Below are 72,089 nucleotides of genomic sequence, written 5' to 3' on the forward strand. Positions count from 1 at the left end.
ACCTTATATTTGCTCGGATTAGTGTTTAGGCCTTGAGCATGTCACAATACGAAAGTCTTTCGCCTTCTTCAGAGTGTCACATGATGGTGTCTTGTGACCCGTCTTTATCAGCTGATGTTCCATGAGGGCGTGACTTACCTGTCACAAGAATGAAGGCAAGTCACGCCCCCCGCTGTCCGTTCACTCCGCCAAGATGCTGGTCCAGGTGGTAGAGAGGATGAAGGCTCCCTTGTCTCTGTTCATGGTTTTTATGCCTCGCTTGCAGATCTCAATGGCCTCTCTGATCCAGCGCTGTTGTTTGTTCTCTTCTGTGCGGATGACCCTGCCCTTCTCCCGGTCCATGATGTGGTTTTCCCTTTTGCAGTGGTCAGTGATTGCTGATTTGTAATGTTCATGTTGTGCTTGTTCTTTTACTGCTCTGATTTTTTCATTTTTTTGACAGGTAAGTCACACCCTCATGGAACATCAGCTCAAGACACCATCATGCGACACTCTGAAGAAGGCGAAAGACTCGCCGAAACATGTCAGGTAAAAAATTAACCTAAAACATAATTGTCTGCTTTTAATGAATCAGTCAAATATCAATAATAAGAAGACAAAATGAACCTAATACAAATAAATGAATGCTTAATAACTCCCCTGCACATGCTCCTAAAAATCCAAACCTTCACCTGTAAATAAAACGTCCCGACCTGAAGACATCTTAATGTTATTATTTTGTTATACACACAGTGCCGCCAAGTGGAATCAAAAATTTGTTTTTATTTTAATTTTCACGTACTGCATGGTGCCCTTTTGACGAATCCGACTGAAAATTAGTCAGAAAAGACTTAAGACAATGATCTTACTCTCTGCCGAATTTTGTGACGTTTTGGCAAAAGGCGTGGCTATTAAGGTGCTGAAAAGTCCGATTGTACTCTGTGGCAACAAAAGCTCCGGCAACATGACTCAGATGATCCTATCTTCTCGAAGTTGTACACATTTGAGGATACTTCAGCCCTGAAGACATCTACCAACTTATTTTACATCGTAGTAGTAGCGCCACCAACTGGTAAAAGCTAATACAAGTTATTTTCTTGGATGTTTTTCTCCGTGCAACTCAACAAGGTCGCCCTCATATATGCTCGGATGACTGTTTCGGCCATGAGGATGTCACAATACGAAATTCGTGATTTTTCGTGAAAAGTTGTGGGAGTGGCATTGCACTGTTCAGCAATAAAACAAAGCTGATTATGAGGTTCTAAATATGAACGACAACTCGTAAAACTTTACACACACATCAGGCCGAGCAAATTTATCAATATTTTATACGTTAGTTGTGCAGCTTTTTTGAAATGGCTCGCCATGGCCCTCGAGAAATGTTAAAAAAAAGCAGCTCTGGTTGAGTGTTTCACCTCGCTTTTTGTAAATTTTATGGAGTACAGTGAACCCTCGGTTATCGCGGTTAATGGGGACCGAGACCACCCGCGAAAACTGAAAATCCGCGAAGTAGCGGCGCACCTTCAAAAATGCTTAAAAAAAATATACAATATATATAATAAATATATATATATATATATATATATATATATATATATATACGGGGAGAGAGAGAGTGAAATTCATGTTATAACAAAAAAAACAAATTATTATTAAAACGTATTATTTTTTTATTCCCCAGCCATTCTTTTTGTATTTATTTAATTACTCCGACTTTTACCTGCTGGTACGCCGTCCGGTGTGCCCTGTGAAATGAAAGGTGGCATTCTTTATTTATTTATTCATTTATACATTCATAACTGACAGCCTCGCGCTCCGCTCGTGCCCGGGCAGAAGAGGTGCTCCAATTTGGCTTAACTGTGACACACGCCCGTCCTCCTCCCCCGGAGCTTCCATTCGGTTAAACTTAGGGGCCGCTTGGCACCGCCCGTGCCCGGGGAAGGTGCTCCTCTTCGGCTTACTGTGACGCGAGCATGCCCTCCTCCTCCGGAGCTTCCATTCGGTTAAACTTAGGGGCCGCTTGGCACTGCCCGTGCCCGGGGAAGGTGCTCCTCTACGGCTTAACTGCCACGCACGCTGGCCGGAGCTCTGGTACGGTCCGAACCGCGCGAAACGTCGCCACCGATCGTGTCCGGGGGAACGTGCTCTTCTTCGTCCACTCTCCTCTTCGCCCACGCTCTTCTTCGGCGCACGCCGGCCGTCTAACCGCTCCAGCGCCCCGTCGTGCCGCTCGGCGAAACTACAATGCGCCCGAATATTTTTTAGACCCGCGAAGCACTGAACCCGCGAAAGGTGAACCGCGAAGTAGCGAGGGTTCACTGTATGTATAAGACCAAGACCTACAAAAAAGTCTCTTGGAGCAATGAGCTAGGTTTTACAGGAAGTCGGCCATTTTGAATTTACTTAAAAGGGGGCGGGTCACCACAATGGACTTTGTGTAGAAATTATTATTGGGGCCCGAGCAGCGACCGCGGCGAGGTCCCTATTGTTTTTGTAGAAAATATTATTACTTTTATTATTATTATTATTATTATTATTAGGGCCTGAGCAGCGACCGCTGCGAAGTCCCTATTGTTTTTGTTGAAATTATTATTATTATTATTTTTCCGATTGTTCGATCGCATTTTTGACCCCTGAAACATGCACAAAAACTCACCAAACTTGGCAGTCTCATCGGGCATGGCGAAAAATTTGATATTTTAACGTCTAATATGAACAGGAAGTGAGTTATGAATTTTTGAAAGTCCGACTTTTGCCCTTTTTTGCATGTTTACAGGGGTCATTCTTTTGCACCCTGATCCTAAAGGCTTCATCTGATTGCCTTAAAATTCTGTCTGTAGCATCTGAAGACCTGGCACAAACACTGGGGCTAAAATTTTTTGTTTCCGAAATACTATATGACGGGGGCGGGGCATCAAAGTTTTCACTTAAGATTTCCTTCGCCGCAATGGACAAAATGCTTAATAACTCTCCTGCACATGCTGCTAAAAATCCAAAACTTCACATGTACATAAAGAGTCTGTACCTGAAGACATCTATATGTTTATATTCAGTTATACACCTTGCGCCAATCAATATCATTTTTTACATTTTGACGTACTGCACGGTGCCCTTTTAACGAATCTGATTGAAAATTGGCTAGAAAAGACTCAAGACATTGATCTTACTCTATCCCTATTTTTGTGACTTTCCTTCGAAGGGCGTGGCTATTACGGTGCCGCAGAGTCTGATTATTCTCCGTGGCAACAAAAGTTCCTGCAAAATGATTCAGATGATCCATCTTCTCGAAATTTTTCACATTTGAGGATATTCAGGCCCTGAAGACGGCTGCCAACTTATTTTTGATCGCAGTGGTAGCGCCACCAACTGGTTAAAACAAATACAAATCATTTTCGTTGATTTTTTTCTCCGGGCAGGTTAACAAAATCTACCTTACATTTGCTCGGATGAGTGTTTAGGCCTTGAGGATGTCACAATACGAAAGTCTTTCGCCTTCTTCAGAGTGTCACATGATGGTGTCTTGTGGCCCGTCTTTATCAGCTGATGTTCCATGAGGGCGTGACTTACCTGTCACAAGAATGAAGGCAAGTCACGCCCCCCGCTGTCCGTTCACTCCGCCAAAATGCTGCTCCAGGTGGTAGAGAGGATGAAGGCTCCCTTGTCTCTGTTCATGGTTTTTATGCCTCGCTTGCAGATCTCAATGGCCTCTCTGATCCAGCGCTGTTGTTTGTTCTCTTCGGTGCGGATGACCCTGCCCTTCTCCCGGTCCATGATGTGGTTTTCCCTTTTGCAGTGGTCAGTGATTGCTGATTTGTAATGTTCATGTTGTGCTTGTTCTTTTACTGCTCTGATTTTTCATTTTTTTGACAGGTAAGTCACACCCTCATGGAACATCAGCTGATAAAGACGGGTCTCAAGACACCATCATGCGACACTCTGAAGAAGGCGAAAGACTCGCCGAAACATGTCAGGTAAAAAATTAACCTAAAACATAATTGTCTGCTTTTAATGAATCAGTCAAATATCAATAATAAGAAGACAAAATGAACCTAATACAAATAAATGAATGCTTAATAACTCCCCTGCACATGCTCCTAAAAATCCAAACCTTCACCTGTAAATAAAACGTCCCGACCTGAAGACATCTTAATGTTATTATTTTGTTATACACACAGTGCCGCCAAGTGGAATCAAAAATTTGTTTTTATTTTAATTTTCACGTACTGCACGGTGCCCTTTTGACGAATCCGACTGAAAATTAGTCAGAAAAGACTCAAGACAATGATCTTACTCTCTGCCGAATTTTGTGACGTTTTGGCAAAAGGCGTGGCTATTAAGGTGCTGAAAAGTCCGATTGTACTCTGTGGCAACAAAAGCTCCGGCAACATGACTCAGATCATCCTATCTTCTCGAAGTTGTACACATTTGAGGATACTTCAGCCCTGAAGACATCTACCAACTTATTTTATATCGTAGTAGTAGCGCCACCAACTGGTAAAAGCTAATACAAGTTATTTTCTTGGATGTTTTTCTCCGTGCAACTCAACAAGGTCGCCCTCATATATGCTCGGATGACTGTTTCGGCCATGAGGATGTCACAATACGAAATTCGTGATTTTTCGTGAAAAGTTGTGGGAGTGGCATTGCACTGTTCGGCAATAAAACAAAGCTGATTATGAGGTTCTAAATATGAACGACAACTCGTAAAACTTTACACACACATCAGGCCGAGCAAATTTATCAATATTTTATACGTTAGTTGTGCAGCTTTTTTGAAATGGCTCGCCATGGCCCTCGAGAAATGTTAAAAAAAAGCAGCTCTGGTTGAGTGTTTCACCTCGCTTTTTGTAAATTTTATGGAGTACAGTGAACCCTCGGTTATCGCGGTTAATGGGGACCGAGACCACCCGCGAAAACTGAAAATCCGCGAAGTAGCGGCGCACCTTCAAAAATGCTTAAAAAAAATATACAATATATATAATAAATATATATATATATATATATATATATATATATATATATATATATATATATATACGGGGAGAGAGAGAGTGAAATTCATGTTATAACAAAAAAACCAAATTATTATTAAAACGTATTATTTTTTTATTCCCCAGCCATTCTTTTTGTATTTATTTAATTACTCCGACTTTTACCTGCTGGTACGCCGTCCGGTGTGCCCTGTGAAATGAAAGGTGGCATTCTTTATTTATTTATTCATTTATTCATTCATAACTGACAGCCTCGCGCTCAGCTCGTGCCCGGGCAGAAGAGGTGCTCCAATTTGGCTTAACTGTGACACACGCCCGTCCTCCTCCCCCGGAGCTTCCATTCGGTTAAACTTAGGGGCCGCTTGGCACCGCCCGTGCCCGGGGAAGGTGCTCCTCTTCGGCTTACTGTGACGCGAGCATGCCCTCCTCCTCCGGAGCTTCCATTCGGTTAAACTTAGGGGCCGCTTGGCACCGCCCGTGCCCGGGGAAGGTGCTCCTCTACGGCTTAACTGCCACGCACGCTGGCCGGAGCTCTGGTACGGTCCGAACCGCGCGAAACGTCGCCACCGATCGTGTCCGGGGGAACGTGCTCTTCTTCGTCCACTCTCCTCTTCGCCCACGCTCTTCTTCGGCGCACGCCGGCCGTCTAACCGCTCCAGCGCCCCGTCATGCCGCTCGGCGAAACTACAATGCCCCCGAATATTTTTTAGACCCGCGAAGCACTGAACCTGCGAAAGGTGAACCGCGAAGTAGCGAGGGTTCACTGTATGTATAAGACCAAGACCTACAAAAAAGTCTCTTGGAGCAATGAGCTAGGTTTTACAGGAAGTCGGCCATTTTGAATTTACTTAAAAGGGGGCGGGTCACCACAATGGACTTTGTGTAGAAATTATTATTGGGGCCCGAGCAGCGACCGCGGCGAGGTCCCTATTGTTTTTGTAGAAAATATTATTACTTTTATTATTATTATTATGATTATTATTAGGGCCTGAGCAGCGACCGCTGCGAAGTCCCTATTGTTTTTGTAGAAATTATTATTATTATTTTTCCGATTGTTCGATCGCATTTTTGACCCCCGAAACATGCACAAAAACTCACCAAACCTGGCAGTCTCATCGGGCATGGCGAAAAATTTGATATTTTAACGTCTAATATGAACAGGAAGTGAGTTATGAATTTTTGAAAGTCCGACTTTTGCCCTTTTTTGCATGTTTACAGGGGTCATTCTTTTGCACCCTGATCCTAAAGGCTTCATCTGATTGCCTTAAAATTCTGTCTGTAGCATCTGAAGACCTGGGACAAACACTGGGGCTAAAATTTTTTGTTTCCGAAATACTATATGACGGGGGCGGGGCATCAAAGTTTTCACTTAAGATTTCCTTCGCCGCAATGGACAAAATGCTTAATAACTCTCCTGCACATGCTGCTAAAAATCCAAAACTTCACATGTACATAAAGAGTCTGTACCTGAAGACATCTATATGTTTATATTCAGTTATACACCTTGCGCCAATCAATATCATTTTTTACATTTTGACGTACTGCACGGTGCCCTTGTAACGAATCTGATTGAAAATTGGCTAGAAAAGACTCAAGACATTGATCTTACTCTATCCCTATTTTTGTGACTTTCCTTCGAAGGGCGTGGCTATTACGGTGCCGCAGAGTCTGATTATTCTCCGTGGCAACAAAAGTTCCTGCAAAATGATTCAGATGATCCATCTTCTCGAAATTTTTCACATTTGAGGATATTCAGGCCCTGAAGACGGCTGCCAACTTATTTTTGATCGCAGTGGTAGCGCCACCAACTGGTTAAAACAAATATAAATTATTTTCGTTGATGTTTTTCTCCGGGCATGTTAACAAAATCTACCTTATATTTGCTCGGATGAGTGTTTAGGCCTTGAGCATGTCACAATACGAAAGTCTTTCGCCTTCTTCAGAGTGTCACATGATGGTGTCTTGTGACCCGCCTTTATCAGCTGATGTTCCATGAGGGCGTGACTTACCTGTCACAAGAATGAAGGCAAGTCACGCCCCCCGCTGTCCGTTCACTCCGCCAAGATGCTGGTCCAGGTGGTAGAGAGGATGAAGGCTCCCTTGTCTCTGTTCATGGTTTTTATGCCTCGCTTGCAGATCTCAATGGCCTCTCTGATCCAGCGCTGTTGTTTGTTCTCTTCTGTGCGGATGACCCTGCCCTTCTCCCGGTCCATGATGTGGTTTTCCCTTTTGCAGTGGTCAGTGATTGCTGATTTGTAATGTTCATGTTGTGCTTGTTCTTTTACTGCTCTGATTTTTTTCATTTTTTTGACAGGTAAGTCACACCCTCATGGAACATCAGCTCAAGACACCATCATGCGACACTCTGAAGTAGGCGAAAGACTCGCCGAAACATGTCAGGTAAAAAATTAACCTAAAACATAATTGTCTGCTTTTAATGAATCAGTCAAATATCAATAATAAGAAGACAAAATGAACCTAATACAAATAAATGAATGCTTAATAACTCCCCTGCACATGCTCCTAAAAATCCAAACCTTCACCTGTAAATAAAACGTCCCGACCTGAAGACATCTTAATGTTATTATTTTGTTATACACACAGTGCCGCCAAGTGGAATCAAAAATTTGTTTTTATTTTAATTGTCACGTACTGCACGGTGCCCTTTCGACGAATCCGACTGAAAATTAGTCAGAAAAGACTCAAGACGATGATCTTACTCTCTGCCGAATTTTGTGACGTTTTGGCAAAAGGCGTGGCTATTACGGTGCTGAAAAGTCCGATTGTACTCTGTGGCAACAAAAGCTCCAGCAACATGACTCAGATGATCCTATCTTCTCGAAGTTGCACACATTTGAGGATACTTCAGCCCTGAAGACATCTACCAACTTATTTTTCATCGTAGTAGTAGCGCCCCCAACTGGTAAAAGCTAATACAAGTTATTTTCTTGGATGTTTTTCTCCGTGCAACTCAACAAGGTCGCCCTCATATATGCTCGGATGACTGTTTCGGCCATGAGGATGTCACAATACGAAATTCGTCCTTTTTCATGAAAAGTTGTGGGAGTGGCATTGCACTGTTCGGCAATAAAACAAAGCTGATTATGAGGTTCTAAATATGAACGACAACTCGTGAAACTTTACACACACATCAGGCCGAGCAAATTTATCAATATTTTATACGTTAGTTGTGCAGCTTTTTTGAAATGGCTCGCCATGGCCCTCGAGAAATGTTCAAAAAAGCAGCCCTGGTTGAGTGTTTCACCTCGCTTTTTGTAAATTTTATGGAGTACAGTGAACCCTCGGTTATCGCGGTTAATGGGGACCGAGACCACCCGCGAAAACTGAAAATCCGCGAAGTAGCGGCGCACCTTCAAAAATGCTTAAAAAAAATATACAATATATATAATAAATATATAAATATATATATATATATATATATATATATATATATATATATACGGGGAGAGAGAGAGTGAAATTCATGTTATAACAAAAAAAACAAATTATTATTAAAACTTATTATTTTTTTATTCCCCAGCCATTCTTTTTGTATTTATTTAATTACTCCGACTTTTACCTGCTGGTACGCCGTCCGGTGTGCCCTGTGAAATGAAAGGTGGCATTCTTTATTTATTTATTCATTTATACATTCATAACTGACAGCCTCGCGCTCCGCTCGTGCCCGGGCAGAAGAGGTGCTCCAATTTGGCTTAACTGTGACACACGCCCGTCCTCCTCCCCCGGAGCTTCCATTCGGTTAAACTTAGGGGCCGCTTGGCACCGCCCGTGCCCGGGGAAGGTGCTCCTCTTCGGCTTACTGTGACGCGAGCATGCCCTCCTCCTCCGGAGCTTCCATTCGGTTAAACTTAGGGGCCGCTTGGAACCGCCCGTGCCCGGGGAAGGTGCTCCTCTTCGGCTTACTGTGACGCGAGCATGCCCTCCTCCTCCGGAGCTTCCATTCGGTTAAACTTAGGGGCCGCTTGGCACTGCCCGTGCCCGGGGAAGGTGCTCCTCTACGGCTTAACTGCCACGCACGCTGGCCGGAGCTCTGGTACGGTCCGAACCGCGCGAAACGTCGCCACCGATCGTGTCCGGGGGAACGTGCTCTTCTTCGTCCACTCTCCTCTTCGCCCACGCTCTTCTTCGGCGCACGCCGGCCGTCTAACCGCTCCAGCGCCCCGTCGTGCCGCTCGGCGAAACTACAATGCGCCCGAATATTTTTTAGACTCGCGAAGCACTGAACCCGCGAAAGGTGAACCGCGAAGTAGCGAGGGTTCACTGTATGTATAAGACCAAGACCTACAAAAAAGTCTCTTGGAGCAATGAGCTAGGTTTTACAGGAAGTCGGCCATTTTGAATTTACTTAAAAGGGGGCGGGTCACCACAATGGACTTTGTGTAGAAATTATTATTGGGGCCCGAGCAGCGACCGCGGCGAGGTCCCTATTGTTTTTGTAGAAAATATTATTACTTTTATTATTATTATTATTATTATTATTAGGGCCTGAGCAGCGACCGCTGCGAAGTCCCTATTGTTTTTGTTGAAATTATTATTATTATTATTTTTCCGATTGTTCGATCGCATTTTTGACCCCTGAAACATGCACAAAAACTCACCAAACTTGGCAGTCTCATCGGGCATGGCGAAAAATTTGATATTTTAACGTCTAATATGAACAGGAAGTGAGTTATGAATTTTTGAAAGTCCGACTTTTGCCCTTTTTTGCATGTTTACAGGGGTCATTCTTTTGCACCCTGATCCTAAAGGCTTCATCTGATTGCCTTAAAATTCTGTCTGTAGCATCTGAAGACCTGGCACAAACACTGGGGCTAAAATTTTTTGTTTCCGAAATACTATATGACGGGGGCGGGGCATCAAAGTTTTCACTTAAGATTTCCTTCGCCGCAATGGACAAAATGCTTAATAACTCTCCTGCACATGCTGCTAAAAATCCAAAACTTCACATGTACATAAAGAGTCTGTACCTGAAGACATCTATATGTTTATATTCAGTTATACACCTTGCGCCAATCAATATCATTTTTTACATTTTGACGTACTGCACGGTGCCCTTTTAACGAATCTGATTGAAAATTGGCTAGAAAAGACTCAAGACATTGATCTTACTCTATCCCTATTTTTGTGACTTTCCTTCGAAGGGCGTGGCTATTACGGTGCCGCAGAGTCTGATTATTCTCCGTGGCAACAAAAGTTCCTGCAAAATGATTCAGATGATCCATCTTCTCGAAATTTTTCACATTTGAGGATATTCAGGCCCTGAAGACGGCTGCCAACTTATTTTTGATCGCAGTGGTAGCGCCACCAACTGGTTAAAACAAATACAAATCATTTTCGTTGATTTTTTTCTCCGGGCAGGTTAACAAAATCTACCTTACATTTGCTCGGATGAGTGTTTAGGCCTTGAGGATGTCACAATACGAAAGTCTTTCGCCTTCTTCAGAGTGTCACATGATGGTGTCTTGTGGCCCGTCTTTATCAGCTGATGTTCCATGAGGGCGTGACTTACCTGTCACAAGAATGAAGGCAAGTCACGCCCCCCGCTGTCCGTTCACTCCGCCAAAATGCTGCTCCAGGTGGTAGAGAGGATGAAGGCTCCCTTGTCTCTGTTCATGGTTTTTATGCCTCGCTTGCAGATCTCAATGGCCTCTCTGATCCAGCGCTGTTGTTTGTTCTCTTCGGTGCGGATGACCCTGCCCTTCTCCCGGTCCATGATGTGGTTTTCCCTTTTGCAGTGGTCAGTGATTGCTGATTTGTAATGTTCATGTTGTGCTTGTTCTTTTACTGCTCTGATTTTTCATTTTTTTGACAGGTAAGTCACACCCTCATGGAACATCAGCTGATAAAGACGGGTCTCAAGACACCATCATGCGACACTCTGAAGAAGGCGAAAGACTCGCCGAAACATGTCAGGTAAAAAATTAACCTAAAACATAATTGTCTGCTTTTAATGAATCAGTCAAATATCAATAATAAGAAGACAAAATGAACCTAATACAAATAAATGAATGCTTAATAACTCCCCTGCACATGCTCCTAAAAATCCAAACCTTCACCTGTAAATAAAACGTCCCGACCTGAAGACATCTTAATGTTATTATTTTGTTATACACACAGTGCCGCCAAGTGGAATCAAAAATTTGTTTTTATTTTAATTTTCACGTACTGCACGGTGCCCTTTTGACGAATCCGACTGAAAATTAGTCAGAAAAGACTCAAGACAATGATCTTACTCTCTGCCGAATTTTGTGACGTTTTGGCAAAAGGCGTGGCTATCAAGGTGCTGAAAAGTCCGATTGTACTCTGTGGCAACAAAAGCTCCGGCAACATGACTCAGATCATCCTATCTTCTCGAAGTTGTACACATTTGAGGATACTTCAGCCCTGAAGACATCTACCAACTTATTTTATATCGTAGTAGTAGCGCCACCAACTGGTAAAAGCTAATACAAGTTATTTTCTTGGATGTTTTTCTCCGTGCAACTCAACAAGGTCGCCCTCATATATGCTCGGATGACTGTTTCGGCCATGAGGATGTCACAATACGAAATTCGTGATTTTTCGTGAAAAGTTGTGGGAGTGGCATTGCACTGTTCGGCAATAAAACAAAGCTGATTATGAGGTTCTAAATATGAACGACAACTCGTAAAACTTTACACACACATCAGGCCGAGCAAATTTATCAATATTTTATACGTTAGTTGTGCAGCTTTTTTGAAATGGCTCGCCATGGCCCTCGAGAAATGTTAAAAAAAAGCAGCTCTGGTTGAGTGTTTCACCTCGCTTTTTGTAAATTTTATGGAGTACAGTGAACCCTCGGTTATCGCGGTTAATGGGGACCGAGACCACCCGCGAAAACTGAAAATCCGCGAAGTAGCGGCGCACCTTCAAAAATGCTTAAAAAAAATATACAATATATATAATAAATATATATATATATATATATATATATATATATATATATATATATATACGGGGAGAGAGAGAGTGAAATTCATGTTATAACAAAAAAACCAAATTATTATTAAAACGTATTATTTTTTTATTCCCCAGCCATTCTTTTTGTATTTATTTAATTACTCCGACTTTTACCTGCTGGTACGCCGTCCGGTGTGCCCTGTGAAATGAAAGGTGGCATTCTTTATTTATTTATTCATTTATTCATTCATAACTGACAGCCTCGCGCTCCGCTCGTGCCCGGGCAGAAGAGGTGCTCCAATTTGGCTTAACTGTGACACACGCCCGTCCTCCTCCGTCCGGAGCTTCCATTCGGTTAAACTTAGGGGCCGCTTGGCACCGCCCGTGCCCGGGGAAGGTGCTCCTCTTCGGCTTACTGTGACGCGAGCATGCCCTCCTCCTCCGGAGCTTCCATTCGGTTAAACTTAGGGGCCGCTTGGAACCGCCCGTGCCCGGGGAAGGTGCTCCTCTTCGGCTTACTGTGACGCGAGCATGCCCTCCTCCTCCGGAGCTTCCATTCGGTTAAACTTAGGGGCCGCTTGGCACCGCCCGTGCCCGGGGAAGGTGCTCCTCTACGGCTTAACTGCCACGCACGCTGGCCGGAGCTCTGGTACGGTCCGAACCGCGCGTAACGTCGCCACCGATCGTGTCCGGGGGAACGTGCTCTTCTTCGTCCACTCTCCTCTTCGCCCACGCTCTTCTTCGGCGCACGCCGGCCGTCTAACCGCTCCAGCGCCCCGTCGTGCCGCTCGGCGAAACTACAATGCCCCCGAATATTTTTTAGACCCGCGAAGCACTGAACCTGCGAAAGGTGAACCGCGAAGTAGCGAGGGTTCACTGTATGTATAAGACCAAGACCTACAAAAAAGTCTCTTGGAGCAATGAGCTAGGTTTTACAGGAAGTCGGCCATTTTGAATTTACTTAAAAGGGGGCGGGTCACCACAATGGACTTTGTGTAGAAATTATTATTGGGGCCCGAGCAGCGACCGCGGCGAGGTCCCTATTGTTTTTGTAGAAAATATTATTACTTTTATTATTATTATTATTATTATTATTAGGGCCTGAGCAGCGACCGCTGCGAAGTCCCTATTGTTTTTGTAGAAATTATTATTATTATTTTTCCGATTGTTCGATCGCATTTTTGACCCCCGAAACATGCACAAAAACTCACCAAACCTGGCAGTCTCATCGGGCATGGCGAAAAATTTGATATTTTAACGTCTAATATGAACAGGAAGTGAGTTATGAATTTTTGAAAGTCCGACTTTTGCCCTTTTTTGCATGTTTACAGGGGTCATTCTTTTGCACCCTGATCCTAAAGGCTTCATCTGATTGCCTTAAAATTCTGTCTGTAGCATCTGAAGACCTGGGACAAACACTGGGGCTAAAATTTTTTGTTTCCGAAATACTATATGACGGGGGCGGGGCATCAAAGTTTTCACTTAAGATTTCCTTCGCCGCAATGGACAAAATGCTTAATAACTCTCCTGCACATGCTGCTAAAAATCCAAAACTTCACATGTACATAAAGAGTCTGTACCTGAAGACATCTATATGTTTATATTCAGTTATACACCTTGCGCCAATCAATATCATTTTTTACATTTTGACGTACTGCACGGTGCCCTTGTAACGAATCTGATTGAAAATTGGCTAGAAAAGACTCAAGACATTGATCTTACTCTATCCCTATTTTTGTGACTTTCCTTCGAAGGGCGTGGCTATTACGGTGCCGCAGAGTCTGATTATTCTCCGTGGCAACAAAAGTTCCTGCAAAATGATTCAGATGATCCATCTTCTCGAAATTTTTCACATTTGAGGATATTCAGGCCCTGAAGACGGCTGCCAACTTATTTTTGATCGCAGTGGTAGCGCCACCAACTGGTTAAAACAAATATAAATTATTTTCGTTGATGTTTTTCTCCGGGCATGTTAACAAAATCTACCTTATATTTGCTCGGATGAGTGTTTAGGCCTTGAGCATGTCACAATACGAAAGTCTTTCGCCTTCTTCAGAGTGTCACATGATGGTGTCTTGTGACCCGCCTTTATCAGCTGATGTTCCATGAGGGCGTGACTTACCTGTCACAAGAATGAAGGCAAGTCACGCCCCCCGCTGTCCGTTCACTCCGCCAAGATGCTGGTCCAGGTGGTAGAGAGGATGAAGGCTCCCTTGTCTCTGTTCATGGTTTTTATGCCTCGCTTGCAGATCTCAATGGCCTCTCTGATCCAGCGCTGTTGTTTGTTCTCTTCTGTGCGGATGACCCTGCCCTTCTCCCGGTCCATGATGTGGTTTTCCCTTTTGCAGTGGTCAGTGATTGCTGATTTGTAATGTTCATGTTGTGCTTGTTCTTTTACTGCTCTGATTTTTTTCATTTTTTTGACAGGTAAGTCACACCCTCATGGAACATCAGCTCAAGACACCATCATGCGACACTCTGAAGTAGGCGAAAGACTCGCCGAAACATGTCAGGTAAAAAATTAACCTAAAACATAATTGTCTGCTTTTAATGAATCAGTCAAATATCAATAATAAGAAGACAAAATGAACCTAATACAAATAAATGAATGCTTAATAACTCCCCTGCACATGCTCCTAAAAATCCAAACCTTCACCTGTAAATAAAACGTCCCGACCTGAAGACATCTTAATGTTATTATTTTGTTATACACACAGTGCCGCCAAGTGGAATCAAAAATTTGTTTTTATTTTAATTGTCACGTACTGCACGGTGCCCTTTCGACGAATCCGACTGAAAATTAGTCAGAAAAGACTCAAGACAATGATCTTACTCTCTGCCGAATTTTGTGACGTTTTGGCAAAAGGCGTGGCTATTACGGTGCTGAAAAGTCCGATTGTACTCTGTGGCAACAAAAGCTCCAGCAACATGACTCAGATGATCCTATCTTCTCGAAGTTGCACACATTTGAGGATACTTCAGCCCTGAAGACATCTACCAACTTATTTTTCATCGTAGTAGTAGCGCCCCCAACTGGTAAAAGCTAATACAAGTTATTTTCTTGGATGTTTTTCTCCGTGCAACTCAACAAGGTCGCCCTCATATATGCTCGGATGACTGTTTCGGCCATGAGGATGTCACAATACGAAATTCGTCCTTTTTCATGAAAAGTTGTGGGAGTGGCATTGCACTGTTCGGCAATAAAACAAAGCTGATTATGAGGTTCTAAATATGAACGACAACTCGTGAAACTTTACACACACATCAGGCCGAGCAAATTTATCAATATTTTATACGTTAGTTGTGCAGCTTTTTTGAAATGGCTCGCCATGGCCCTCGAGAAATGTTCAAAAAAGCAGCCCTGGTTGAGTGTTTCACCTCGCTTTTTGTAAATTTTATGGAGTACAGTGAACCCTCGGTTATCGCGGTTAATGGGGACCGAGACCACCCGCGAAAACTGAAAATCCGCGAAGTAGCGGCGCACCTTCAAAAATGCTTAAAAAAAATATATAATAAATATATAAATATATATATATATATATATATATATATATACGGGGGGAGAGAGAGAGTGAAATTCATGTTATAACAAAAAAAACAAATTATTATTAAAACTTATTATTTTTTTATTCCCCAACCATTCTTTTTGTATTTATTTAATTACTCCGACTTTTACCTGCTGGTACGCCGTCCGGTGTGCCCTGTGAAATGAAAGGTGGCATTCTTTATTTATTTATTCATTTATTCATTCATAACTGACAGCCTCGCGCTCCGCTTGTGCCCGGCAGAAGAGGTGCTCCAATTCGGCTTAACTGTGACACACGCCCGCCCTCCTCCCCCGGAGCTTCCATTCGGTTAAACTTAGGGGCCGCTTGGCACCGCCCGTGCCCGGGGAAGGTGCTCCTCTTCGGCTTACTGTGACGCGAGCATGCCCTCCTCCTCCGGAGCTTCCATTCGGTTAAACTTAGGGGCCGCTTGGAACCGCCCGTGCCCGGGGAAGGTGCTCCTCTTCGGCTTACTGTGACGCGAGCATGCCCTCCTCCTCCGGAGCTTCCATTCGGTTAAACTCAGGGGCCGCTTGGAACCGCCCGTGCCCGGGGAAGGTGCTCCTCTACGGCTTAACTGCCACGCACGCCGGCCGGAGCTCTGGTACGGTCCGAACCGCGCGAAACGTCGCCACCGATCGTGTCCGGGGGAACGTGCTCTTCTTCGTCCACTCTCCTCTTCGCCCACGCTCTTCTTCGGCGCACGCCGGCCGTCTAACCGCTCCAGCGCCCCGTCGTGCCGCTCGGCGAAACTACAATGCCCCCGAATATTTTTTAGACCCGCGAAGCACTGAACCCGCGAAAGGTGAACCTCGAAGTAGCGAGGGTTCACTGTATGTATAAGACCAAGACCTACAAAAAAGTCTCTTGGAGCAATGAGCTAGGTTTTACAGGAAGTCGGCCATTTTGAATTTACTTAAAAGGGGGCGGGTCTCCACAATGGACTTTGTGTAGAAATTATTATTGGGGCCCGAGCAGCGACCGCGGCGAGGTCCCTATTGTTTTTGTAGAAAATATTATTACTTTTATTATTATTATTATTATTATTATTATTATTATTAGGGCCTGAGCAGCGACCGCTGCGAAGTCCCTATTGTTTTTGTAGAAATTATTATTATTATTATTTTTCCGATTGTTCGATCGCATTTTTGACCCCCGAAACATGCACAAAAACTCACCAAACTTGGCAGTCTCATCGGGCATGGCGAAAAATTTGATATTTTTTAACGTCTAATATGAACAGGAAGTGAGTTATGAATTTTTGAAAGTCCGACTTTTGCCCTTTTTTGCATGTTTACAGGGGTCATTCTTTTGCACCCTGATCCTAAAGGCTTCATCTGATTGCCTTAAAGTTCTGTCTGGAGCATCTTAAGACCTGGGACAAACACTGGGGCTAAAATTTTTTGTTTCCGAAATACTATATGACGGGGGCGGGGCTTCAAAGTTTTCACTTAAGATTTCCTTCGCCGCAATGGACAAAATGCTTAATAACTCTCCTGCCCGTGCTGCTAAAAATCCAAAACTTCACATGTACATAAAGAGTCGGTACCTGAAGACATCTATATGTTTATATTCAGTTATACACCTTGCGCCAATCAATATAAATGTTTACATTTTGACGTACTGCACGGTGCCCTTTTAACGAATCCGACTGAAAATTGGCTAGAAAAGACTCAAGACATTGATCTTACTCTATCCCTATTTTTATGACTTTCCTTCAAAGGGCGTGGCTATTACGGTGCCGCAGAGTCTGATTATTCTCCGTGGCAACAAAAGTTCCTGCAAAATGATTCAGATGATCCATCTTCTGGAAATCTTTCACATTTGAGGATATTCAGGCCCTGAAGACGGCTGCCAACTTATTTTTGATCGCAGTGGTAGCGCCACCAACTGGTTAAAACAAATACAAATTATTTTCGTTGATGTTTTTCTCCGGGCAGGTTAACAAAATCTACCTTATATTTGCTCGGATGAGTGTTTAGGCCTTGAGCATGTCACAATACGAAAGTCTTTCGCCTTCTTCAGAGTGTCACATGATGGTGTCTTGTGACCCGTCTTTATCAGCTGATGTTCCATGAGGGCGTGACTTACCTGTCACAAGAATGAAGGCAAGTCACGCCCCCCGGTGTCCGTTCACTCCGCCAAGATGCTGGTCCAGGTGGTAGAGAGGATGAAGGCTCCCTTGTCTCTGTTCATGGTTTTTATGCCTCGCTTGCAGATCTCAATGGCCTCTCTGATCCAGCGCTGTTGTTTGTTCTCTTCTGTGCGGATGACCCTGCCCTTCTCCCGGTCCATGATGTGGTTTTCCCTTTTGCAGTGGTCAGTGATTGCTGATTTGTAATGTTCATGTTGTGCTTGTTCTTTTACTGCTCTGATTTTTTCATTTTTTTGACAGGTAAGTCACACCCTCATGGAACATCAGCTCAAGACACCATCATGCGACACTCTGAAGAAGGCGAAAGACTCGCCGAAACATGTCAGGTAAAAAATTAACCTAAAACATAATTGTCTGCTTTTAATGAATCAGTCAAATATCAATAATAAGAAGACAAAATGAACCTAATACAAATAAATGAATGCTTAATAACTCCCCTGCACATGCTCCTAAAAATCCAAACCTTCACCTGTAAATAAAACGTCCCGACCTGAAGACATCTTAATGTTATTATTTTGTTATACACACAGTGCCGCCAAGTGGAATCAAAAATTTGTTTTTATTTTAATTTTCACGTACTGCATGGTGCCCTTTTGACGAATCCGACTGAAAATTAGTCAGAAAAGACTTAAGACAATGATCTTACTCTCTGCCGAATTTTGTGACGTTTTGGCAAAAGGCGTGGCTATTAAGGTGCTGAAAAGTCCGATTGTACTCTGTGGCAACAAAAGCTCCGGCAACATGACTCAGATGATCCTATCTTCTCGAAGTTGTACACATTTGAGGATACTTCAGCCCTGAAGACATCTACCAACTTATTTTACATCGTAGTAGTAGCGCCACCAACTGGTAAAAGCTAATACAAGTTATTTTCTTGGATGTTTTTCTCCGTGCAACTCAACAAGGTCGCCCTCATATATGCTCGGATGACTGTTTCGGCCATGAGGATGTCACAATACGAAATTCGTGATTTTTCGTGAAAAGTTGTGGGAGTGGCATTGCACTGTTCAGCAATAAAACAAAGCTGATTATGAGGTTCTAAATATGAACGACAACTCGTAAAACTTTACACACACATCAGGCCGAGCAAATTTATCAATATTTTATACGTTAGTTGTGCAGCTTTTTTGAAATGGCTCGCCATGGCCCTCGAGAAATGTTAAAAAAAAGCAGCTCTGGTTGAGTGTTTCACCTCGCTTTTTGTAAATTTTATGGAGTACAGTGAACCCTCGGTTATCGCGGTTAATGGGGACCGAGACCACCCGCGAAAACTGAAAATCCGCGAAGTAGCGGCGCACCTTCAAAAATGCTTAAAAAAAATATACAATATATATAATAAATATATAATATATATATATATATATATATATATATATATATATATATATATACGGGGAGAGAGAGAGTGAAATTCATGTTATAACAAAAAAAACAAATTATTATTAAAACGTATTATTTTTTTATTCCCCAGCCATTCTTTTTGTATTTATTTAATTACTCCGACTTTTACCTGCTGGTACGCCGTCCGGTGTGCCCTGTGAAATGAAAGGTGGCATTCTTTATTTATTTATTCATTTATTCATTCATAACTGACAGCCTCGCGCTCCGCTCGTGCCCGGGCAGAAGAGGTGCTCCAATTTGGCTTAACTGTGACACACGCCCGTCCTCCTCCCCCGGAGCTTCCATTCGGTTAAACTTAGGGGCCGCTTGGCACCGCCCGTGCCCGGGGAAGGTGCTCCTCTTCGGCTTACTGTGACGCGAGCATGCCCTCCTCCTCCGGAGCTTCCATTCGGTTAAACTTAGGGGCCGCTTGGAACCGCCCGTGCCCGGGGAAGGTGCTCCTCTTCGGCTTACTGTGACGCGAGCATGCCCTCCTCCTCCGGAGCTTCCATTCGGTTAAACTTAGGGGCCGCTTGGCACTGCCCGTGCCCGGGGAAGGTGCTCCTCTACGGCTTAACTGCCACGCACGCTGGCCGGAGCTCTGGTACGGTCCGAACCGCGCGTAACGTCGCCACCGATCGTGTCCGGGGGAACGTGCTCTTCTTCGTCCACTCTCCTCTTCGCCCACGCTCTTCTTCGGCGCACGCCGGCCGTCTAACCGCTCCAGCGCCCCGTCGTGCCGCTCGGCGAAACTACAATGCCCCCGAATATTTTTTAGACCCGCGAAGCACTGAACCTGCGAAAGGTGAACCGCGAAGTAGCGAGGGTTCACTGTATGTATAAGACCAAGACCTACAAAAAAGTCTCTTGGAGCAATGAGCTAGGTTTTACAGGAAGTCGGCCATTTTGAATTTACTTAAAAGGGGGCGGGTCACCACAATGGACTTTGTGTAGAAATTATTATTGGGGCCCGAGCAGCGACCGCGGCGAGGTCCCTATTGTTTTTGTAGAAAATATTATTACTTTTATTATTATTATTATTATTATTATTAGGGCCTGAGCAGCGACCGCTGCGAAGTCCCTATTGTTTTTGTAGAAATTATTATTATTATTTTTCCGATTGTTCGATCGCATTTTTGACCCCCGAAACATGCACAAAAACTCACCAAACCTGGCAGTCTCATCGGGCATGGCGAAAAATTTGATATTTTAACGTCTAATATGAACAGGAAGTGAGTTATGAATTTTTGAAAGTCCGACTTTTGCCCTTTTTTGCATGTTTACAGGGGTCATTCTTTTGCACCCTGATCCTAAAGGCTTCATCTGATTGCCTTAAAATTCTGTCTGTAGCATCTGAAGACCTGGGACAAACACTGGGGCTAAAATTTTTTGTTTCCGAAATACTATATGACGGGGGCGGGGCATCAAAGTTTTCACTTAAGATTTCCTTCGCCGCAATGGACAAAATGCTTAATAACTCTCCTGCACATGCTGCTAAAAATCCAAAACTTCACATGTACATAAAGAGTCTGTACCTGAAGACATCTATATGTTTATATTCAGTTATACACCTTGCGCCAATCAATATCATTTTTTACATTTTGACGTACTGCACGGTGCCCTTGTAACGAATCTGATTGAAAATTGGCTAGAAAAGACTCAAGACATTGATCTTACTCTATCCCTATTTTTGTGACTTTCCTTCGAAGGGCGTGGCTATTACGGTGCCGCAGAGTCTGATTATTCTCCGTGGCAACAAAAGTTCCTGCAAAATGATTCAGATGATCCATCTTCTCGAAATTTTTCACATTTGAGGATATTCAGGCCCTGAAGACGGCTGCCAACTTATTTTTGATCGCAGTGGTAGCGCCACCAACTGGTTAAAACAAATATAAATTATTTTCGTTGATGTTTTTCTCCGGGCATGTTAACAAAATCTACCTTATATTTGCTCGGATGAGTGTTTAGGCCTTGAGCATGTCACAATACGAAAGTCTTTCGCCTTCTTCAGAGTGTCACATGATGGTGTCTTGTGACCCGCCTTTATCAGCTGATGTTCCATGAGGGCGTGACTTACCTGTCACAAGAATGAAGGCAAGTCACGCCCCCCGCTGTCCGTTCACTCCGCCAAGATGCTGGTCCAGGTGGTAGAGAGGATGAAGGCTCCCTTGTCTCTGTTCATGGTTTTTATGCCTCGCTTGCAGATCTCAATGGCCTCTCTGATCCAGCGCTGTTGTTTGTTCTCTTCTGTGCGGATGACCCTGCCCTTCTCCCGGTCCATGATGTGGTTTTCCCTTTTGCAGTGGTCAGTGATTGCTGATTTGTAATGTTCATGTTGTGCTTGTTCTTTTACTGCTCTGATTTTTTTCATTTTTTTGACAGGTAAGTCACACCCTCATGGAACATCAGCTCAAGACACCATCATGCGACACTCTGAAGTAGGCGAAAGACTCGCCGAAACATGTCAGGTAAAAAATTAACCTAAAACATAATTGTCTGCTTTTAATGAATCAGTCAAATATCAATAATAAGAAGACAAAATGAACCTAATACAAATAAATGAATGCTTAATAACTCCCCTGCACATGCTCCTAAAAATCCAAACCTTCACCTGTAAATAAAACGTCCCGACCTGAAGACATCTTAATGTTATTATTTTGTTATACACACAGTGCCGCCAAGTGGAATCAAAAATTTGTTTTTATTTTAATTGTCACGTACTGCACGGTGCCCTTTCGACGAATCCGACTGAAAATTAGTCAGAAAAGACTCAAGACAATGATCTTACTCTCTGCCGAATTTTGTGACGTTTTGGCAAAAGGCGTGGCTATTACGGTGCTGAAAAGTCCGATTGTACTCTGTGGCAACAAAAGCTCCAGCAACATGACTCAGATGATCCTATCTTCTCGAAGTTGCACACATTTGAGGATACTTCAGCCCTGAAGACATCTACCAACTTATTTTTCATCGTAGTAGTAGCGCCCCCAACTGGTAAAAGCTAATACAAGTTATTTTCTTGGATGTTTTTCTCCGTGCAACTCAACAAGGTCGCCCTCATATATGCTCGGATGACTGTTTCGGCCATGAGGATGTCACAATACGAAATTCGTCCTTTTTCATGAAAAGTTGTGGGAGTGGCATTGCACTGTTCGGCAATAAAACAAAGCTGATTATGAGGTTCTAAATATGAACGACAACTCGTGAAACTTTACACACACATCAGGCCGAGCAAATTTATCAATATTTTATACGTTAGTTGTGCAGCTTTTTTGAAATGGCTCGCCATGGCCCTCGAGAAATGTTCAAAAAAGCAGCCCTGGTTGAGTGTTTCACCTCGCTTTTTGTAAATTTTATGGAGTACAGTGAACCCTCGGTTATCGCGGTTAATGGGGACCGAGACCACCCGCGAAAACTGAAAATCCGCGAAGTAGCGGCGCACCTTCAAAAATGCTTAAAAAAAATATATAATAAATATATAAATATATATATATATATATATATATATATATATATATATATACGGGGGGAGAGAGAGAGTGAAATTCATGTTATAACAAAAAAAACAAATTATTATTAAAACTTATTATTTTTTTATTCCCCAACCATTCTTTTTGTATTTATTTAATTACTCCGACTTTTACCTGCTGGTACGCCGTCCGGTGTGCCCTGTGAAATGAAAGGTGGCATTCTTTATTTATTTATTCATTTATTCATTCATAACTGACAGCCTCGCGCTCCGCTTGTGCCCGGCAGAAGAGGTGCTCCAATTCGGCTTAACTGTGACACACGCCCGCCCTCCTCCCCCGGAGCTTCCATTCGGTTAAACTTAGGGGCCGCTTGGCACCGCCCGTGCCCGGGGAAGGTGCTCCTCTTCGGCTTACTGTGACGCGAGCATGCCCTCCTCCTCCGGAGCTTCCATTCGGTTAAACTTAGGGGCCGCTTGGAACCGCCCGTGCCCGGGGAAGGTGCTCCTCTTCGGCTTACTGTGACGCGAGCATGCCCTCCTCCTCCGGAGCTTCCATTCGGTTAAACTCAGGGGCCGCTTGGAACCGCCCGTGCCCGGGGAAGGTGCTCCTCTACGGCTTAACTGCCACGCACGCCGGCCGGAGCTCTGGTACGGTCCGAACCGCGCGAAACGTCGCCACCGATCGTGTCCGGGGGAACGTGCTCTTCTTCGTCCACTCTCCTCTTCGCCCACGCTCTTCTTCGGCGCACGCCGGCCGTCTAACCGCTCCAGCGCCCCGTCGTGCCGCTCGGCGAAACTACAATGCCCCCGAATATTTTTTAGACCCGCGAAGCACTGAACCCGCGAAAGGTGAACCTCGAAGTAGCGAGGGTTCACTGTATGTATAAGACCAAGACCTACAAAAAAGTCTCTTGGAGCAATGAGCTAGGTTTTACAGGAAGTCGGCCATTTTGAATTTACTTAAAAGGGGGCGGGTCTCCACAATGGACTTTGTGTAGAAATTATTATTGGGGCCCGAGCAGCGACCGCGGCGAGGTCCCTATTGTTTTTGTAGAAAATATTATTACTTTTATTATTATTATTATTATTATTATTATTATTATTAGGGCCTGAGCAGCGACCGCTGCGAAGTCCCTATTGTTTTTGTAGAAATTATTATTATTATTATTTTTCCGATTGTTCGATCGCATTTTTGACCCCCGAAACATGCACAAAAACTCACCAAACTTGGCAGTCTCATCGGGCATGGCGAAAAATTTGATATTTTTTAACGTCTAATATGAACAGGAAGTGAGTTATGAATTTTTGAAAGTCCGACTTTTGCCCTTTTTTGCATGTTTACAGGGGTCATTCTTTTGCACCCTGATCCTAAAGGCTTCATCTGATTGCCTTAAAGTTCTGTCTGGAGCATCTTAAGACCTGGGACAAACACTGGGGCTAAAATTTTTTGTTTCCGAAATACTATATGACGGGGGCGGGGCTTCAAAGTTTTCACTTAAGATTTCCTTCGCCGCAATGGACAAAATGCTTAATAACTCTCCTGCCCGTGCTGCTAAAAATCCAAAACTTCACATGTACATAAAGAGTCGGTACCTGAAGACATCTATATGTTTATATTCAGTTATACACCTTGCGCCAATCAATATAAATGTTTACATTTTGACGTACTGCACGGTGCCCTTTTAACGAATCCGACTGAAAATTGGCTAGAAAAGACTCAAGACATTGATCTTACTCTATCCCTATTTTTATGACTTTCCTTCAAAGGGCGTGGCTATTACGGTGCCGCAGAGTCTGATTATTCTCCGTGGCAACAAAAGTTCCTGCAAAATGATTCAGATGATCCATCTTCTGGAAATCTTTCACATTTGAGGATATTCAGGCCCTGAAGACGGCTGCCAACTTATTTTTGATCGCAGTGGTAGCGCCACCAACTGGTTAAAACAAATACAAATTATTTTCGTTGATGTTTTTCTCCGGGCAGGTTAACAAAATCTACCTTATATTTGCTCGGATGAGTGTTTAGGCCTTGAGCATGTCACAATACGAAAGTCTTTCGCCTTCTTCAGAGTGTCACATGATGGTGTCTTGTGACCCGTCTTTATCAGCTGATGTTCCATGAGGGCGTGACTTACCTGTCACAAGAATGAAGGCAAGTCACGCCCCCCGGTGTCCGTTCACTCCGCCAAGATGCTGGTCCAGGTGGTAGAGAGGATGAAGGCTCCCTTGTCTCTGTTCATGGTTTTTATGCCTCGCTTGCAGATCTCAATGGCCTCTCTGATCCAGCGCTGTTGTTTGTTCTCTTCTGTGCGGATGACCCTGCCCTTCTCCCGGTCCATGATGTGGTTTTCCCTTTTGCAGTGGTCAGTGATTGCTGATTTGTAATGTTCATGTTGTGCTTGTTCTTTTACTGCTCTGATTTTTTCATTTTTTTGACAGGTAAGTCACACCCTCATGGAACATCAGCTCAAGACACCATCATGCGACACTCTGAAGAAGGCGAAAGACTCGCCGAAACATGTCAGGTAAAAAATTAACCTAAAACATAATTGTCTGCTTTTAATGAATCAGTCAAATATCAATAATAAGAAGACAAAATGAACCTAATACAAATAAATGAATGCTTAATAACTCCCCTGCACATGCTCCTAAAAATCCAAACCTTCACCTGTAAATAAAACGTCCCGACCTGAAGACATCTTAATGTTATTATTTTGTTATACACACAGTGCCGCCAAGTGGAATCAAAAATTTGTTTTTATTTTAATTTTCACGTACTGCACGGTGCCCTTTTGACGAATCCGACTGAAAATTAGTCAGAAAAGACTCAAGACAATGATCTTACTCTCTGCCGAATTTTGTGACGTTTTGGCAAAAGGCGTGGCTATTAAGGTGCTGAAAAGTCCGATTGTACTCTGTGGCAACAAAAGCTCCGGCAACATGACTCAGATCATCCTATCTTCTCGAAGTTGTACACATTTGAGGATACTTCAGCTATGAAGACATCTACCAACTTATTTTATATCGTAGTAGTAGCGCCACCAACTGGTAAAAGCTAATACAAGTTATTTTCTTGGATGTTTTTCTCCGTGCAACTCAACAAGGTCGCCCTCATATATGCTCGGATGACTGTTTCGGCCATGAGGATGTCACAATACGAAATTCGTGATTTTTCGTGAAAAGTTGTGGGAGTGGCATTGCACTGTTCGGCAATAAAACAAAGCTGATTATGAGGTTCTAAATATGAACGACAACTCGTAAAACTTTACACACACATCAGGCCGAGCAAATTTATCAATATTTTATACGTTAGTTGTGCAGCTTTTTTGAAATGGCTCGCCATGGCCCTCGAGAAATGTTAAAAAAAAGCAGCTCTGGTTGAGTGTTTCACCTCGCTTTTTGTAAATTTTATGGAGTACAGTGAACCCTCGGTTATCGCGGTTAATGGGGACCGAGACCACCCGCGAAAACTGAAAATCCGCGAAGTAGCGGCGCACCTTCAAAAATGCTTAAAAAAAATATACAATATATATAATAAATATATATATATATATATATATATATATATATATATATATACGGGGAGAGAGAGAGTGAAATTCATGTTATAACAAAAAAACCAAATTATTATTAAAACGTATTATTTTTTTATTCCCCAGCCATTCTTTTTGTATTTATTTAATTACTCCGACTTTTACCTGCTGGTACGCCGTCCGGTGTGCCCTGTGAAATGAAAGGTGGCATTATTTATTTATTTATTCATTTATTCATTCATAACTGACAGCCTCGCGCTCCGCTCGTGCCCGGGCAGAAGAGGTGCTCCAATTTGGCTTAACTGTGACACACGCCCGTCCTCCTCCGTCCGGAGCTTCCATTCGGTTAAACTTAGGGGCCGCTTGGCACCGCCCGTGCCCGGGGAAGGTGCTCCTCTTCGGCTTACTGTGACGCGAGCATGCCCTCCTCCTCCGGAGCTTCCATTCGGTTAAACTTAGGGGCCGCTTGGAACCGCCCGTGCCCGGGGAAGGTGCTCCTCTTCGGCTTACTGTGACGCGAGCATGCCCTCCTCCTCCGGAGCTTCCATTCGGTTAAACTTAGGGGCCGCTTGGCACCGCCCGTGCCCGGGAAAGGTGCTCCTCTACGGCTTAACTGCCACGCACGCTGGCCGGAGCTCTGGTACGGTCCGAACCGCGCGAAACGTCGCCACAGATCGTGTCCGGGGGAACGTGCTCTTCTTCGTCCACTCTCCTCTTCGCCCACGCTCTTCTTCGGCGCACGCCGGCCGTCTAACCGCTCCAGCGCCCCGTCGTGCCGCTCGGCGAAACTACAATGCCCCCGAATATTTTTTAGACCCGCGAAGCACTGAACCTGCGAAAGGTGAACCGCGAAGTAGCGAGGGTTCACTGTATGTATAAGACCAAGACCTACAAAAAAGTCTCTTGGAGCAATGAGCTAGGTTTTACAGGAAGTCGGCCATTTTGAATTTACTTAAAAGGGGGCGGGTCACCACAATGGACTTTGTGTAGAAATTATTATTGGGGCCCGAGCAGCGACCGCGGCGAGGTCCCTATTGTTTTTGTAGAAAATATTATTACTTTTATTATTATTATTATTATTATTAGGGCCTGAGCAGCGACCGCTGCGAAGTCCCTATTGTTTTTGTAGAAATTATTATTATTATTTTTCCGATTGTTCGATCGCATTTTTGACCCCCGAAACATGCACAAAAACTCACCAAACCTGGCAGTCTCATCGGGCATGGCGAAAAATTTGATATTTTAACGTCTAATATGAACAGGAAGTGAGTTATGAATTTTTGAAAGTCCGACTTTTGCCCTTTTTTGCATGTTTACAGGGGTCATTCTTTTGCACCCTGATCCTAAAGGCTTCATCTGATTGCCTTAAAATTCTGTCTGTAGCATCTGAAGACCTGGGACAAACACTGGGGCTAAAATTTTTTGTTTCCGAAATACTATATGACGGGGGCGGGGCATCAAAGTTTTCACTTAAGATTTCCTTCGCCGCAATGGACAAAATGCTTAATAACTCTCCTGCACATGCTGCTAAAAATCCAAAACTTCACATGTACATAAAGAGTCTGTACCTGAAGACATCTATATGTTTATATTCAGTTATACACCTTGCGCCAATCAATATCATTTTTTACATTTTGACGTACTGCACGGTGCCCTTGTAACGAATCTGATTGAAAATTGGCTAGAAAAGACTCAAGACATTGATCTTACTCTATCCCTATTTTTGTGACTTTCCTTCGAAGGGCGTGGCTATTACGGTGCCGCAGAGTCTGATTATTCTCCGTGGCAACAAAAGTTCCTGCAAAATGATTCAGATGATCCATCTTCTCGAAATTTTTCACATTTGAGGATATTCAGGCCCTGAAGACGGCTGCCAACTTATTTTTGATCGCAGTGGTAGCGCCACCAACTGGTTAAAACAAATATAAATTATTTTCGTTGATGTTTTTCTCCGGGCATGTTAACAAAATCTACCTTATATTTGCTCGGATGAGTGTTTAGGCCTTGAGGATGTCACAATACGAAAGTCTTTCGCCTTCTTCAGAGTGTCACATGATGGTGTCTTGTGACCCGCCTTTATCAGCTGATGTTCCATGAGGGCGTGACTTACCTGTCACAAGAATGAAGGCAAGTCACGCCCCCCGCTGTCCGTTCACTCCGCCAAGATGCTGGTCCAGGTGGTAGAGAGGATGAAGGCTCCCTTGTCTCTGTTCATGGTTTTTATGCCTCGCTTGCAGATCTCAATGGCCTCTCTGATCCAGCGCTGTTGTTTGTTCTCTTCTGTGTGGATGACCCTGCCCTTCTCCCGGTCCATGATGTGGTTTTCCCTTTTGCAGTGGTCAGTGATTGCTGATTTGTAATGTTCATGTTGTGCTTGTTCTTTTACTGCTCTGATTTTTTTCATTTTTTTGACAGGTAAGTCACACCCTCATGGAACATCAGCTCAAGACACCATCATGCGACACTCTGAAGTAGGCGAAAGACTCGCCGAAACATGTCAGGTAAAAAATTAACCTAAAACATAATTGTCTGCTTTTAATGAATCAGTCAAATATCAATAATAAGAAGACAAAATGAACCTAATACAAATAAATGAATGCTTAATAACTCCCCTGCACATGCTCCTAAAAATCCAAACCTTCACCTGTAAATAAAACGTCCCGACCTGAAGACATCTTAATGTTATTATTTTGTTATACACACAGTGCCGCCAAGTGGAATCAAAAATTTGTTTTTATTTTAATTTTCACGTACTGCACGGTGCCCTTTTGACGAATCCGACTGAAAATTAGTCAGAAAAGACTCAAGACAATGATCTTACTCTCTGCCGAATTTTGTGACGTTTTGGCAAAAGGCGTGGCTATTAAGGTGCTGAAAAGTCCGATTGTACTCTGTGGCAACAAAAGCTCCGGCAACATGACTCAGATCATCCTATCTTCTCGAAGTTGTACACATTTGAGGATACTTCAGCCCTGAAGACATCTACCAACTTATTTTATATCGTAGTAGTAGCGCCACCAACTGGTAAAAGCTAATACAAGTTATTTTCTTGGATGTTTTTCTCCGTGCAACTCAACAAGGTCGCCCTCATATATGCTCGGATGACTGTTTCGGCCATGAGGATGTCACAATACGAAATTCGTGATTTTTCGTGAAAAGTTGTGGGAGTGGCATTGCACTGTTCGGCAATAAAACAAAGCTGATTATGAGGTTCTAAATATGAACGACAACTCGTAAAACTTTACACACACATCAGGCCGAGCAAATTTATCAATATTTTATACGTTAGTTGTGCAGCTTTTTTGAAATGGCTCGCCATGGCCCTCGAGAAATGTTAAAAAAAAGCAGCTCTGGTTGAGTGTTTCACCTCGCTTTTTGTAAATTTTATGGAGTACAGTGAACCCTCGGTTATCGCGGTTAATGGGGACCGAGACCACCCGCGAAAACTGAAAATCCGCGAAGTAGCGGCGCACCTTCAAAAATGCTTAAAAAAAATATACAATATATATAATAAATATATATATATATATATATATATATATATATATATATATATATATATATATACGGGGAGAGAGAGAGTGAAATTCATGTTATAACAAAAAAACCAAATTATTATTAAAACGTATTATTTTTTTATTCCCCAGCCATTCTTTTTGTATTTATTTAATTACTCCGACTTTTACCTGCTGGTACGCCGTCCGGTGTGCCCTGTGAAATGAAAGGTGGCATTCTTTATTTATTTATTCATTTATTCATTCATAACTGACAGCCTCGCGCTCCGCTCGTGCCCGGGCAGAAGAGGTGCTCCAATTTGGCTTAACTGTGACACACGCCCGTCCTCCTCCGTCCGGAGCTTCCATTCGGTTAAACTTAGGGGCCGCTTGGCACCGCCCGTGCCCGGGGAAGGTGCTCCTCTTCGGCTTACTGTGACGCGAGCATGCCCTCCTCCTCCGGAGCTTCCATTCGGTTAAACTTAGGGGCCGCTTGGAACCGCCCGTGCCCGGGGAAGGTGCTCCTCTTCGGCTTACTGTGACGCGAGCATGCCCTCCTCCTCCGGAGCTTCCATTCGGTTAAACTTAGGGGCCGCTTGGCACCGCCCGTGCCCGGGGAAGGTGCTCCTCTACGGCTTAACTGCCACGCACGCTGGCCGGAGCTCTGGTACGGTCCGAACCGCGCGAAACGTCGCCACCGATCGTGTCCGGGGGAACGTGCTCTTCTTCGTCCACTCTCCTCTTCGCCCACGCTCTTCTTCGGCGCACGCCGGCCGTCTAACCGCTCCAGCGCCCCGTCGTGCCGCTCGGCGAAACTACAATGCCCCCGAATATTTTTTAGACCCGCGAAGCACTGAACCTGCGAAAGGTGAACCGCGAAGTAGCGAGGGTTCACTGTATGTATAAGACCAAGACCTACAAAAAAGTCTCTTGGAGCAATGAGCTAGGTTTTACAGGAAGTCGGCCATTTTGAATTTACTTAAAAGGGGGCGGGTCACCACAATGGACTTTGTGTAGAAATTATTATTGGGGCCCGAGCAGCGACCGCGGCGAGGTCCCTATTGTTTTTGTAGAAAATATTATTACTTTTATTATTATTATTATTATTATTATTAGGGCCTGAGCAGCGACCGCTGCGAAGTCCCTATTGTTTTTGTAGAAATTATTATTATTATTTTTCCGATTGTTCGATCGCATTTTTGACCCCCGAAACATGCACAAAAACTCACCAAACCTGGCAGTCTCATCGGGCATGGCGAAAAATTTGATATTTTAACGTCTAATATGAACAGGAAGTGAGTTCTGAATTTTTGAAAGTCCGACTTTTGCCCTTTTTTGCATGTTTACAGGGGTCATTCTTTTGCACCCTGATCCTAAAGGCTTCATCTGATTGCCTTAAAATTCTGTCTGTAGCATCTGAAGACCTGGGACAAACACTGGGGCTAAAATTTTTTGTTTCCGAAATACTATATGACGGGGGCGGGGCATCAAAGTTTTCACTTAAGATTTCCTTCGCCGCAATGGACAAAATGCTTAATAACTCTCCTGCACATGCTGCTAAAAATCCAAAACTTCACATGTACATAAAGAGTCTGTACCTGAAGACATCTATATGTTTATATTCAGTTATACACCTTGCGCCAATCAATATCATTTTTTACATTTTGACGTACTGCACGGTGCCCTTTTAACGAATCTGATTGAAAATTGGCTAGAAAAGACTCAAGACATTGATCTTACTCTATCCCTATTTTTGTGACTTTCCTTCGAAGGGCGTGGCTATTACGGTGCCGCAGAGTCTGATTATTCTCCGTGGCAACAAAAGTTCCTGCAAAATGATTCAGATGATCCATCTTCTCGAAATTTTTCACATTTGAGGATATTCAGGCCCTGAAGACGGCTGCCAACTTATTTTTGATCGCAGTGGTAGCGCCACCAACTGGTTAAAACAAATATAAATTATTTTCGTTGATGTTTTTCTCCGGGCATGTTAACAAAATCTACCTTATATTTGCTCGGATGAGTGTTTAGGCCTTGAGCATGTCACAATACGAAAGTCTTTCGCCTTCTTCAGAGTGTCACATGATGGTGTCTTGTGACCCGCCTTTATCAGCTGATGTTCCATGAGGGCGTGACTTACCTGTCACAAGAATGAAGGCAAGTCACGCCCCCCGCTGTCCGTTCACTCCGCCAAGATGCTGGTCCAGGTGGTAGAGAGGATGAAGGCTCCCTTGTCTCTGTTCATGGTTTTTATGCCTCGCTTGCAGATCTCAATGGCCTCTCTGATCCAGCGCTGTTGTTTGTTCTCTTCTGTGTGGATGACCCTGCCCTTCTCCCGGTCCATGATGTGGTTTTCCCTTTTGCAGTGGTCAGTGATTGCTGATTTGTAATGTTCATGTTGTGCTTGTTCTTTTACTGCTCTGATTTTTTTCATTTTTTTGACAGGTAAGTCACACCCTCATGGAACATCAGCTCAAGACACCATCATGCGACACTCTGAAGTAGGCGAAAGACTCGCCGAAACATGTCAGGTAAAAAATTAACCTAAAACATAATTGTCTGCTTTTAATGAATCAGTCAAATATCAATAATAAGAAGACAAAATGAACCTAATACAAATAAATGAATGCTTAATAACTCCCCTGCACATGCTCCTAAAAATCCAAACCTTCACCTGTAAATAAAACGTCCCGACCTGAAGACATCTTAATGTTATTATTTTGTTATACACACAGTGCCGCCAAGTGGAATCAAAAATTTGTTTTTATTTTAATTGTCACGTACTGCACGATGCCCTTTCGACGAATCCGACTGAAAATTAGTCAGAAAAGACTCAAGACAATGATCTTACTCTCTGCCGAATTTTGTGACGTTTTGGCAAAAGGCGTGGCTATTACGGTGCTGAAAAGTCCGATTGTACTCTGTGGCAACAAAAGCTCCAGCAACATGACTCAGATGATCCTATCTTCTCGAAGTTGCACACATTTGAGGATACTTCAGCCCTGAAGACATCTACCAACTTATTTTTCATCGTAGTAGTAGCGCCCCCAACTGGTAAAAGCTAATACAAGTTATTTTCTTGGATGTTTTTCTCCGTGCAACTCAACAAGGTCGCCCTCATATATGCTCGGATGACTGTTTCGGCCATGAGGATGTCACAATACGAAATTCGTCCTTTTTCATGAAAAGTTGTGGGAGTGGCATTGCACTGTTCGGCAATAAAACAAAGCTGATTATGAGGTTCTAAATATGAACGACAACTCGTGAAACTTTACACACACATCAGGCCGAGCAAATTTATCAATATTTTATACGTTAGTTGTGCAGCTTTTTTGAAATGGCTCGCCATGGCCCTCGAGAAATGTTCAAAAAAGCAGCCCTGGTTGAGTGTTTCACCTCGCTTTTTGTAAATTTTATGGAGTACAGTGAACCCTCGGTTATCGCGGTTAATGGGGACCGAGACCACCCGCGAAAACTGAAAATCCGCGAAGTAGCGGCGCACCTTCAAAAATGCTTAAAAAAAATATATAATAAATATATAAATATATATATATATATATATATATATATATATATATATATACGGGGGGAGAGAGAGAGTGAAATTCATGTTATAACAAAAAAAACAAATTATTATTAAAACTTATTATTTTTTTATTCCCCAACCATTCTTTTTGTATTTATTTAATTACTCCGACTTTTACCTGCTGGTACGCCGTCCGGTGTGCCCTGTGAAATGAAAGGTGGCATTCTTTATTTATTTATTCATTTATTCATTCATAACTGACAGCCTCGCGCTCCGCTTGTGCCCGGCAGAAGAGGTGCTCCAATTCGGCTTAACTGTGACACACGCCCGCCCTCCTCCCCCGGAGCTTCCATTCGGTTAAACTTAGGGGCCGCTTGGCACCGCCCGTGCCCGGGGAAGGTGCTCCTCTTCGGCTTACTGTGACGCGAGCATGCCCTCCTCCTCCGGAGCTTCCATTCGGTTAAACTTAGGGGCCGCTTGGAACCGCCCGTGCCCGGGGAAGGTGCTCCTCTTCGGCTTACTGTGACGCGAGCATGCCCTCCTCCTCCGGAGCTTCCATTCGGTTAAACTCAGGGGCCGCTTGGAACCGCCCGTGCCCGGGGAAGGTGCTCCTCTACGGCTTAACTGCCACGCACGCCGGCCGGAGCTCTGGTACGGTCCGAACCGCGCGAAACGTCGCCACCGATCGTGTCCGGGGGAACGTGCTCTTCTTCGTCCACTCTCCTCTTCGCCCACGCTCTTCTTCGGCGCACGCCGGCCGTCTAACCGCTCCAGCGCCCCGTCGTGCCGCTCGGCGAAACTACAATGCCCCCGAATATTTTTTAGACCCGCGAAGCACTGAACCCGCGAAAGGTGAACCTCGAAGTAGCGAGGGTTCACTGTATGTATAAGACCAAGACCTACAAAAAAGTCTCTTGGAGCAATGAGCTAGGTTTTACAGGAAGTCGGCCATTTTGAATTTACTTAAAAGGGGGCGGGTCTCCACAATGGACTTTGTGTAGAAAATATTATTGGGGCCCGAGCAGCGACCGCGGCGAGGTCCCTATTGTTTTTGTAGAAAATATTATTACTTTTATTATTATTATTATTATTATTATTATTATTATTATTAGGGCCTGAGCAGCGACCGCTGCGAAGTCCCTATTGTTTTTGTAGAAATTATTATTATTATTATTTTTCCGATTGTTCGATCGCATTTTTGACCCCCGAAACATGCACAAAAACTCACCAAACTTGGCAGTCTCATCGGGCATGGCGAAAAATTTGATATTTTTTAACGTCTAATATGAACAGGAAGTGAGTTATGAATTTTTGAAAGTCCGACTTTTGCCCTTTTTTGCATGTTTACAGGGGTCATTCTTTTGCACCCTGATCCTAAAGGCTTCATCTGATTGCCTTAAAGTTCTGTCTGGAGCATCTTAAGACCTGGGACAAACACTGGGGCTAAAATATTTTGTTTCCGAAATACTATATGACGGGGGCGGGGCTTCAAAGTTTTCACTTAAGATTTCCTTCGCCGCAATGGACAAAATGCTTAATAACTCTCCTGCCCGTGCTGCTAAAAATCCAAAACTTCACATGTACATAAAGAGTCGGTACCTGAAGACATCTATATGTTTATATTCAGTTATACACCTTGCGCCAATCAATATAAATGTTTACATTTTGACGTACTGCACGGTGCCCTTTTAACGAATCCGACTGAAAATTGGCTAGAAAAGACTCAAGACATTGATCTTACTCTATCCCTATTTTTATGACTTTCCTTCAAAGGGCGTGGCTATTACGGTGCCGCAGAGTCTGATTATTCTCCGTGGCAACAAAAGTTCCTGCAAAATGATTCAGATGATCCATCTTCTGGAAATCTTTCACATTTGAGGATATTCAGGCCCTGAAGACGGCTGCCAACTTATTTTTGATCGCAGTGGTAGCGCCACCAACTGGTTAAAACAAATACAAATTATTTTCGTTGATGTTTTTCTCCGGGCAGGTTAACAAAATCTACCTTATATTTGCTCGGATGAGTGTTTAGGCCTTGAGCATGTCACAATACGAAAGTCTTTCGCCTTCTTCAGAGTGTCACATGATGGTGTCTTGTGACCCGTCTTTATCAGCTGATGTTCCATGAGGGCGTGACTTACCTGTCACAAGAATGAAGGCAAGTCACGCCCCCCGCTGTCCGTTCACTCCGCCAAGATGCTGGTCCAGGTGGTAGAGAGGATGAAGGCTCCCTTGTCTCTGTTCATGGTTTTTATGCCTCGCTTGCAGATCTCAATGGCCTCTCTGATCCAGCGCTGTTGTTTGTTCTCTTCTGTGCGGATGACCCTGCCCTTCTCCCGGTCCATGATGTGGTTTTCCCTTTTGCAGTGGTCAGTGATTGCTGATTTGTAATGTTCATGTTGTGCTTGTTCTTTTACTGCTCTGATTTTTTCATTTTTTTGACAGGTAAGTCACACCCTCATGGAACATCAGCTCAAGACACCATCATGCGACACTCTGAAGAAGGCGAAAGACTCGCCGAAACATGTCAGGTAAAAAATTAACCTAAAACATAATTGTCTGCTTTTAATGAATCAGTCAAATATCAATAATAAGAAGACAAAATGAACCTAATACAAATAAATGAATGCTTAATAACTCCCCTGCACATGCTCCTAAAAATCCAAACCTTCACCTGTAAATAAAACGTCCCGGCCTGAAGACATCTTAATGTTATTATTTTGTTATACACACAGTGCCGCCAAGTGGAATCAAAAATTTGTTTTTATTTTAATTTTCACGTACTGCATGGTGCCCTTTTGACGAATCCGACTGAAAATTAGTCAGAAAAGACTTAAGACAATGATCTTACTCTCTGCCGAATTTTGTGACGTTTTGGCAAAAGGCGTGGCTATTAAGGTGCTGAAAAGTCCGATTGTACTCTGTGGCAACAAAAGCTCCGGCAACATGACTCAGATGATCCTATCTTCTCGAAGTTGTACACATTTGAGGATACTTCAGCCCTGAAGACATCTACCAACTTATTTTACATCGTAGTAGTAGCGCCACCAACTGGTAAAAGCTAATACAAGTTATTTTCTTGGATGTTTTTCTCCGTGCAACTCAACAAGGTCGCCCTCATATATGCTCGGATGACTGTTTCGGCCATGAGGATGTCACAATACGAAATTCGTGATTTTTCGTGAAAAGTTGTGGGAGTGGCATTGCACTGTTCAGCAATAAAACAAAGCTGATTATGAGGTTCTAAATATGAACGACAACTCGTAAAACTTTACACACACATCAGGCCGAGCAAATTTATCAATATTTTATACGTTAGTTGTGCAGCTTTTTTGAAATGGCTCGCCATGGCCCTCGAGAAATGTTAAAAAAAAGCAGCTCTGGTTGAGTGTTTCACCTCGCTTTTTGTAAATTTTATGGAGTACAGTGAACCCTCGGTTATCGCGGTTAATGGGGACCGAGACCACCCGCGAAAACTGAAAATCCGCGAAGTAGCGGCGCACCTTCAAAAATGCTTAAAAAAAATATACAATATATATAATAAATATATATAATATATATATATATATATATATATATATATATATATATATATATATACGGGGAGAGAGAGAGTGAAATTCATGTTATAACAAAAAAAACAAATTATTATTAAAACGTATTATTTTTTTATTCCCCAGCCATTCTTTTTGTATTTATTTAATTACTCCGACTTTTACCTGCTGGTACGCCGTCCGGTGTGCCCTGTGAAATGAAAGGTGGCATTCTTTATTTATTTATTCATTTATTCATTCATAACTGACAGCCTCGCGCTCCGCTCGTGCCCGGGCAGAAGAGGTGCTCCAATTTGGCTTAACTGTGACACACGCCCGTCCTCCTCCCCCGGAGCTTCCATTCGGTTAAACTTAGGGGCCGCTTGGCACCGCCCGTGCCCGGGGAAGGTGCTCCTCTTCGGCTTACTGTGACGCGAGCATGCCCTCCTCCTCCGGAGCTTCCATTCGGTTAAACTTAGGGGCCGCTTGGAACCGCCCGTGCCCGGGGAAGGTGCTCCTCTTCGGCTTACTGTGACGCGAGCATGCCCTCCTCCTCCGGAGCTTCCATTCGGTTAAACTTAGGGGCCGCTTGGCACTGCCCGTGCCCGGGGAAGGTGCTCCTCTACGGCTTAACTGCCACGCACGCTGGCCGGAGCTCTGGTACGGTCCGAACCGCGCGAAACGTCGCCACCGATCGTGTCCGGGGGAACGTGCTCTTCTTCGTCCACTCTCCTCTTCGCCCACGCTCTTCTTCGGCGCACGCCGGCCGTCTAACCGCTCCAGCGCCCCGTCGTGCCGCTCGGCGAAACTACAATGCCCCCGAATATTTTTTAGACCCGCGAAGCACTGAACCCGCGAAAGGTGAACCGCGAAGTAGCGAGGGTTCACTGTATGTATAAGACCAAGACCTACAAAAAAGTCTCTTGGAGCAATGAGCTAGGTTTTACAGGAAGTCGGCCATTTTGAATTTACTGAAAAGGGGGCGGGTCACCACAATGGACTTTGTGTAGAAATTATTATTGGGGCCCGAGCAGCGACCGCGGCGAGGTCCCTATTGTTTTTGTAGAAGATATTATTACTTTTATTATTATTATTATTATTATTATTAGGGTCTGAGCAGCGACCGCTGCGAAGTCCCTATTGTTTTTGTAGAAATTATTATTATTATTATTTTTCCGATTGTTCGATCGCATTTTTGACCCCCGAAACATGCACAAAAACTCACCAAACTTGGCAGTCTCATCGGGCATGGCGAAAAATTTGATATTTTAACGTCTAATATGAACAGGAAGTGAGTTATGAATTTTTGAAAGTCCGACTTTTGCCCTTTTTTGCATGTTTACAGGGGTCATTCTTTTGCACCCTGATCCTAAAGGCTTCATCTGATTGCCTTAAAATTCTGTCTGTAGCATCTGAAGACCTGGCACAAACACTGGGGCTAAAATTTTTTGTTTCCGAAATACTATATGACGGGGGCGGGGCATCAAAGTTTTCACTTAAGATTTCCTTCGCCGCAATGGACAAAATGCTTAATAACTCTCCTGCACATGCTGCTAAAAATCCAAAACTTCACATGTACATAAAGAGTCGGTACCTGAAGACATCTATATGTTTATATTCTGTTATACACCTTGCGCCAATCAATATCATTTTTTACATTTTGACGTACTGCACGGTGCCCTTTTAACGAATCCGATTGAAAATTGGCTAGAAAAGACTCAAGACATTGATCTTACTCTATCCCTATTTTTGTGACTTTCCTTCGAAGGGCGTGGCTATTACGGTGCCGCAGAGTCTGATTATTCTCCGTGGCAACAAAAGTTCCTGCAAAATGATTCAGATGATCCATCTTCTCGAAATTTTTCACATTTGAGGATATTCAGGCCCTGAAGACGGCTGCCAACTTATTTTTGATCGCAGTGGTAGCGCCACCAACTGGTTAAAACAAATACAAATTATTTTCGTTGATTTTTTTCTCCGGGCAGGTTAACAAAATCTACCTTACATTTGCTCGGATGAGTGTTTAGGCCTTGAGGATGTCACAATACGAAAGTCTTTCGCCTTCTTCAGAGTGTCACATGATGGTGTCTTGTGGCCCGTCTTTATCAGCTGATGTTCCATGAGGGCGTGACTTACCTGTCACAAGAATGAAGGCAAGTCACGCCCCCCGCTGTCCGTTCACTCCGCCAAAATGCTGCTCCAGGTGGTAGAGAGGATGAAGGCTCCCTTGTCTCTGTTCATGGTTTTTATGCCTCGCTTGCAGATCTCAATGGCCTCTCTGATCCAGCGCTGTTGTTTGTTCTCTTCGGTGCGGATGACCCTGCCCTTCTCCCGGTCCATGATGTGGTTTTCCCTTTTGCAGTGGTCAGTGATTGCTGATTTGTAATGTTCATGTTGTGCTTGTTCTTTGACTGCTCTGATTTTTCATTTTTTTGACAGGTAAGTCACACCCTCATGGAACATCAGCTGATAAAGACGGGTCTCAAGACACCATCATGCGACACTCTGAAGAAGGCGAAAGACTCGCCGAAACATGTCAGGTAAAAAATTAACCTAAAACATAATTGTCTGCTTTTAATGAATCAGTCAAATATCAATAATAAGAAGACAAAATGAACCTAATACAAATAAATGAATGCTTAATAACTCCCCTGCACATGCTCCTAAAAATCCAAACCTTCACCTGTAAATAAAACGTCCCGACCTGAAGACATCTTAATGTTATTATTTTGTTATACACACAGTGCCGCCAAGTGGAATCAAAAATTTGTTTTTATTTTAATTTTCACGTACTGCACGGTGCCCTTTTGACGAATCCGACTGAAAATTAGTCAGAAAAGACTCAAGACAATGATCTTACTCTCTGCCGAATTTTGTGACGTTTTGGCAAAAGGCGTGGCTATTAAGGTGCTGAAAAGTCCGATTGTACTCTGTGGCAACAAAAGCTCCGGCAACATGACTCAGATGATCCTATCTTCTCGAAGTTGTACACATTTGAGGATACTTCAGCCCTGAAGACATCTACCAACTTATTTTACATCGTAGTAGTAGCGCCACCAACTGGTAAAAGCTAATACAAGTTATTTTCTTGGATGTTTTTCTCCGTGCAACTCAACAAGGTCGCCCTCATATATGCTCGGATGACTGTTTCGGCCATGAGGATGTCACAATACGAAATTCGTGATTTTTCGTGAAAAGTTGTGGGAGTGGCATTGCACTGTTCGGCAATAAAACAAAGCTGATTATGAGGTTCTAAATATGAACGTCAACTCGTAAAACTTTACACACACATCAGGCCGAGCAAATTTATCAATATTTTATACGTTAGTTGTGCAGCTTTTTTGAAATGGCTCGCCATGGCCCTCGAGAAATGTTAAAAAAAAGCAGCTCTGGTTGAGTGTTTCACCTCGCTTTTTGTAAATTTTATGGAGTACAGTGAACCCTCGGTTATCGCCGTTAATGGGGACCGAGACCATCCGCGAAAACTGAAAATCCGCGAAGTAGCGGCGCACCTTCAAAAATGCTTAAAAAAAATATACAATATATATAATATATATATATATATATATATATATATATATATATATATATATATATATATATATATATATATATATATATATATATATATATACGGGGAGAGAGAGAGTGAAATTCATGTTATAACAAAAAAACCAAATTATTATTAAAACGTATTATTTTTTTATTCCCCAGCCATTCTTTTTGTATTTATTTAATTACTCCGACTTTTACCTGCTGGTACGCCGTCCGGTGTGCCCTGTGAAATGAAAGGTGGCATTCTTTATTTATTTATTCATTTATTCATTCATAACTGACAGCCTCGCGCTCCGCTCGTGCCCGGGCAGAAGAGGTGCTCCAATTTGGCTTAACTGTGACACACGCCCGTCCTCCTCCGTCCGGAGCTTCCATTCGGTTAAACTTAGGGGCCGCTTGGCACCGCCCGTGCCCGGGGTAGGTGCTCCTCTTCGGCTTACTGTGACGCGAGCATGCCCTCCTCCTCCGGAGCTTCCATTCGGTTAAACTTAGGGGCCGCTTGGAACCGCCCGTGCCCGGGGAAGGTGCTCCTCTTCGGCTTACTGTGACGCGAGCATGCCCTCCTCCTCCGGAGCTTCCATTCGGTTAAACTTAGGGGCCGCTTGGCACCGCCCGTGCCCGGGGAAGGTGCTCCTCTACGGCTTAACTGCCACGCACGCTGGCCGGAGCTCTGGTACGGTCCGAACCGCGCGAAACGTCGCCACCGATCGTGTCCGGGGGAACGTGCTCTTCTTCGTCCACTCTCCTCTTCGCCCACGCTCTTCTTCGGCGCACGCCGGCCGTCTAACCGCTCCAGCGCCCCGTCGTGCCGCTCGGCGAAACTACAATGCCCCCGAATATTTTTTAGACCCGCGAAGCACTGAACCTGCGAAAGGTGAACCGCGAAGTAGCGAGGGTTCACTGTATGTATAAGACCAAGACCTACAAAAAAGTCTCTTGGAGCAATGAGCTAGGTTTTACAGGAAGTCGGCCATTTTGAATTTACTTAAAAGGGGGCGGGTCACCACAATGGACTTTGTGTAGAAATTATTATTGGGGCCCGAGCAGCGACCGCGGCGAGGTCCCTATTGTTTTTGTAGAAAGTATTATTACTTTTATTATTATTATTATTATTATTATTAGGGCCTGAGCAGCGACCGCTGCGAAGTCCCTATTGTTTTTGTAGAAATTATTATTATTATTTTTCCGATTGTTCGATCGCATTTTTGACCCCCGAAACATGCACAAAAACTCACCAAACCTGGCAGTCTCATCGGGCATGGCGAAAAATTTGATATTTTAACGTCTAATATGAACAGGAAGTGAGTTATGAATTTTTGAAAGTCCGACTTTTGCCCTTTTTTGCATGTTTACAGGGGTCATTCTTTTGCACCCTGATCCTAAAGGCTTCATCTGATTGCCTTAAAATTCTGTCTGTAGCATCTGAAGACCTGGCACAAACACTGGGGCTAAAAATGTTTGTTTCCGAAATACTATATGACGGGGGCGGGGCATCAAAGTTTTCACTTAAGATTTCCTTCGCCGCAATGGACAAAATGCTTAATAACTCTCCTGCACATGCTGCTAAAAATCCAAAACTTCACATGTACATAAAGAGTCTGTACCTGAAGACATCTATATGTTTATATTCAGTTATACACCTTGCGCCAATCAATATCATTTTTTACATTTTGACGTACTGCACGGTGCCCTTTTAACGAATCTGATTGAAAATTGGCTAGAAAAGACTCAAGACATTGATCTTACTCTATCCCTATTTTTGTGACTTTCCTTCGAAGGGCGTGGCTATTACGGTGCCGCAGAGTCTGATTATTCTCCGTGGCAACAAAAGTTCCTGCAAAATGATTCAGATGATCCATCTTCTCGAAATTTTTCACATTTGAGGATATTCAGGCCCTGAAGACGGCTGCCAACTTATTTTTGATCGCAGTGGTAGCGCCACCAACTGGTTAAAACAAATATAAATTATTTTCGTTGATGTTTTTCTCCGGGCATGTTAACAAAATCTACCTTATATTTGCTCGGATGAGTGTTTAGGCCTTGAGCATGTCACAATACGAAAGTCTTTCGCCTTCTTCAGAGTGTCACATGATGTGTCTTGTGACCCGCCTTTATCAGCTGATGTTCCATGAGGGCGTGACTTACCTGTCACAAGAATGAAGGCAAGTCACGCCCCCCGCTGTCCGTTCACTCCGCCAAGATGCTGGTCCAGGTGGTAGAGAGGATGAAGGCTCCCTTGTCTCTGTTCATGGTTTTTATGCCTCGCTTGCAGATCTCAATGGCCTCTCTGATCCAGCGCTGTTGTTTGTTCTCTTCTGTGCGGATGACCCTGCCCTTCTCCCGGTCCATGATGTGGTTTTCCCTTTTGCAGTGGTCAGTGATTGCTGATTTGTAATGTTCATGTTGTGCTTGTTCTTTTACTGCTCTGATTTTTTTCATTTTTTTGACAGGTAAGTCACACCCTCATGGAACATCAGCTCAAGACACCATCATGCGACACTCTGAAGTAGGCGAAAGACTCGCCGAAACATGTCAGGTAAAAAATTAACCTAAAACATAATTGTCTGCTTTTAATGAATCAGTCAAATATCAATAATAAGAAGACAAAATGAACCTAATACAAATAAATGAATGCTTAATAACTCCCCTGCACATGCTCCTAAAAATCCAAACCTTCACCTGTAAATAAAACGTCCCGACCTGAAGACATCTTAATGTTATTATTTTGTTATACACACAGTGCCGCCAAGTGGAATCAAAAATTTGTTTTTATTTTAATTGTCACGTACTGCACGGTGCCCTTTCGACGAATCCGACTGAAAATTAGTCAGAAAAGACTCAAGACAATGATCTTACTCTCTGCCGAATTTTGTGACGTTTTGGCAAAAGGCGTGGCTATTACGGTGCTGAAAAGTCCGATTGTACTCTGTGGCAACAAAAGCTCCAGCAACATGACTCAGATGATCCTATCTTCTCGAAGTTGCACACATTTGAGGATACTTCAGCCCTGAAGACATCTACCAACTTATTTTTCATCGTAGTAGTAGCGCCCCCAACTGGTAAAAGCTAATACAAGTTATTTTCTTGGATGTTTTTCTCCGTGCAACTCAACAAGGTCGCCCTCATATATGCTCGGATGACTGTTTCGGCCATGAGGATGTCACAATACGAAATTCGTCCTTTTTCATGAAAAGTTGTGGGAGTGGCATTGCACTGTTCGGCAATAAAACAAAGCTGATTATGAGGTTCTAAATATGAACGACAACTCGTGAAACTTTACACACACATCAGGCCGAGCAAATTTATCAATATTTTATACGTTAGTTGTGCAGCTTTTTTGAAATGGCTCGCCATGGCCCTCGAGAAATGTTCAAAAAAGCAGCCCTGGTTGAGTGTTTCACCTCGCTTTTTGTAAATTTTATGGAGTACAGTGAACCCTCGGTTATCGCGGTTAATGGGGACCGAGACCACCCGCGAAAACTGAAAATCCGCAAAGTAGCGGCGCACCTTCAAAAATGCTTAAAAAAAATATATAATAAATATATAAATATATATATATATATATATATATATATATATATATATATATATATATATACGGGGGGAGAGAGAGAGAGAGAGAGTGAAATTCATGTTATAACAAAAAAAACAAATTATTATTAAAACTTATTATTTTTTTATTCCCCAACCATTCTTTTTGTATTTATTTAATTACTCCGACTTTTACCTGCTGGTACGCCGTCCGGTGTGCCCTGTGAAATGAAAGGTGGCATTCTTTATTTATTTATTCATTTATTCATTCATAACTGACAGCCTCGCGCTCCGCTTGTGCCCGGCAGAAGAGGTGCTCCAATTCGGCTTAACTGTGACACACGCCCGCCCTCCTCCCCCGGAGCTTCCATTCGGTTAAACTTAGGGGCCGCTTGGCACCGCCCGTGCCCGGGGAAGGTGCTCCTCTTCGGCTTACTGTGACGCGAGCATGCCCTCCTCCTCCGGAGCTTCCATTCGGTTAAACTTAGGGGCCGCTTGGAACCGCCCGTGCCCGGGGAAGGTGCTCCTCTTCGGCTTACTGTGACGCGAGCATGCCCTCCTCCTCCGGAGCTTCCATTCGGTTAAACTCAGGGGCCGCTTGGAACCGCCCGTGCCCGGGGAAGGTGCTCCTCTACGGCTTAACTGCCACGCACGCCGGCCGGAGCTCTGGTACGGTCCGAACCGCGCGAAACGTCGCCACCGATCGTGTCCGGGGGAACGTGCTCTTCTTCGTCCACTCTCCTCTTCGCCCACGCTCTTCTTCGGCGCACGCCGGCCGTCTAACCGCTCCAGCGCCCCGTCGTGCCGCTCGGCGAAACTACAATGCCCCCGAATATTTTTTAGACCCGCGAAGCACTGAACCCGCGAAAGGTGAACCTCGAAGTAGCGAGGGTTCACTGTATGTATAAGACCAAGACCTACAAAAAAGTCTCTTGGAGCAATGAGCTAGGTTTTACAGGAAGTCGGCCATTTTGAATTTACTTAAAAGGGGGCGGGTCTCCACAATGGACTTTGTGTAGAAATTATTATTGGGGCCCGAGCAGCGACCGCGGCGAGGTCCCTATTGTTTTTGTAGAAAATATTATTACTTTTATTATTATTATTATTATTATTATTATTATTATTAGGGCCTGAGCAGCGACCGCTGCGAAGTCCCTATTGTTTTTGTAGAAATTATTATTATTATTATTTTTCCGATTGTTCGATCGCATTTTTGACCCCCGAAACATGCACAAAAACTCACCAAACTTGGCAGTCTCATCGGGCATGGCGAAAAATTTGATATTTTTTAACGTCTAATATGAACAGGAAGTGAGTTATGAATTTTTGAAAGTCCGACTTTTGCCCTTTTTTGCATGTTTACAGGGGTCATTCTTTTGCACCCTGATCCTAAAGGCTTCATCTGATTGCCTTAAAGTTCTGTCTGGAGCATCTTAAGACCTGGGACAAACACTGGGGCTAAAATTTTTTGTTTCCGAAATACTATATGACGGGGGCGGGGCTTCAAAGTTTTCACTTAAGATTTCCTTCGCCGCAATGGACAAAATGCTTAATAACTCTCCTGCCCGTGCTGCTAAAAATCCAAAACTTCACATGTACATAAAGAGTCGGTACCTGAAGACATCTATATGTTTATATTCAGTTATACACCTTGCGCCAATCAATATAAATGTTTACATTTTGACGTACTGCACGGTGCCCTTTTAACGAATCCGACTGAAAATTGGCTAGAAAAGACTCAAGACATTGATCTTACTCTATCCCTATTTTTATGACTTTCCTTCAAAGGGCGTGGCTATTACGGTGCCGCAGAGTCTGATTATTCTCCGTGGCAACAAAAGTTCCTGCAAAATGATTCAGATGATCCATCTTCTGGAAATCTTTCACATTTGAGGATATTCAGGCCCTGAAGACGGCTGCCAACTTATTTTTGATCGCAGTGGTAGCGCCACCAACTGGTTAAAACAAATACAAATTATTTTCGTTGATGTTTTTCTCCGGGCAGGTTAACAAAATCTACCTTATATTTGCTCGGATGAGTGTTTAGGCCTTGAGCATGTCACAATACGAAAGTCTTTCGCCTTCTTCAGAGTGTCACATGATGGTGTCTTGTGACCCGTCTTTATCAGCTGATGTTCCATGAGGGCGTGACTTACCTGTCACAAGAATGAAGGCAAGTCACGCCCCCCGCTGTCCGTTCACTCCGCCAAGATGCTGGTCCAGGTGGTAGAGAGGATGAAGGCTCCCTTGTCTCTGTTCATGGTTTTTATGCCTCGCTTGCAGATCTCAATGGCCTCTCTGATCCAGCGCTGTTGTTTGTTCTCTTCTGTGCGGATGACCCTGCCCTTCTCCCGGTCCATGATGTGGTTTTCCCTTTTGCAGTGGTCAGTGATTGCTGATTTGTAATGTTCATGTTGTGCTTGTTCTTTTACTGCTCTGATTTTTTCATTTTTTTGACAGGTAAGTCACACCCTCATGGAACATCAGCTCAAGACACCATCATGCGACACTCTGAAGAAGGCGAAAGACTCGCCGAAACATGTCAGGTAAAAAATTAACCTAAAACATAATTGTCTGCTTTTAATGAATCAGTCAAATATCAATAATAAGAAGACAAAATGAACCTAATACAAATAAATGAATGCTTAATAACTCCCCTGCACATGCTCCTAAAAATCCAAACCTTCACCTGTAAATAAAACGTCCCGACCTGAAGACATCTTAATGTTATTATTTTGTTATACACACAGTGCCGCCAAGTGGAATCAAAAATTTGTTTTTATTTTAATTTTCACGTACTGCATGGTGCCCTTTTGACGAATCCGACTGAAAATTAGTCAGAAAAGACTTAAGACAATGATCTTACTCTCTGCCGAATTTTGTGACGTTTTGGCAAAAGGCGTGGCTATTAAGGTGCTGAAAAGTCCGATTGTACTCTGTGGCAACAAAAGCTCCGGCAACATGACTCAGATGATCCTATCTTCTCGAAGTTGTACACATTTGAGGATACTTCAGCCCTGAAGACATCTACCAACTTATTTTACATCGTAGTAGTAGCGCCACCAACTGGTAAAAGCTAATACAAGTTATTTTCTTGGATGTTTTTCTCCGTGCAACTCAACAAGGTCGCCCTCATATATGCTCGGATGACTGTTTCGGCCATGAGGATGTCACAATACGAAATTCGTGATTTTTCGTGAAAAGTTGTGGGAGTGGCATTGCACTGTTCAGCAATAAAACAAAGCTGATTATGAGGTTCTAAATATGAACGACAACTCGTAAAACTTTACACACACATCAGGCCGAGCAAATTTATCAATATTTTATACGTTAGTTGTGCAGCTTTTTTGAAATGGCTCGCCATGGCCCTCGAGAAATGTTAAAAAAAAGCAGCTCTGGTTGAGTGTTTCACCTCGCTTTTTGTAAATTTTATGGAGTACAGTGAACCCTCGGTTATCGCGGTTAATGGGGACCGAGACCACCCGCGAAAACTGAAAATCCGCGAAGTAGCGGCGCACCTTCAAAAATGCTTAAAAAAAAAATACAATATATATAATAAATATATAATATATATATATATATATATATATATATATATATATATACGGGGAGAGAGAGAGTGAAATTCATGTTATAACAAAAAAAACAAATTATTATTAAAACGTATTATTTTTTTATTCCCCAGCCATTCTTTTTGTATTTATTTAATTACTCCGACTTTTACCTGCTGGTACGCCGTCCGGTGTGCCCTGTGAAATGAAAGGTGGCATTCTTTATTTATTTATTCATTTATTCATTCATAACTGACAGCCTCGCGCTCCGCTCGTGCCCGGGCAGAAGAGGTGCTCCAATTTGGCTTAACTGTGACACACGCCCGTCCTCCTCCCCCGGAGCTTCCATTCGGTTAAACTTAGGGGCCGCTTGGCACCGCCCGTGCCCGGGGAAGGTGCTCCTCTTCGGCTTACTGTGACGCGAGCATGCCCTCCTCCTCCGGAGCTTCCATTCGGTTAAACTTAGGGGCCGCTTGGAACCGCCCGTGCCCGGGGAAGGTGCTCCTCTTCGGCTTACTGTGACGCGAGCATGCCCTCCTCCTCCGGAGCTTCCATTCGGTTAAACTTAGGGGCCGCTTGGCACTGCCCGTGCCCGGGGAAGGTGCTCCTCTACGGCTTAACTGCCACGCACGCTGGCCGGAGCTCTGGTACGGTCCGAACCGCGCGAAACGTCGCCACCGATCGTGTCCGGGGGAACGTGCTCTTCTTCGTCCACTCTCCTCTTCGCCCACGCTCTTCTTCGGCGCACGCCGGCCGTCTAACCGCTCCAGCGCCCCGTCGTGCCGCTCGGCGAAACTACAATGCCCCCGAATATTTTTTAGACCCGCGAAGCACTGAACCCGCGAAAGGTGAACCGCGAAGTAGCGAGGGTTCACTGTATGTATAAGACCAAGACCTACAAAAAAGTCTCTTGGAGCAATGAGCTAGGTTTTACAGGAAGTCGGCCATTTTGAATTTACTTAAAAGGGGGCGGGTCACCACAATGGACTTTGTGTAGAAATTATTATTGGGGCCCGAGCAGCGACCGTGGCGAGGTCCCTATTGTTTTTGTAGAAAATATTATTACTTTTATTATTATTATTATTATTATTATTAGGGCCTGAGCAGCGACCGCTGCGAAGTCCCTATTGTTTTTGTTGAAATTATTATTATTATTATTTTTCCGATTGTTCGATCGCATTTTTGACCCCTGAAACATGCACAAAAACTCACCAAACTTGGCAGTCTCATCGGGCATGGCGAAAAATTTGATATTTTAACGTCTAATATGAACAGGAAGTGAGTTATGAATTTTTGAAAGTCCGACTTTTGCCCTTTTTTGCATGTTTACAGGGGTCATTCTTTTGCACCCTGATCCTAAAGGCTTCATCTGATTGCCTTAAAATTCTGTCTGTAGCATCTGAAGACCTGGCACAAACACTGGGGCTAAAATTTTTTGTTTCCGAAATACTATATGACGGGGGCGGGGCATCAAAGTTTTCACTTAAGATTTCCTTCGCCGCAATGGACAAAATGCTTAATAACTCTCCTGCACATGCTGCTAAAAATCCAAAACTTCACATGTACATAAAGAGTCTGTACCTGAAGACATCTATATGTTTATATTCAGTTATACACCTTGCGCCAATCAATATCATTTTTTACATTTTGACGTACTGCACGGTGCCCTTTTAACGAATCTGATTGAAAATTGGCTAGAAAAGACTCAAGACATTGATCTTACTCTATCCCTATTTTTGTGACTTTCCTTCGAAGGGCGTGGCTATTACGGTGCCGCAGAGTCTGATTATTCTCCGTGGCAACAAAAGTTCCTGCAAAATGATTCAGATGATCCATCTTCTCGAAATTTTTCACATTTGAGGATATTCAGGCCCTGAAGACGGCTGCCAACTTATTTTTGATCGCAGTGGTAGCGCCACCAACTGGTTAAAACAAATACAAATCATTTTCATTGATTTTTTTCTCCGGGCAGGTTAACAAAATCTACCTTACATTTGCTCGGATGAGTGTTTAGGCCTTGAGGATGTCACAATACGAAAGTCTTTCGCCTTCTTCAGAGTGTCACATGATGGTGTCTTGTGGCCCGTCTTTATCAGCTGATGTTCCATGAGGGCGTGACTTGCCTGTCACAAGAATGAAGGCAAGTCACGCCCCCCGCTGTCCGTTCACTCCGCCAAAATGCTGCTCCAGGTGGTAGAGAGGATGAAGGCTCCCTTGTCTCTGTTCATGGTTTTTATGCCTCGCTTGCAGATCTCAATGGCCTCTCTGATCCAGCGCTGTTGTTTGTTCTCTTCGGTGCGGATGACCCTGCCCTCCTCCCGGTCCATGATGTGGTTTTCCCTTTTGCAGTGGTCAGTGATTGCTGATTTGTAATGTTCATGTTGTGCTTGTTCTTTTACTGCTCTGATTTTTCATTTTTTTGACAGGTAAGTCACACCCTCATGGAACATCAGCTGATAAAGACGGGTCTCAAGACACCATCATGCGACACTCTGAAGAAGGCGAAAGACTCGCCGAAACATGTCAGATAAAAAATTAACCTAAAACATAATTGTCTGCTTTTAATGAATCAGTCAAATATCAATAATAAGAAGACAAAATGAACCTAATACAAATAAATGAATGCTTAATAACTCCCCTGCACATGCTCCTAAAAATCCAAACCTTCACCTGTAAATAAAACGTCCCGACCTGAAGACATCTTAATGTTATTATTTTGTTATACACACAGTGCCGCCAAGTGGAATCAAAAATTTGTTTTTATTTAAATTTTCACATACTGCACGGTGCCCTTTTGACGAATCCGACTGAAAATTAGTCAGAAAAGACTCAAGACAATGATCTTACTCTCTGCCGAATTTTGTGACGTTTTGGCAAAAGGCGTGGCTATTAAGGTGCTGAAAAGTCCGATTGTACTCTGTGGCAACAAAAGCTCCGGCAACATGACTCAGATGATCCTATCTTCTCGAAGTTGTACACATTTGAGGATACTTCAGCCCTGAAGACATCTACCAACTTATTTTACATCGTAGTAGTAGCGCCACCAACTGGTAAAAGCTAATACAAGTTATTTTCTTGGATGTTTTTCTCCGTGCAACTCAACAAGGTCGCCCTCATATATGCTCGGATGACTGTTTCGGCCATGAGGATGTCACAATACGAAATTCGTGATTTTTCGTGAAAAGTTGTGGGAGTGGCATTGCACTGTTCGGCAATAAAATAAAGCTGATTATGAGGTTCTAAATATGAACGACAACTCGTAAAACTTTACACACACATCAGGCCGAGCAAATTTATCAATATTTTATACGTTAGTTGTGCAGCTTTTTTGAAATGGCTCGCCATGGCCCTCGAGAAATGTTAAAAAAAAGCAGCTCTGGTTGAGTGTTTCACCTCGCTTTTTGTAAATTTTATGGAGTACAGTGAACCCTCGGTTATCGCGGTTAATGGGGACCGAGACCACCCGCGAAAACTGAAAATCCGCGAAGTAGCGGCGCACCTTCAAAAATGCTTAAAAAAAATATACAATATATATCATAAATATATAAATATATATATATATATATATATATATATATATATATATATATATATATATATATATATACGGGGAGAGAGAGAGTGAAATTCATGTTATAACAAAAAAACCAAATTATTATTAAAACGTATTATTTTTTTATTCCCCAGCCATTCTTTTTGTATTTATTTAATTACTCCGACTTTTACCTGCTGGTACGCCGTCCGGTGTGCCCTGTGAAATGAAAGGTGGCATTCTTTATTTATTTATTCATTTATTCATTCATAACTGACAGCCTCGCGCTCCGCTCGTGCCCGGGCAGAAGAGGTGCTCCAATTTGGCTTAACTGTGACACACGCCCGTCCTCCTCCGTCCGGAGCTTCCATTCGGTTAAACTTAGGGGCCGCTTGGCACCGCCCGTGCCCGGGGTAGGTGCTCCTCTTCGGCTTACTGTGACGCGAGCATGCCCTCCTCCTCCGGAGCTTCCATTCGGTTAAACTTAGGGGCCGCTTGGAACCGCCCGTGCCCGGGGAAGGTGCTCCTCTTCGGCTTACTGTGACGCGAGCATGCCCTCCTCCTCCGGAGCTTCCATTCGGTTAAACTTAGGGGCCGCTTGGCACCGCCCGTGCCCGGGGAAGGTGCTCCTCTACGGCTTAACTGCCACGCACGCTGGCCGGAGCTCTGGTACGGTCCGAACCGCGCGAAACGTCGCCACCGATCGTGTCCGGGGGAACGTGCTCTTCTTCGTCCACTCTCCTCTTCGCCCACGCTCTTCTTCGGCGCACGCCGGCCGTCTAACCGCTCCAGCGCCCCGTCGTGCCGCTCGGCGAAACTACAATGCCCCCGAATATTTTTTAGACCCGCGAAGCACTGAACCTGCGAAAGGTGAACCGCGAAGTAGCGAGGGTTCACTGTATGTATAAGACCAAGACCTACAAAAAAGTCTCTTGGAGCAATGAGCTAGGTTTTACAGGAAGTCGGCCATTTTGAATTTACTTAAAAGGGGGCGGGTCACCACAATGGACTTTGTGTAGAAATTATTATTGGGGCCCGAGCAGCGACCGCGGCGAGGTCCCTATTGTTTTTGTAGAAATTATTATTATTATTATTTTTCCGATTGTTCGATCGCATTTTTGACCCCCGAAACATGCACAAAAACTCACCAAACTTGGCAGTCTCATCGGGCATGGCGAAAAATTTGATATTTTAACGTCTAATATGAACAGGAAGTGAGTTATGAATTTTTGAAAGTCCGATTTTTGCCCTTTTTTGCATGTTTACAGGGGTCATTCTTTTGCACCCTGATCCTAAAGGCTTCATCTGATTGCCTTAAAATTCTGTCTGGAGCATCTTAAGACCTGGGACAAACACTGGGGCTAAAAATTTTTGTTTCCGAAATACTATATGACGGGGGCGGGGCTTCAAAGTTTTCACTTAAGATTTCCTTCGCCGCAATGGACAAAATGCTTAATAACTCTCCTGCACGTGCTGCTAAAAATCCAAAACTTCACATGTACATAAAGAGTCGGTACCTGAAGACATCTATATGTTTATATTCAGTTATACACCTTGCGCCAATCAATATCATTTTTTACATTTTGACGTACTGCACGGTGCCCTTTTAACGAATCTGATTGAAAATTGGCTAGAAAAGACTCAAGACATTGATCTTACTCTATCCCTATTTTTGTGACTTTCCTTCGAAGGGCGTGGCTATTACGGTGCCGCAGAGTCTGATTATTCTCCGTGGCAACAAAAGTTCCTGCAAAATGATTCAGATGATCCATCTTCTCGAAATTTTTCACATTTGAGGATATTCAGGCCCTGAAGACGGCTGCCAACTTATTTTTGATCGCAGTGGTAGCGCCACCAACTGGTTAAAACAAATACAAATTATTTTCGTTGATTTTTTTCTCCGGGCAGGTTAACAAAATCTACCTTACATTTGCTCGGATGAGTGTTTAGGCCTTGAGGATGTCACAATACGAAAGTCTTTCGCCTTCTTCAGAGTGTCACATGATGGTGTCTTGTGGCCCGTCTTTATCAGCTGATGTTCCATGAGGGCGTGACTTACCTGTCACAAGAATGAAGGCAAGTCACGCCCCCCGCTGTCCGTTCACTCCGCCAAAATGCTGCTCCAGGTGGTAGAGAGGATGAAGGCTCCCTTGTCTCTGTTCATGGTTTTTATGCCTCGCTTGCAGATCTCAATGGCCTCTCTGATCCAGCGCTGTTGTTTGTTCTCTTCGGTGCGGATGACCCTGCCCTTCTCCCGGTCCATGATGTGGTTTTCCCTTTTGCAGTGGTCAGTGATTGCTGATTTGTAATGTTCATGTTGTGCTTGTTCTTTTACTGCTCTGATTTTTCATTTTTTTGACAGGTAAGTCACACCCTCATGGAACATCAGCTGATAAAGACGGGTCTCAAGACACCATCATGCGACACTCTGAAGAAGGCGAAAGACTCGCCGAAACATGTCAGGTAAAAAATTAACCTAAAACATAATTGTCTGCTTTTAATGAATCAGTCAAATATCAATAATAAGAAGACAAAATGAACCTAATACAAATAAATGAATGCTTAATAACTCCCCTGCACATGCTCCTAAAAATCCAAACCTTCACCTGTAAATAAAACGTCCCGACCTGAAGACATCTTAATGTTATTATTTTGTTATACACACAGTGCCGCCAAGTGGAATCAAAAATTTGTTTTTATTTTAATTTTCACGTACTGCACGGTGCCCTTTCGACGAATCCGACTGAAAATTAGTCAGAAAAGACTCAAGACAATGATCTTACTCTCTGCCGAATTTTGTGACGTTTTGGCAAAAGGCGTGGCTATTACGGTGCTGAAAAGTCCGATTGTACTCTGTGGCAACAAAAGCTCCAGCAACATGACTCAGGTGATCCTATCTTCTCGAAGTTGCACACATTTGAGGATACTTAAGCCCTGAAGACATCTACCAACTTATTTTTCATCGTAGTAGTAGCGCCACCAACTGGTAAAAGCTAATACAAGTTATTTTCTTGGATGTTTTTCTCCGTGCAACTCAACAAGGTCGCCCTCATATATGCTCGGATGACTGTTTCGGCCATGAGGATGTCACAATACGAAATTCGTCCTTTTTCATGAAAAGTTGTGGGAGTGGCATTGCACTGTTCGGCAATAAAACAAAGCTGATTATGAGGTTCTAAATATGAACGACAACTCGTGAAACTTTACACACACATCAGGCCGAGCAAATTTATCAATATTTTATACGTTAGTTGTGCAGCTTTTTTGAAATGGCTCGCCATGGCCCTCGAGAAATGTTCAAAAAAGCAGCCCTGGTTGAGTGTTTCACCTCGCTTTTTGTAAATTTTACGGAGTACAGTGAACCCTCGGTTATCGCGGTTAATGGGGACCGAGACCACCCGCAAAAACTGAAAATCCGCGAAGTAGCGGCGCACCTTCAAAAATGCTTAAAAAAAATATACAATATATATAATAAATATATAAATATATATATATATATATATATATATATATATATATATATATATATATATATACGGGGGGAGAGAGAGAGACAGAGAGTGAAATTCATGTTATAACAAAAAAAACAAATTATTATTAAAACTTATTATTTTTTTATTCCCCAACCATTCTTTTTGTATTTATTTAATTACTCCGACTTTTACCTGCTGGTACGCCGTCCGGTGTGCCCTGTGAAATGAAAGGTGGCATTCTTTATTTATTCATTCATTTATTCATTCATAACTGACAGCCTCGCGCTCCGCTCGTGCCCGGGCAGAAGAGGTGCTCCAATTCGGCTTCACTGTGACACACGCCCGCCCTCCTCCCCCGGAGCTTCCATTCGGTTAAACTTAGGGGCCGCTTGGCACCGCCCGTGCCCGGGGAAGGTGCTCCTCTTCGGCTTACTGTGACGCGAGCATGCCCTCCTCCTGCGGAGCTTCCATTCGGTTAAACTTAGGGGCCGCTTGGAACCGCCCGTGCCCGGGGAAGGTGCTCCTCTTCGGCTTACTGTGACGCGAGCATGCCCTCCTCCTCCGGAGCTTCCATTCGGTTAAACTTAGGGGCCGCTTGGCACCGCCCGTGCCCGGGAAAGGTGCTCCTCTACGGCTTAACTGCCACGCACGCCGGCCGGAGCTCTGGTACGGTCCGAACCGCGCGAAACGTCGCCACCGATCGTGTCCGGGGGAACGTGCTCTCTTCGTCCACTCTCCTCTTCGCCCACGCTCTTCTTCGGCGCACGCCGGCCGTCTAACTGCTCCAGCGCCCCGTCGTGCCGCTCGGCGAAACTACAATGCCCCCGAATATTTTTTAGACCCGCGAAGCACTGAACCCGCGAAAGGTGAACCGCGAAGTAGCGAGGGTTCACTGTATGTATAAGACCAAGACCTACAAAAAAGTCTCTTGGAGCAATGAGCTAGGTTTTACAGGAAGTCGGCCATTTTGAATTTACTTAAAAGGGGGCGGGTCACCACAATGGACTTTGTGTAGAAATTATTATTGGGGCCTGAGCAGCGACCGCGGCGAGGTCCCTATTGTTTTTGTAGAAATTATTATTATTATTATTTTTCCGATTGTTCGATCGCATTTTTGACCCCCGAAACATGCACAAAAACTCACCAAACTTGGCAGTCTCATCGGGCATGGCGAAAAATTTGATATTTTAACGTCTAATATGAACAGGAAGTGAGTTATGAATTTTTGAAAGTCCGATTTTTGCCCTTTTTTGCATGTTTACAGGGGTCATTCTTTTGCACCCTGATCCTAAAGGCTTCATCTGATTGCCTTAAAATTCTGTCTGGAGCATCTTAAGACCTGGGACAAACACTGGGGCTAAAAATTTTTGTTTCCGAAATACTATATGACGGGGGCGGGGCTTCAAAGTTTTCACTTAAGATTTCCTTCGCCGCAATGGACAAAATGCTTAATAACTCTCCTGCACGTGCTGCTAAAAATCCAAAACTTCACATGTACATAAAGAGTCGGTACCTGAAGACATCTATATGTTTATATTCAGTTATACACCTTGCGCCAATCAATATCATTTTTTACATTTTGACGTACTGCACGGTGCCCTTTTAACGAATCTGATTGAAAATTGGCTAGAAAAGACTCAAGACATTGATCTTACTCTATCCCTATTTTTGTGACTTTCCTTCGAAGGGCGTGGCTATTACGGTGCCGCAGAGTCTGATTATTCTCCGTGGCAACAAAAGTTCCTGCAAAATGATTCAGATGATCCATCTTCTCGAAATTTTTCACATTTGAGGATATTCAGGCCCTGAAGACGGCTGCCAACTTATTTTTGATCGCAGTGGTAGCGCCACCAACTGGTTAAAACAAATACAAATTATTTTCGTTGATGTTTTTCTCCGGGCAGGTTAACAAAATCTACCTTATATTTGCTCGGATGAGTGTTTAGGCCTTGAGGATGTCACAATACGAAAGTCTTTCGCCTTCTTCAGAGTTTCACATGATGGTGTCTTGTGACCCGTCTTTATCAGCTGATGTTCCATGAGGGCGTGACTTACCTGTCACGAGAATGAAGGCAAGTCACGCCCCCCGCTGTCCGTTCACTCCGCCAAGATGCTGGTCCAGGTGGTAGAGAGGATGAAGGCTCCCTTGTCTCTGTTCATGGTTTTTATGCCTCGCTTGCAGATCTCAATGGCCTCTCTGATCCAGCGCTGTTGTTTGTTCTCTTCTGTGCGGATGACCCTGCCCTTCTCCCGGTCCATGATGTGGTTTTCCCTTTTGCAGTGGTCAGTGATTGCTGATTTGTAATGTTCATGTTGTGCTTGTTCTTTTACTGCTCTGATTTTTTTCATTTTTTTGACAGGTAAGTCACACCCTCATGGAACATCAGCTCAAGACACCATCATGCGACACTCTGAAGAAGGCGAAAGACTCGCCGAAACATGTCAGTGAAAAAATTAACCTAAAACATAATTGTCTGCTTTTAATGAATCAGTCAAATATCAATAATAAGAAGACAAAATGAACCTAATACAAATAAATGAATGCTTAATAACTCCCCTGCACATGCTCCTAAAAATCCAAACCTTCACCTGTAAATAAAACGTCCCGACCTGAAGACATCTTAATGTTATTATTTTGTTATACACACAGTGCCGCCAAGTGGAATCAAAAATTTGTTTTTATTTTAATTTTCACGTACTGCACGGTGCCCTTTCGACGAATCCGACTGAAAATTAGTCAGAAAAGACTCAAGACAATGATCTTACTCTCTGCCGAATTTTGTGACGTTTTGGCAAAAGGCGTGGCTATTACGGTGCTGAAAAGTCCGATTGTACTCTGTGGCAACAAAAGCTCCAGCAACATGACTCAGGTGATCCTATCTTCTCGAAGTTGCACACATTTGAGGATACTTAAGCCCTGAAGACATCTACCAACTTATTTTTCATCGTAGTAGTAGCGCCACCAACTGGTAAAAGCTAATACAAGTTATTTTCTTGGATGTTTTTCTCCGTGCAACTCAACAAGGTCGCCCTCATATATGCTCGGATGACTGTTTCGGCCATGAGGATGTCCCAATACGAAATTCGTCCTTTTTCATGAAAAGTTGTGGGAGTGGCATTGCACTGTTCGGCAATAAAACAAAGCTGATTATGAGGTTCTAAATATGAACGACAACTCGTGAAACTTTACACACACATCAGGCCGAGCAAATTTATCAATATTTTATACGTTAGTTGTGCAGCTTTTTTGAAATGGCTCGCCATGGCCCTCGAGAAATGTTCAAAAAAGCAGCCCTGGTTGAGTGTTTCACCTCGCTTTTTGTAAATTTTATGGAGTACAGTGAACCCTCGGTTATCGCGGTTAATGGGGACCGAGACCACCCGCAAAAACTGAAAATCCGCGAAGTAGCGGCGCACCTTCAAAAATGCTTAAAAAAAATATACAATATATATAATAAATATATAAATATATATATATATATATATATATATATATATATATATATATATATATATATATACGGGGGGAGAGAGAGAGACAGAGAGTGAAATTCATGTTATAACAAAAAAAACAAATTATTATTAAAACTTATTATTTTTTTATTCCCCAACCATTCTTTTTGTATTTATTTAATTACTCCGACTTTTACCTGCTGGTACGCCGTCCGGTGTGCCCTGTGAAATGAAAGGTGGCATTCTTTATTTATTCATTCATTTATTCATTCATAACTGACAGCCTCGCGCTCCGCTCGTGCCCGGGCAGAAGAGGTGCTCCAATTCGGCTTCACTGTGACACACGCCCGCCCTCCTCCCCCGGAGCTTCCATTCGGTTAAACTTAGGGGCCGCTTGGCACCGCCCGTGCCCGGGGAAGGTGCTCCTCTTCGGCTTACTGTGACGCGAGCATGCCCTCCTCCTGCGGAGCTTCCATTCGGTTAAACTTAGGGGCCGCTTGGAACCGCCCGTGCCCGGGGAAGGTGCTCCTCTTCGGCTTACTGTGACGCGAGCATGCCCTCCTCCTCCGGAGCTTCCATTCGGTTAAACTTAGGGGCCGCTTGGCACCGCCCGTGCCCGGGAAAGGTGCTCCTCTACGGCTTAACTGCCACGCACGCTGGCCGGAGCTCTGGTACGGTCCGAACCGCGCGAAACGTCGCCACCGATCGTGTCCGGGGGAACGTGCTCTTCTTCGTCCACTCTCCTCTTCGCCCACGCTCTTCTTCGGCGCACGCCGGCCGTCTAACCGCTCCAGCGCCCCGTCGTGCCGCTCGGCGAAACTACAATGCCCCCGAATATTTTTTAGACCCGCGAAGCACTGAACCCGCGAAAGGTGAACCGCGAAGTAGCGAGGGTTCACTGTATGTATAAGACCAAGACCTACAAAAAAGTCTCTTGGAGCAATGAGCTAGGTTTTACAGGAAGTCGGCCATTTTTAATTTACTTAAAAGGGGGCGGGTCACCACAATGGACTTTGTGTAGAAATTATTATTGGGGCCCGAGCAGCGACCGCGGCGAGGTCCCTATTGTTTTTGTAGAAAATATTATTACTTTTATTATTATTATTATTATTATTATTATTAGGGCCTGAGCAGCGACCGCTGCGAAGTCCCTATTGTTTTTGTAGAAATTATTATTATTATTATTTTTCCGATTGTTCGATCGCATTTTTGACCCCCGAAACATGCACAAAAACTCACCAAACTTGGCAGTCTCATCGGGCATGGCGAAAAATTTGATATTTTAACGTCTAATATGAACAGGAAGTGAGTTATGAATTTTTGAAAGTCCGACTTTTGCCCTTTTTTGCATGTTTACAGGGGTCATTCTTTTGCACCCTGATCCTAAAGGCTTCATCTGATTGCCTTAAAGTTCTGTCTGGAGCATCTTAAGACCTGGGACAAACACTGGGGCTAAAATTTTTTGTTTCCGAAATACTATATGACGGGGGCGGGGCTTCAAAGTTTTCACTTAAGATTTCCTTCGCCGCAATGGACAAAATGCTTAATAACTCTCCTGCACGTGATGCTAAAAATCCAAAACTTCACATGTACATAAAGAGTCTGTACCTGAAGACATCTATATGTTTATATTCAGTTATACACCTTGCGCCAATCAATATAAATCTTTACATTTTGACGTACTGCACGGTGCCCTTTTAACGAATCCGACTGAAAATTGGCTAGAAAAGACTCAAGACATTGATCTTACTCTATCCCTATTTTTATGACTTTCCTTCAAAGGGCGTGGCTATTACGGTGCCGCAGAGTCTGATTATTCTCCGTGGCAACAAAAGTTCCTGCAAAATGATTCAGATGATCCATCTTCTGGAAATCTTTCACATTTGAGGATATTCAGGCCCTGAAGACGGCTGCCAACTTATTTTTGATCGCAGTGGTAGCGCCACCAACTGGTTAAAACAAATACAAATTATTTTCGTTGATGTTTTTCTCCGGGCAGGTTAACAAAATCTACCTTATATTTGCTCGGATGAGTGTTTAGACCTTGAGCATGTCACAATACGAAAGTCTTTCGCCTTCTTCAGAGTGTCACATGATGGTGTCTTGTGACCCGTCTTTATCAGCTGATGTTCCATGAGGGCGTGACTTACCTGTCACAAGAATGAAGGCAAGTCACGCCCCCCGCTGTCCGTTCACTCCGCCAAGATGCTGGTCCAGGTGGTAGAGAGGATGAAGGCTCCCTTGTCTCTGTTCATGGTTTTTATGCCTCGCTTGCAGATCTCAATGGCCTCTCTGATCCAGCGCTGTTGTTTGTTCTCTTCTGTGCGGATGACCCTGCCCTTCTCCCGGTCCATGATGTGGTTTTCCCTTTTGCAGTGGTCAGTGATTGCTGATTTGTAATGTTCATGTTGTGCTTGTTCTTTTACTGCTCTGATTTTTTCATTTTTTTGACAGGTAAGTCACACCCTCATGGAACATCAGCTCAAGACACCATCATGCGACACTCTGAAGAAGGCGAAAGACTCGCCGAAACATGTCAGGTAAAAAATTAACCTAAAACATAATTGTCTGCTTTTAATGAATCAGTCAAATATCAATAATAAGAAGACAAAATGAACCTAATACAAATAAAGGAATGCTTAATAACTCCCCTGCACATGCTCCTAAAAATCCAAACCTTCACCTGTAAATAAAACGTCCCGACCTGAAGACATCTTAATGTTATTATTTTGTTATACACACAGTGCCGCCAAGTGGAATCAAAAATTTGTTTTTATTTTAATTTTCACGTACTGCACGGTGCCCTTTTGACGAATCCGACTGAAAATTAGTCAGAAAAGACTCAAGACAATGATCTTACTCTCTGCCGAATTTTGTGACGTTTTGGCAAAAGGCGTGGCTATTAAGGTGCTGAAAAGTCCGATTGTACTCTGTGGCAACAAAAGCTCCGGCAACATGACTCAGATGATCCTATCTTCTCGAAGTTGTACACATTTGAGGATACTTCAGCCCTGAAGACATCTACCAACTTATTTTACATCGTAGTAGTAGCGCCACCAACTGGTAAAAGCTAATACAAGTTATTTTCTTGGATGTTTTTCTCCGTGCAACTCAACAAGGTCGCCCTCATATATGCTCGGATGACTGTTTCGGCCATGAGGATGTCACAATACGAAATTCGTGATTTTTCGTGAAAAGTTGTGGAGTGGCATTGCACTGTTCGGCAATAAAACAAAGCTGATTATGAGGTTCTAAATATGAACGACAACTCGTAAAACTTTACACACACATCAGGCCGAGCAAATTTATCAATATTTTATACGTTAGTTGTGCAGCTTTTTTGAAATGGCTCGCCATGGCCCTCGAGAAATGTTAAAAAAAAGCAGCTCTGGTTGAGTGTTTCACCTCGCTTTTTGTAAATTTTATGGAGTACAGTGAACCCTCGGTTATCGCGGTTAATGGGGACCGAGACCACCCGCGAAAACTGAAAATCCGCGAAGTAGCGGCGCACCTTCAAAAATGCAAAAAAAAAATATACAATATATATAATAAATATATAAATATATATATATATATATATATATATATATATATATATATATATATATATATATATATACGGGGGGAGAGAGAGAGAGAGAGTGAAATTCATGTTATAACAAAAAAACCAAATTATTATTAAAACGTATTATTTTTTTATTCCCCAGCCATTCTTTTTGTATTTATTTAATTACTCCGACTTTTACCTGCTGGTACGCCGTCCGGTGTGCCCTGTGAAATGAAAGGTGGCATTCTTTATTTATTTATTCATTTATTCATTCATAACTGACAGCCTCGCGCTCCGCTCGTGCCCGGGCAGAAGAGGTGCTCCATTTTGGCTTAACTGTGACACACGCCCGCCCTCCTCCCCCGGAGCTTCCATTCGGTTAAACTTAGGGGCCGCTTGGCACCGCCCGTGCCCGGGGAAGGTGCTCCTCTTCGGCTTACTGTGACGCGAGCATGCCCTCCTCCTGCGGAGCTTCCATTCGGTTAAACTTAGGGGCCGCTTGGAACCGCCCGTGCCCGGGGAAGGTGCTCCTCTTCGGCTTACTGTGACGCGAGCATGCCCTCCTCCTCCGGAGCTTCCATTCGGTTAAACTTAGGGGCCGCTTGGCACCGCCCGTGCCCGGGGAAGGTGCTCCTCTACGGCTTAACTTCCACGCACGCCGGCCGGAGCTCTGGTACGGTCCGAACCGCGCGAAACGTCGCCACCGATCGTGTCCGGGGGAACGTGCTCTTCTTCGTCCACTCTCCTCTTCGCCCACGCTCTTCTTCGGCGCACGCCGGCCGTCTAACCGCTCCAGCGCCCCGTCGTGCCGCTCGGCGAAACTACAATGCCCCCGAATATTTTTTATACCCGCGAAGCACTGAACCCGCGAAAGGTGAACCGCGAAGTAGCGAGGGTTCACTGTATGTATAAGACCAAGACCTACAAAAAAGTCTCTTGGAGCAATGAGCTAGGTTTTACAGGAAGTCGGCCATTTTGAATTTACTTAAAAGGGGGCGGGTCACCACAATGGACTTTGTGTAGAAATTATTATTGGGGCCCGAGCAGCGACCGCGGCGAGGTCCCTATTGTTTTTGTAGAAAATATTATTACTTTTATTATTATTATTATTATTATTATTAGGGCCTGAGCAGCGACCGCTGCGAAGTCCCTATTGTTTTTGTAGAAATTATTATTATTATTATTTTTCCGATTGTTCGATCGCATTTTTGACCCCCGAAACATGCACAAAAACTCACCAAACTTGGCAGTCTCATCGGGCATGGCGAAAAATTTGATATTTTAACGTCTAATATGAACAGGAAGTGAGTTATGAATTTTTGAAAGTCCGACTTTTGCCCTTTTTTGCATGTTTACAGGGGTCATTCTTTTGCACCCTGATCCTAAAGGCTTCATCTGATTGCCTTAAAATTCTGTCTGTAGCATCTGAAGACCTGGGACAAACACTGGGGCTAAAAATTTTTGTTTCCGAAATACTATATGACGGGGGCGGGGCTTCAAAGTTTTCACTTAAGATTTCCTTCGCCGCAATGGACAAAATGCTTAATAACTCTCCTGCACATGCTGCTAAAAATCCAAAACTTCACATGTACATAAAGAGTCTGTACCTGAAGACATCTATATGTTTATATTCAGTTATACACCTTGCGCCAATCAATATCATTTTTTACATTTTGACGTACTGCACGGTGCCCTTTTAACGAATCTGATTGAAAATTGGCTAGAAAAGACTCAAGACATTGATCTTACTCTATCCCTATTTTTGTGACTTTCCTTCGAAGGGCGTGGCTATTACGGTGCCGCAGAGTCTGATTATTCTCCGTGGCAACAAAAGTTCCTGCAAAATGATTCAGATGATCCATCTTCTCGAAATTTTTCACATTTGAGGATATTCAGGCCCTGAAGACGGCTGCCAACTTATTTTTGATCGCAGTGGTAGCGCCACCAACTGGTTAAAACAAATACAAATTATTTTCGTTGATGTTTTTCTCCGGGCAGGTTAACAAAATCTACCTTATATTTGCTCGGATGAGTGTTTAGGCCTTGAGCATGTCACAATACGAAAGTCTTTCGCCTTCTTCAGAGTGTCACATGATGGTGCCTTGTGACCCGTCTTTATCAGATGATGTTCCATGAGGGCGTGACTTACCTGTCACAAGAATGAAGGCAAGTCACGCCCCCCGCTGTCCGTTCACTCCGCCAAGATGCTGGTCCAGGTGGTAGAGAGGATGAAGGCTCCCTTGTCTCTGTTCATGGTTTTTATGCCTCGCTTGCAGATCTCAATGGCCTCTCTGATCCAGCGCTGTTGTTTGTTCTCTTCTGTGCGGATGACCCTGCCCTTCTCCCGGTCCATGATGTGGTTTTCCCTTTTGCAGTGGTCAGTGATTGCTGATTTGTAATGTTCATGTTGTGCTTGTTCTTTTACTGCTCTGATTTTTTTCATTTTTTTGACAGGTAAGTCACACCCTCATGGAACATCAGCTCAAGACACCATCATGCGACACTCTGAAGAAGGCGAAAGACTCGCCGAAACATGTCAGTGAAAAAATTAACCTAAAACATAATTGTCTGCTTTTAATGAATCAGTCAAATATCAATAATAAGAAGACAAAATGAACCTAATACAAATAAATGAATGCTTAATAACTCCCCTGCACATGCTCCTAAAAATCCAAACCTTCACCTGTAAATAAAACGTCCCGACCTGAAGACATCTTAATGTTATTATTTTGTTATACACACAGTGCCGCCAAGTGGAATCAAAAATTTGTTTTTATTTTAATTTTCACGTACTGCACGGTGCCCTTTTGACGAATCCGACTGAAAATTAGTCAGAAAAGACTCAAGACAATGATCTTACTCTCTGCCGAATTTTGTGACGTTTTGGCAAAAGGCGTGGCTATTACGGTGCTGAAAAGTCCGATTGTACTCTGTGGCAACAAAAGCTCCGGCAACATGACTCAGATGATCCTATCATCTCGAAGTTGTACACATTTGAGGATACTTCAGCCCTGAAGACATCTACCGACTTATTTTTCATCGTAGTAGTAGCGCCACCAACTGGTAAAAGCTAATACAAGTTATTTTCTTGGATGTTTTTCTCCGTGCAACTCAACAAGGTTGCCCTCATATATGCTCGGATGACTGTTTCGGCCATGAGGATGTCACAATACGAAATTTGTCCTTTTTCGTGAAAAGTTTTGGGAGTGGCATTGCACTGTTCGGCAATAAAACAACGCTGATTATGAGGTTCTAAATATGAACGACAACTCGTGAAACTTAACACACACATCAGGCCGAGCAAATTTATCAATATTTTATACGTTAGTTGTGCAGCTTTTTTGAAATGGCTCGCCATGGCCCTCGAGAAATGTTAAAAAAAGCAGCCCTGATTGAGTGTTTCACCTCGCTTTTTGTAAATTTTATGGAGTACAGTGAACCCTCGGTTATCGCGGTTAATGGGGACCGAGACCACCCGCGAAAACTGAAAATCCGCGAAGTAGCGGCGCACCTTCAAAAATGCTTAAAAAAAATATACAATGTATATAATAAATATATATATATATATATATATACGGGGAGAGAGAGAGTGAAATTCATTTTATAACAAAAAAACCAAATTATTATTAAAACGTATTATTTTTTTATTCCCCAGCCATTCTTTTTGTATTTATTTAATTACTCCGACTTTTACCTGCTGGTACGCCGTCCGGTGTGCCCTGTGAAATGAAAGGTGGCATTCTTTATTTATTTATTCATTTATTCATTCATAACTGACAGCCTCGCGCTCCGCTCGTGCCCGGGCAGAAGAGGTGCTCCAATTCGGCTTAACTGTGACACACGCCCGCCCTCCTCCCCCGGAGCTTCCATTCGGTTAAACTTAGGGGCCGCTTGGCACCGCCGTGCCCGGGGAAGGTGCTACTCTTCGGCTTACTGTGACGCGAGCATGCCCTCCTCCTCCGGAGCTTCCATTCGGTTAAACTTAGGGGCCGCTTGGAACCGCCCGTGCCCGGGGAAGGTGCTCCTCTTCGGCTTACTGTGACGCGAGCATGCCCTCCTCCTCCGGAGCTTCCATTCGGTTAAACTCAGGGGCCGCTTGGAACCGCCCGTGCCCGGGGAAGGTGCTCCTCTTCGGCTTACTGTGACGCGAACATGCCCTCCTCCTCCGGAGCTTCCATTCGGTTAAACTTAGGGGCCGCTTGGCACCGCCCGTGCCCGGGGAAGGTGCTCCTCTATGGCTTAACTGCCACGCACGCCGGCCGGAGCTCTGGTACGGTCCGAACCGCGCGAAACGTCGCCACCGATCGTGTCCGGGGGAACGTGCTCTTCTTCGTCCACTCTCCTCTTCGCCCACGCTCTTCTTCGGCGCACGCCGGCCGTCTAACCGCTCCAGCGCCCCGTCGTGCCGCTCGGCGAAACTACAATGCCCCCGAATATTTTTTATACCCGCGAAGCACTGAACCCGCGAAAGGTGAACCGCGAAGTAGCGAGGGTTCACTGTATGTATAAGACCAAGACCTACAAAAAAGTCTCTTGGAGCAATGAGCTAGGTTTTACAGGAAGTCGGCCATTTTGAATTTACTTAAAAGGGGGCGGGTCACCACAATGGACTTTGTGTAGAAATTATTATTGGGGCCCGAGCAGCGACCGCGGCGAGGTCCCTATTGTTTTTGTAGAAAATATTATTACTTTTATTATTATTATTATTATTATTATTAGGGCCTGAGCAGCGACCGCTGCGAAGTCCCTATTGTTTTTGTAGAAATTATTATTATTATTATTTTTCCGATTGTTCGATCGCATTTTTGACCCCCGAAACATGCACAAAAACTCACCAAACTTGGCAGTCTCATCGGGCATGGCGAAAAATTTGATATTTTAACGTCTAATATGAACAGGAAGTGAGTTATGAATTTTTGAAAGTCCGACTTTTGCCCTTTTTTGCATGTTTACAGGGGTCATTCTTTTGCACCCTGATCCTAAAGGCTTCATCTGATTGCCTTAAAATTCTGTCTGTAGCATCTGAAGACCTGGGACAAACACTGGGGCTAAAAATTTTTGTTTCCGAAATACTATATGACGGGGGCGGGGCTTCAAAGTTTTCACTTAAGATTTCCTTCGCCGCAATGGACAAAATGCTTAATAACTCTCCTGCACATGCTGCTAAAAATCCAAAACTTCACATGTACATAAAGAGTCTGTACCTGAAGACATCTATATGTTTATATTCAGTTATACACCTTGCGCCAATCAATATCATTTTTTACATTTTGACGTACTGCACGGTGCCCTTTTAACGAATCTGATTGAAAATTGGCTAGAAAAGACTCAAGACATTGATCTTACTCTATCCCTATTTTTGTGACTTTCCTTCGAAGGGCGTGGCTATTACGGTGCCGCAGAGTCTGATTATTCTCCGTGGCAACAAAAGTTCCTGCAAAATGATTCAGATGATCCATCTTCTCGAAATTTTTCACATTTGAGGATATTCAGGCCCTGAAGACGGCTGCCAACTTATTTTTGATCGCAGTGGTAGCGCCACCAACTGGTTAAAACAAATACAAATTATTTTCGTTGATGTTTTTCTCCGGGCAGGTTAACAAAATCTACCTTATATTTGCTCGGATGAGTGTTTAGGCCTTGAGCATGTCACAATACGAAAGTCTTTCGCCTTCTTCAGAGTGTCACATGATGGTGCCTTGTGACCCGTCTTTATCAGATGATGTTCCATGAGGGCGTGACTTACCTGTCACAAGAATGAAGGCAAGTCACGCCCCCCGCTGTCCGTTCACTCCGCCAAGATGCTGGTCCAGGTGGTAGAGAGGATGAAGGCTCCCTTGTCTCTGTTCATGGTTTTTATGCCTCGCTTGCAGATCTCAATGGCCTCTCTGATCCAGCGCTGTTGTTTGTTCTCTTCTGTGCGGATGACCCTGCCCTTCTCCCGGTCCATGATGTGGTTTTCCCTTTTGCAGTGGTCAGTGATTGCTGATTTGTAATGTTCATGTTGTGCTTGTTCTTTTACTGCTCTGATTTTTTTCATTTTTTTGACAGGTAAGTCACACCCTCATGGAACATCAGCTCAAGACACCATCATGCGACACTCTGAAGAAGGCGAAAGACTCGCCGAAACATGTCAGTGAAAAAATTAACCTAAAACATAATTGTCTGCTTTTAATGAATCAGTCAAATATCAATAATAAGAAGACAAAATGAACCTAATACAAATAAATGAATGCTTAATAACTCCCCTGCACATGCTCCTAAAAATCCAAACCTTCACCTGTAAATAAAACGTCCCGACCTGAAGACATCTTAATGTTATTATTTTGTTATACACACAGTGCCGCCAAGTGGAATCAAAAATTTGTTTTTATTTTAATTTTCACGTACTGCACGGTGCCCTTTTGACGAATCCGACTGAAAATTAGTCAGAAAAGACTCAAGACAATGATCTTACTCTCTGCCGAATTTTGTGACGTTTTGGCAAAAGGCGTGGCTATTACGGTGCTGAAAAGTCCGATTGTACTCTGTGGCAACAAAAGCTCCGGCAACATGACTCAGATGATCCTATCATCTCGAAGTTGTACACATTTGAGGATACTTCAGCCCTGAAGACATCTACCGACTTATTTTTCATCGTAGTAGTAGCGCCACCAACTGGTAAAAGCTAATACAAGTTATTTTCTTGGATGTTTTTCTCCGTGCAACTCAACAAGGTTGCCCTCATATATGCTCGGATGACTGTTTCGGCCATGAGGATGTCACAATACGAAATTTGTCCTTTTTCGTGAAAAGTTTTGGGAGTGGCATTGCACTGTTCGGCAATAAAACAACGCTGATTATGAGGTTCTAAATATGAACGACAACTCGTGAAACTTAACACACACATCAGGCCGAGCAAATTTATCAATATTTTATACGTTAGTTGTGCAGCTTTTTTGAAATGGCTCGCCATGGCCCTCGAGAAATGTTAAAAAAAGCAGCCCTGATTGAGTGTTTCACCTCGCTTTTTGTAAATTTTATGGAGTACAGTGAACCCTCGGTTATCGCGGTTAATGGGGACCGAGACCACCCGCGAAAACTGAAAATCCGCGAAGTAGCGGCGCACCTTCAAAAATGCTTAAAAAAAATATACAATGTATATAATAAATATATATATATATATATATATACGGGGAGAGAGAGAGTGAAATTCATTTTATAACAAAAAAACCAAATTATTATTAAAACGTATTATTTTTTTATTCCCCAGCCATTCTTTTTGTATTTATTTAATTACTCCGACTTTTACCTGCTGGTACGCCGTCCGGTGTGCCCTGTGAAATGAAAGGTGGCATTCTTTATTTATTTATTCATTTATTCATTCATAACTGACAGCCTCGCGCTCCGCTCGTGCCCGGGCAGAAGAGGTGCTCCAATTCGGCTTAACTGTGACACACGCCCGCCCTCCTCCCCCGGAGCTTCCATTCGGTTAAACTTAGGGGCCGCTTGGCACCGCCGTGCCCGGGGAAGGTGCTACTCTTCGGCTTACTGTGACGCGAGCATGCCCTCCTCCTCCGGAGCTTCCATTCGGTTAAACTTAGGGGCCGCTTGGAACCGCCCGTGCCCGGGGAAGGTGCTCCTCTTCGGCTTACTGTGACGCGAGCATGCCCTCCTCCTCCGGAGCTTCCATTCGGTTAAACTCAGGGGCCGCTTGGAACCGCCCGTGCCCGGGGAAGGTGCTCCTCTTCGGCTTACTGTGACGCGAACATGCCCTCCTCCTCCGGAGCTTCCATTCGGTTAAACTTAGGGGCCGCTTGGCACCGCCCGTGCCCGGGGAAGGTGCTCCTCTATGGCTTAACTGCCACGCACGCCGGCCGGAGCTCTGGTACGGTCCGAACCGCGCGAAACGTCGCCACCGATCGTGTCCGGGGGAACGTGCTCTTCTTCGTCCACTCTCCTCTTCGCCCACGCTCTTCTTCGGCGCACGCCGGCCGTCTAACCGCTCCAGCGCCCCGTCGAGCCGCTCGGCGAAACTACAATGCCCCCGAATATTTTTTAGACCCGCGAAGCACTGAACCCGCGAAAGGTGAACCGCGAAGTAGCGAGGGTTCACTGTATGTATAAGACCAAGACCTACAAAAAAGTCTCTTGGAGCAATGAGCTAGGTTTTACAGGAAGTCGGCCATTTTGAATTTACTTAAAAGGGGGCGGGTCACCACAATGGACTTTGTGTAGAAATTATTATTGGGGCCCGAGCAGCGACCGCCGCGAGGTCCCTATTGTTTTTGTAGAAAATATTATTACTATTATTATTATTATTATTATTAGGGCCTGAGCAGCGACCGCTGCGAAGTCCCTATTGTTTTTGTAGGAATTATTATTATTATTATTTTTCCGATTGTTCGATCGCATTTTTGACCCCCGAAACATGCACAAAAACTCACCAAACTTGGCAGTCTCATCGGGCATGGCGAAAAATTTGATATTTTTTAACGTCTAATATGAACAGGAAGTGAGTTATGAATTTTTGAAAGTCCGACTTTTGCCCTTTTTTGCATGTTTACAGGGGTCATTCTTTTGCACCCTGATCCTAAAGGCTTCATCTGATTGCCTTAAAGTTCTGTCTGGAGCATCTTAAGACCTGGGACAAACACTGGGGCTAAAATTTTTTGTTTCCGAAATACTATATGACGGGGGCGGGGCTTCAAAGTTTTCACTTAAGATTTCCTTCGCCGCAATGGACAAAATGCTTAATAACTCTCCTGCACGTGCTGCTAAAAATCCAAAACTTCACATGTACATAAAGAGTCGGTACCTGAAGACATCTATATGTTTATATTCAGTTATACACCTTGCGCCAATCAATATAAATCTTTACATTTTGACGTACTGCACGGTGCCCTTTTAACGAATCCGATTGAAAATTGGCTAGAAAAGACTCAAGACATTGATCTTACTCTATCCCTATTTTTATGACTTTCCTTCAAAGGGCGTGGCTATTACGGTGCCGCAGAGTCTGATTATTCTCCGTGGCAACAAAAGTTCCTGCAAAATGATTCAGATGATCCATCTTCTGGAAATCTTTCACATTTGAGGATATTCAGGCCCTGAAGACGACTGCCAACTTAATTTTGATCGCAGTGGTAGCGCCACCAACTGGTTAAAACAAATACAAATTATTTTCGTTGATGTTTTTCTTTGGGCAGGTTAACAAAATCTACCTTATATTTGCTCGGATGAGTGTTTAGACCTTGAGGATGTCACAATACGAAAGTCTTTCGCCTTCTTCAGAGTGTCACATGATGGTGTCTTGTGACCCGTCTTTATCAGCTGATGTTCCATGAGGGCGTGACTTACCTGTCACGAGAATGAAGGCAAGTCACGCCCCCCGCTGTCCGTTCACTCCGCCAAGATGCTGGTCCAGGTGGTAGAGAGGATGAAGGCTCCCTTGTCTCTGTTCATGGTTTTTATGCCTCGCTTGCAGATCTCAATGGCCTCTCTGATCCAGCGCTGTTGTTTGTTCTCTTCTGTGCGGATGACCCTGCCCTTCTCCCGGTCCATGATGTGGTTTTCCCTTTTGCAGTGGTCAGTGATTGCTGATTTGTAATGTTCATGTTGTGCTTGTTCTTTTACTGCTCTGATTTTTTCATTTTTTTGACAGGTAAGTCACACCCTCATGGAACATCAGCTGATAAAGACGGGTCTCAAGACACCATCATGCGACACTCTGAAGAAGGCAAAAGACTCGCCGAAACATGTCAGGTAAAAAATTAACCTCAAACATAATTGTCTGCTTTTAATGAATCAGTCAAATATCAATAATAAGAAGACAAAATGAACCTAATACAAATAAATGAATGCTTAATAACTCCCCTGCACATGCTCCTAAAAATCCAAACCTTCACCTGTAAATAAAACGTCCCGACCTGAAGACATCTTAATGTTATTATTTTGTTATACACACAGCGCCGCCAAGTGGAATCAAAAATTTGTTTTTATTTTAATTTTCACGTACTGCACGGTGCCCTTTTGACGAATCCGACTGAAAATTTGTCAGAAAAGACTCAAGACAATGATCTTACTCTCTGCCGAATTTTGTGACGTTTTGGCAAAAGGCGTGGCTATTACGGTGCTGAAAAGTCCGATTGTACTCTGTGGCAACAAAAGCTCCGGCAACATGACTCAGATGATCCTATCTTCTCGAAGTTGTACACATTTGAGGATAATTCAGCCCTGAAGACATCTACCGACTTATTTTTCATCGTAGTAGTAGCGCCACCAACTGGTAAAAGCTAATACAAGTTATTTTCTTGGATGTTTTTCTCCGTGCAACTCAACAAGGTCGCCCTCATATATGCTCGGATGACTGTTTCGGCCATGAGGATGTCACAATACGAAATTTGTCCTTTTTCGTGAAAAGTTGTGGGAGTGGCATTGCACTGTTCGGCAATAAAACAACGCTGATTATGAGGTTCTAAATATGAACGACAACTCGTGAAACTTTACACACACATCAGGCCGAGCAAATTTATCAATATTTTATACGTTAGTTGTGCAGCTTTTTTTAAATGGCTCGCCATGGCCCTCGAGAAATGTTAAAAAAAGCAGCCCTGATTGAGTGTTTCACCTCGCTTTTTGTAAATTTTATGGAGTACAGTGAACCCTCGGTTATCGCGGTTAATGGGGACCGAGACCACCCGCGAAAACTGAAAATCCGCGAAGTAGCGGCGCACCTTCAAAAATGCTTAAAAAAAATATACAATATATATAATAAATATATATATATATATATATATATATATATATACGGGGAGAGAGAGAGTGAAATTCATTTTATAACAAAAAAACCAAATTATTATTAAAACGTATTATTTTTTTATTCCCCAGCCATTCTTTTTGTATTTATTTAATTACTCCGACTTTT

At 43.7% G+C, this 72,089-nt stretch overlaps 1 long non-coding RNA gene across 2 annotated transcripts; it reads left to right on the plus strand.

Annotated features, from left to right (window-relative positions):
• The first annotated feature begins 3,669 nt into the window (after window positions 1–3,669).
• LOC148314550 (uncharacterized) lies at window positions 3,670–56,629 on the plus strand. 2 transcript variants are annotated; one of them, XR_015841691.1, is made up of 8 exons: window positions 3,670–3,774; window positions 3,850–3,950; window positions 10,628–10,728; window positions 10,804–10,904; window positions 38,805–38,905; window positions 38,981–39,081; window positions 49,429–49,529; window positions 56,544–56,629. It is a non-coding gene; the product is annotated as an uncharacterized LOC148314550 (long non-coding RNA). The 2 variants fall into 2 exon arrangements; XR_015841690.1 differs by lacking the exon at window positions 56,544–56,629 and adding an exon at window positions 49,605–49,712.
• Window positions 56,630–72,089: the final 15,460 nt, after the last annotated feature.

This window comes from Idiotropiscis lumnitzeri, unplaced genomic scaffold (assembly GCF_059441095.1).
Source record: "Idiotropiscis lumnitzeri isolate Australia: NSW breed Sydney's pygmy pipehorse unplaced genomic scaffold, RoL_Ilum_1.0 HiC_scaffold_270, whole genome shotgun sequence".
NCBI classification, from domain to species: Eukaryota; Metazoa; Chordata; class Actinopteri; order Syngnathiformes; family Syngnathidae; genus Idiotropiscis; species Idiotropiscis lumnitzeri.